The sequence below is a fragment of the Canis lupus genome, chromosome 34, assembly GCF_011100685.1.
Source record: "Canis lupus familiaris isolate Mischka breed German Shepherd chromosome 34, alternate assembly UU_Cfam_GSD_1.0, whole genome shotgun sequence".
NCBI classification, from domain to species: Eukaryota; Metazoa; Chordata; class Mammalia; order Carnivora; family Canidae; genus Canis; species Canis lupus.
In genome coordinates, this window is record NC_049255.1 from 15,703,289 (window position 1) to 15,775,377 (window position 72,089).

General features: G+C 37.3%; 1 long non-coding RNA gene across 3 annotated transcripts; it reads left to right on the forward strand.

Moving 5' to 3' along the window:
- Nucleotides 1-23,737: 23,737 nt before the first annotated feature.
- LOC102153935 lies at nucleotides 23,738-54,780 on the forward strand. Of its 3 annotated transcripts, none has more exons than XR_005383545.1 (4): nucleotides 23,738-23,796; nucleotides 44,437-44,576; nucleotides 46,338-46,442; nucleotides 54,556-54,751. It is a non-coding gene; the product is annotated as an uncharacterized LOC102153935 (long non-coding RNA). The 3 variants fall into 3 exon arrangements; XR_005383544.1 differs by lacking the exon at nucleotides 23,738-23,796 and adding an exon at nucleotides 24,284-24,705 and having other exon boundaries at nucleotides 54,556-54,780; XR_005383546.1 differs by lacking the exon at nucleotides 23,738-23,796 and adding an exon at nucleotides 24,284-24,869.
- The last annotated feature ends 17,309 nt before the right edge of the window (nucleotides 54,781-72,089 follow it).

Here is a 72,089-nt window from a genome sequence, read left to right on the forward strand (position 1 = left end):
TGATCTCAGGGTGCTGAGATCCACCTGCACCCACTCCTCAGCAGGGAGCCTGCTTCTCCCTCTGCCTCTGCCCATTCCCCTACTTGTGCACATGCATGAGCTCTCTCTCTCTCTCTCACTCTCTATCATACACACACATGCTATCTCTTTCTCTCAAATAAAATCTTTAAAAAAAATAATAAAGTCATTTTGTTAGTCCTTCAAACGATGGGTATGTTTTGGGAAATGTTTTTCTTTCCTTTTTTTTTTTAATCAATTATAAACTGAACTGATCAACTGTAAAGTTCATTTCACTTTGTAGAGGAAGAGGAATTTATCAGGAGTGAAGGCTCTTGGAAGTGCATTGGACAACAGAAATGGCCTCCCTATGGATTTGCCAAAGCAGAAAATTCCTGCCAGCCTCCCTGTAAGTACAATTGAGTTCTTATTTTTTGGAGGAAGGTGAGGTCCTGGAGAAAAGAGGCATCTCCTGTGGTTGCTTTTGAAGCTCTGCTTACAGGTTTAAGCAGTGAGGATCACAAGCCTTTCAGCCTAACCACAACCATTCAGGCTTGCCCATTACTTTATTTTTTAACCTGAAGCAACAGGAAAAATGTGGAAGTGAGAAAGGGAGTGCTGAAAAGATGAATCATACTCTTCATATTCTGTTCTGCCACTTGCCACATTTCTAAAATACCGAGGTTCCCAATCTCAAGAGGAAGCATGAATCTTTTGTTCTATTCATCTTAAGACAAAGAACTAATAATTCCCAATGGCTGAATAATGACGAGAAACAATTTCCAGCTTCTTGCCTTTGTAGCTTTAAACTGATAACAGGTGAAGATCCTGTTGGTACTGATGGAGACACTTAGATTCTGCTCCAAACTGTGCCACCTGGAGTGGGTCACAGAGCTGCTCTGTGTCTGTTTCCTTATCTGTAAAATCTTCATATTATCTCTCTGTCAAATTCACAAGGTTCCAGAGAAGAATTAAATTTGCACATGACTATGAAAATAGCTTCAAGAATATGAAGCTTGCAACAAATTCCAGGAACAGTGGCAGTTACAAAGGTGACAATGACAACAAGAGAGAATGTAGGTGGGAATTGTGTACATTTATGAAATTACCTTTAGTGTTTGTCATTGGGGATCTTTATATTTTGGGACATCCCGGACTAGGATACCAATGAAAATTTATGAGCACGTGGTTATCCTTGAATGAAATGTTTTAAATATACAATGTACACTATTTAAAAGAAAATTAATGATTCGCCTATTTCTGCATTTACTAGCACTACAGAAGCAATAAAGATATTAATGCAAAGTGAACAACAGTGTACACACTTCTGGAAGTTATCCTTCTCTGCTTTGCATGCGTGAATCACCTCCTCTTGAATGATACATGGGAAAGCCTGGTGATGGTCACAGACCTCTTGTCTGAGATACTGTCCTGTCCTATTCCGGCACTGTGGTTTCTGTCAAAAGAGGAAATGAATGTGCTCCTCAGTAACATCACTCCAGAGATTGTACCCCTGACCCTCTGCATCTGCCTCAAGTGGCCACTGAGCCATGGAAGGATGAGAAAGAGGAAGAGTACATCACTGTGAGAACTAAAAAATATGCCCTAAAAGAAAGTCTAGTTTTCCTAGGATAAGATACTGATTTAATTTTGCAACATCAACCGTCACCCTACTAAACAAGCCATTGCACTATAAAATATTTCATCTTTCTAGATATCTGTATGTATCTCTGTGCACAGTGCCCTCCTATCACTAAGGCAAAGGAAAGCATATTGATTTTCCTGTAAAGTCCCATAACTTTCTTTTAAGTTAAGCCAGAAGTCTGCTATCTAAATAGGAAGCTTTGTCCTGCTTAGGTAGCTGCAGTTGCCAGCAGAGCTTTAATTGATAATATGACACTGAAGGACAAAAGCACTAATTCAAAGTGAAATGCAGGGGGCGTCTTCTTGGGGCTGCTCTGAGAGGACAGCAATTACTTATACTCCGCCTTATTACTCAGACACACAAAAATAAAGCTAAAACAGGAAGAGCATTGCTCTCTGTGGAGAAATGAGAATTATGGCATTCTGGATGGATAGATTTTGACTATCTCTGTTTCCAGATAAGGAAACAGAGAACCAGAGTGCATGGATTACTCTGTGAGCGGAGGGTAGTAGAAAGCCCGTGCCCTATTTTCTTGTCTACTTTCAATATCCTGTGCAAGGAGTTCGAGAACACTTGAAATCCTCTTGCTTTCCTCTTTTTGCCCATTATATCCCTTGTCTACAGTGGGCATTTTCAACTCTGCCAGCGGTGTCTGTGAATCTGTGCTCTGGATGTCAGGACCCCAGGACTAGGTTTGCTAATTATCCTAACTCCCCCTGCTGGTGGGTTTAACTACAACCCAAACTCCAAAACCTCCTCTCCCATGAACACAGTAACTATTAAAATATCTTCCAAGTTAAACCGCATAGTAAAAGAGTAGGTCAAAGGAAGCAAAAAAACTTTAAAAGAAGGTGAATTTTACATGAGAAGGTAACCCACTCTAATATAAATAAATTGGAGGTCTGATATTATTTCTAAAGCTAGCCTTTGTGATTAGATTTATAAAATAAAAAAATAGATTCCTTGGTCTAATTTTCCCCTTATTCTCTTTGTGTTCCCACACCTCTTTTCATTTTTGTGGTTTGTGATATTTCCCTTTGTCTCTAAGCTCTAGACTTCTACTTAATAAGTACCAATAAAGATTGGATGTTATCCTTAAACAGTGGTAGCATTCCCCACCTGCTAATTGCTTTATTTGTACTCACTGTTTCCGTCCTCTCATCAACAGGGGCTTTAGCATAAAGGGCAATGAAGTAGAACGTGATGAGGCGAACAGGAGCCAGCCGAGTGAATGCTTCTATAATTACACAGTAGCCTGGAGTAGCTCTTCTCAAATCAAATTATGAGCCTGGATTACCTAAAACTCTCAGGACACAGCCTGGGTTTTCATTTGTCTGTAGGTTACTGTCTACAAGCAGCCCTCTTTCCTCTTGCCTTTATTCTTCACAGAGATTATCAAAACTCCAATTCCAATGCAATATTCCCAAAGCAACGAGATGTCGTGAATGCCATTTTCTGAAATGGCTTGCCTGACCCCGCGTGTTTTATAACTTATTAAAAAATATTTTTGAGAATCTTTCGTGTTTATAACCATCTCTGTCATTTGCATATCAAAGCTTACTCCCAGTTGAGCTAGTTCATGATTTTTTGGCAAATATTTATACTTATCGACATCCCAACCACCCACAAGACAGCTGGAAGAGGAATCATTAGGCCCCAGCAATGTTTGGGGTTTGAACACCTGATTGTTCCCTTGGAAATGTACACTGCACTGGAAATAACAGAGTAATAAAAGGACCAGACTTGAGGTCAGGCCATCTGGAATAGAGACTTAAATCTGAGGCTGACTAGCTGTGTGGCCTTGAACCAATTGCTTAACTTCTCATTTTCTCTGTCTGAAACCCAAGGAGATTGAACTGGATAATCTCAAGGTCCCTTCTAGTGCTGCAGCTTCATCTATTCATAGTATTACATGGATAATGTACACAGAAGACCATACATATTTGATTGCAGTAGCTAAGCAAAGTTAAGTAAGACCATCTATTCCTTAAACAGTTTAAATGCTTATTAAATCAAGATTTGGTGTGTCTAAAATCATGTCAAAAGCAAAAAAAAAAAAATGTATGGCAAGTCTTGGAGGGTTGATGGCTTCTGGAGAGAAGGCTGGGTTCATGGCTGAGCACTGCCAGGCTCTGAGCAGAGCTGGGTCAGTCCACAATTCAGAGAGGAGGGGGCCAGATGATCTCCAAAGTCATTTCCAACAATGAAATTGTGACTCAAACAAAAAAAAATTCAGATCACACCATTCCTTTATGTATTCAGTGCATTTGACTCTATATTCTTTTTTTTTTAATTTTTTACTCTATATTCTTAAGGAAAAATGGATATTTGAATAATTATGAAACAAATATTCTATGTTCCATATTACTCCATATTGAAGAATTTTCAGTCGATTTACAAATACGTACTTAAAGTGGGCATCGTTTTGGAGAAGACGAATAAGATTATAACCATCACAAAGGTAAGAAACCTTTTTAGATATGGTCATCATAGTGATGTGTTCTGACATCATGTGCCAATTTGTTAAAGTGACTCTTAGCTACCATCTAAAATATAATGGGATTTTTATTTTTATGGCTAATATCTTAATTTTAAAAGCCACACCAAAACCAACTGAAAATGTTAGTTGTATGTCTATTTTTTTTAAAAGGCTATGTTTCCCATACTACACTCCCTTTTAAAAGCCACTCATTAGCTAAAATGTTACAAAATAAGCTGAATTTTAAATTGATTCCACTTGAGAACTAAAGGACTTAGTTAATGATGCAAATTTAATTTACTTTTCCATATTATTATTCTTAATTTAAAAATTATAAACATAAGTGTTAGCACCTTCTAAGTACTTTCAGTACTTATTTAAAACGCAAGCTCTATCCTTAAGCGCAAGCCACCCAACCAGTCAGATGTAAACAGAGCTACTCAATGCATGAAATGACAATGGCCCCAATATGGACATGATCCTTGTTGCAGGCCACTGTTGTCCTTTGTGAGATTAACTGAGATGGATGGGCAAAAGAACATCAATTGGGAATGCATTAAGTAAACAGATTACCAAAGAATTTAGGACTTTGAAGTACACAAATTACACACAAGGTAACAGGAATTTGATTTCTGGTATTTCAAGTCAAACTTGAAGACCTTATTCCAGAATTTTCCTGAAACATTTGAAAAAGTTTTAAATCTACTTCACAAAACTGAAAGTTTACAATAATATTAAGATTAGCCCATTTGGAGTTTGCTCCTAAGCACTGTTTCCCTGTTTGGCTTGTGGTTGTGGCAGGGAAAGTAAATTTAATCAGGAGAATTATATATTATTTGTCATTTTTCAATTATAATATCCTTTCCCTCCTATCTCTTTACTTGCCATTAACAATACTATATCTGACTTGCTCATCTCATTCAGGTGAAAATTTATATGCATGTGCATGAATTTATATGTACTTTATACATATTTAGCATGTGTTTTATGTATTTTATACACATACAATATAGAAGGGAAGTATAGTTTGGTTTTCTGGCTGTTCTTTTTAAAAAAACAATATTGCTTTCTGTGCCTTCATTTCTTTTTTTTTTTTTGTCTCTTTTTTAAAAAATATTTTATTTAAATTCAATTTGCCAACATATAGTATACCACCCAGTGCTCATCCCATCAAGTACCCTCCTCAGTGTTCCTCACCCAGTTACTCATCCTCCCACGCTCCTCCCCTTCCACAATCCCTTGTTTGTTTCCCAGAGTTAGGAAACTCATGGTTTGTCTCCCTCTCTAATTTTTCCCACTCAGTTCCCCTCCTTTCCCTTATATTCCCTTTCATTATTTCTTATATTCCACATATGAATGAAACCATATGATGATTATCTTTCTCCGATTGATTTATTTCACTCAGCATAATACCCTCCAGTTCCATCCGCATCAAAGCAAATGATAGGTATTCGTCCTTTCTGATGGCTAATGTTCCATTGTATATTTATACCACATCTTCTTTATCCATTTACTTGTTGAAGGACATAGTGGCTCCTTCCACAGTTTTGTGCCTCCATTTCCAATTGGCAATTGATTCTCAAAACTTTTTCCTAAAGAAGCCAATAAAATATGCTTGCATGGAATCATGGTTACACACCCTGTATCTAAAGCTAGGCTTTATACCTGCAATTCTGGTTCTACTTTTCCTTGTCTGATAACCCTAGAAAAGTGCTTAGCCTCACTGTGCCTCAGTTTCCTCATCTATAAAATGAAGCTAATAATGGTACCTATTCATAGGATGGTTACAAAAATTAAGTGATTTTATATGTGTAAAAAAATTAGAATAGTACATACTACATAAGAAGTGTTAGACAATTAGATATTATTGTTACTATTGGTTTAGTTTATACCACAGATGTCAATAATTAAACTACTCTCTTCATTAAAGATCTTTCAACTATATTGTCTTCAAAATATAAAATCTCGTATTTTATCTTTCCCTTTATTCCCACCTTCTCCGATAAAATACAAGTTTTATTACTGTTATTTTCCCTGAATACTTATGCCAAGAAAAATTCTCAACTTGGTTATAGAGAGGTGCCATCTAGTAAAACTTTGGTGATGGGAATGTTCTGTATCTGTCCTACCCAATACAATAAACAACAGCTACATGCAGCTAGTGAGCATTTGAAATGTGGCTGGCTTACCCAAAGAATTGAATAGTTAATTACATTTAATTTGAATTTTAATTAAAAGAGTCATAGTGATAAACAGGACTACTATATTCGACAATACCATTACGAAGCATTTTGGAGTCACACCTAGTCTTGAATGCATGGCCCTGACACATTTTCTACCTCTATGACATTTATTCTCTTGGAGTTTCCATTTCTTAATATGTAAACCAGAAAGAGTAATGTCTATTGCTTAGAATAAATACAATTAAATTTGTAAAAGTCGTGGTATAATGCAGTTTATAAATATTAGCTTTTTTTGAGTCTCTACCCTCCTTTAAATTGGTATTATTTGGACAGAATGGCTCTTAGAAGGACCAGACACAAAGCAGAGAGAACCTTTTAGCTCTTTTTAGATTTCAAAATGAAAGGCACCAGCCCCTCAATGTTCTCACTTGCTCTGCTGTAACTATTCATCTTGAGTGGAAATGTGATGTTCGGTTTTGACAGAGACCCCTGAAAATGCCTGAGCAGTCTCTCAAAGGCACAAAACTAAATGAATCCTCAGGACCCTCTCACAACCATAGAGCTGCCATGTAGGGTCTCCAGCACGCTGTGGTCATAGAGAGCCCATTTGTACATACTCCCCTGCACAGTGGGCCACAATGCAGGCAACCTCTTGTTGCCTCTGTCAAAAATCTTCATCAAAAAACTGATCTCAAATAGTTGGGGGCTCCCAGAAGAACCTCCTTATACTGAAAACTCCTCACAATTACATTTCTAAAAAAGAGTGGAAGAAATGTTCATGCTTCACGGAAATAGAAGTGTAGCTTCACTTAGGACCTTCAAGGACATGCTCATAAAGGTCAAGGATACACAACCTGAAGGCAGATTTGAGCAGAAAAATCACAAGCCCAGGTCTATTATAAAGACCTTTGGAAGTGCTGATTGCAGTATTAACATTCCTAATAGTGGGACTTGACTTCAAAAGGGCAGGGGTCCAAGGTAACTTTATCAACAGCTGTAGCCCTTTTTTGAGTTTATCCTCTTGGCTGAGAAAATCTACTATCAGACTTTTTATTTGATGCTTTGAAGATTTTAACCAAGTTGGCTCCTTACCAGGTCAGTGAGCATGAAGACTTTCAGAACATCCACAGCTTCATAAGAATAATGTATCATTTATTATAATTCAAAAACAGGAAAGACCACACATCCATTCAACCATTATAAGTTGTATGCCAGATAAATTGTGGTAGGGAGGGATACATTGATGAGAAATATTGATTTCATGCAAGTCTGGGTTGATACATACCCAAAGGGAAGAAAGCAAACAAACAAAAAGAGGTGCCCAAATTATGTGAAAAAGTGTGGTGTTATGGCAAAAGCAGTGGCTTGGTATCAGAAGACCCCTTCCTCATCACTCAGTGACTGTGGGATTTGGGTCCAATTACTTGATTTTTTTAAGCCTTGGTGTCTGTAATGTGGGGATAATACTACTCTATTTTGAGGATTGTGAGGATTAATTAGATAATGCATAGAGTGCTCAGCATAATAACCACCACAGGATTATAGTCAACAAAGATTTGTCTTCTTCACTCCTTAGATATTTCAAAATGATATCATGCTCATTCTATTTAGCACCCACAGTTAGCCCCATCTCTCCAAAAGTATTTACTTAGCCTTTCATCCAGATTTTGAAAATGAATTAATCATGTATTAAGCCAGGACACCAACTTTAGCAAACTTTGATGAAGATTTGGGATTTGTACTCCTAGGTCTCAAATAAAGTTCCTGTAAGAAGGATTTGCTTTTTCTTTGATACATGAGTTAGAGGAGCAAGACATCTATAATATAGGCTCGGGTACCAGTTGCTATGATTAGCACAATGTCTACCTTACCAACTGGCCTGTTGTCATTGGTGCCAAAGAGATCTTCTCCACTGAGCGTTTGACTACATCAAATCTCTTCTCTAGAACTTCTTGTAGCATTACAAATGGGAAAGAAGACCCTTCTGAATGGCTTCTGAAATCTCTTCCAGGTCACAGTTATACCCAAGGAAGACCCTACTTCCTGCATTTCCACCTGGATCCCTTCACCAGCTTTCTGATGCCAGCCTGACCATCATCTTGTTCTTCCACTAGACACGCTCACCTTTCAGTGGGCTTCATTGTGGTAGAATTAAACACAGGGTGGAAAGAATTGAAAAAAAAAAATTGCTTTCAGGCCCATCCAATTCTGTGATATTGTGATTTTAAAGTTATAAAATCCCATTTTCTACGTCATCACTTCCTCCGCCTTCCATAATAGCCATTCTACCTTGTTCAACAAGTACCAAAATGAAAATGCATACCCTGCTCCCACTGTATACTTGCCTCCATAAAGTCTTCTTCAGAATACAAAGTAAACCTTTTTAGTTTCTCACTACTTAAAACTGCAATTTACAAAAATCCTTCCTGATCTTTATCCACTTCTCTTGCAGAGCACCCAAGCTCGGTGGTGAACATGCAATTAGCACACCATAAATACCTGTTAATTGATTGACAATGTTAATATGATTCATTCCTTTCACTTCACATACTTACTCAGTGTTTTACCTGTTGTCTATTTATCTTCTGTGCTACCTCCATTGTTATTCTCTCTAAAACTACAAGCTGCAAAGTGTAGGAGCCACGTTTCTTTGACTCACTGTGGATAATGGGTTAGAGAGAGATGCTTAAACAGGCTTTTCAATTGATTGATTAATAGAACGATTGATGGATGGATAGAGGAAAGGGTGAATGCATTACAGCATTCTTCATTTGCTATTCCAACAGGCTAAGTTTACCAAAGGGGTCCCACTCTGCCCCTGCAGCCTGAACAAAGCACCAGAGGTAGGTTAGTGAGAAGGGTCAAGGAATAGCTGTCCCCACCACACACAATAGAGAAGGGCATCTTGCAGAGGATACGGCTGCTGTTTCTTTCACTAATTGCTGAAAAATATCTTTTGAGGCAAGGTGGTTATTTTTCTATTATTTCTTAGGTCAACTTGTATTTTTTGTTATAAGAGGAAAACACTAATAAGCGCTATGCTTTTTTTTAACTCCATACTTTTTAACTTTAAGACTGAGTACAAGCGATTCCCCTGCCACTGATAACCTATTCATTCATTTTCTAGGCCAGTATACATTCAGTCTACAGATAAACTTTGTTTCATAAACCTAAAAAAGAAAAGTGATACATAAAGTATTTACATCTTTAAATTGCCAGAATTTAGAATGCATGTTCATTTCAAGGCCAAACTAAGGGTCCTGGAGCTCAAAAGTATTAATTTTTTTTCTAGATTGTTTTAACCAGTTGGAGGAGTGGACAGGAGTAGACCCATGGGAGCAAACAATCGATCTCAGGGTTTTCATGAATTCTGGCTAGAGCCATGTCTCTGTTTATGTTTATTTCTAGCAATGCCACGTGTAGCATGCAAGAAGAATGAGTTCCTTCAGGAGATATGCCCTGTGAGCATTCCCAGGGCACTAGCTAAAAATTCATTACTCTCTCTGCCACTCAAGAAAATGTACCAGAATCTAATAAGTGACTAAACTATAATATAGTCAAATTTATTTTTAACTGTTCATTCATTTATTCAAAAGTACACATTCAGTGCCTACTATGTGTCAGGTATCATTCTAAGCACTACAGATACACAGGTGAGAAGATATACAAGTTCTACGCTCTCATGAAACTTAGATTCACATAGTTTGGCCCTTTCCTTGCTAGTAATTACTTAAATGGGTACCATGTACCACTGGTACACTCATTCCTTCTCTCTGGCTCCTTAGCACTGATCTCTGGGCTATGGAGAAAACAGAATAGGATCTGAGCTAATGAAGGGATCCTCAACAAATTCTCAACACCCATTATGTAGGAGGAACTGGCCAGGATGGTACCTGTGCCCTTCCCTTTAACACTGGGACTATGACAATAACATCACTCTATAATCACTCTAGATTGGCCCTTAATAGAAGCTATTATAGAAGAATATTTCAATATAAATTGATGTCAGATTGCTAGTAAAAAAAAAGCAGTTTATAAAACATATGCAGTACAGCACAACTTTGTTAAAAGAGGAAGGGTAACCATGTACAGAAAAAGATGGCTAGAATATGCAGCAACATGTTGGCAGTGGCTAGCTCTGGTTAGGATTGTGGGTGCTATGCATGTGTGAATGCATGTGAATATGTGTGCATGTGCTTTTCAGTGTTTTCAAAAATCTCTACAATGAAAATGTTTACTAAATTCTCTAATCATAGGGAGGAAAATTTTACTCCTCCTCCCAGAAAACTACATCAAATTTATGACACATGTCTGTCTCCAATGACAGAGGAGCCAGCCTCCTGTTCAGGTGTCCTCCTTTCATAGCTTATGAGGTGAGAGTGTTTGGCCTTGTCCACACTTGGAACAAAGCTTTGAAATTTTTCTTATCAGATTTCACTGGGTCCTATCAACCAGCAGCAAGCTAATGACCACAATTCTTAAACCCCACTATTAGGTACAGTGCATGGGTGGTGTTTCCTCACCTAGGAGTAGCTGGTGATTTTCACAATAGCACTTATTCTACTGAAATAGATTATACATTCTACACAAATGTCATCAAAAGAAACTTATCCAATGGTATCAAACATAACACCTTTTAACAAGTAACATGTTTGTTTATTTGTTTTTTAAGGGAAGGGGCACACAGATTTCTAAACCAGCCAAGGTGTTGTCCTCACTTGAAATATATATACATTAGTAAGAAAGAGCCTGCTAAAACAAGAGCATCGGCATGGCATACCTTCTGTCATCCAAGTCTGTTTCTTCCAAACTGAATCGCCCTCCTCCCCTCCTTGGAGAAAGTACAAGGCCACTCACCAGTAGAGAGAAAATAAATGTGTAAAGTCATAAAATCAGCTTATCACAAATTGGCAAATACAGTTAATGGCTAATGATCTGCAAAGACTTTAGTCTTGTCACTTTTCAACTTTCTGGTCAGCACCTAACAAAAGGAATCAAGTGTAAATAGTAAAATGATTTTTCAGGTCTTTATAGAGCTGGTTCTCTGTAAAGCTCTTGGAAAAGCTTGCTTGTTTGTGTGTGTTCTAAGTTAATATAGTTCCCTTACTCTTACAGGAGAGCTTAGAGCACTTGCACCCTTTACCCACCTCCTAAGGAGGAAAATATTTTGTAACAGATTACTGTTTTTTCTTAAGTACAGATCTAGGTGCTCTGAGTTTCTGCTGCTATCGGGCTGTGCTCAATGGCACAAAGAGCTTAAGCCTCCCAGAGAGAAAGTTGTGTTTGAGGGGTGGTGTGAGATTTGCTTCACCCCCCCCTCCCCTTGAATTACCTGAGGACGGGAACAAAATCGGTGAAGACGGTAGGTAGAGCTAACAGAGGGTCAACATTATAGACATACGTGTAGATAGTTCCAATTAGCAACTGGCTCCATTTAGAATAGAATCTCCCCCTAAGAAAAGAGGGTTTGAGTTCATCTCCCTGCTCCTCACTCCTTTACCTCTGAGCTTTCTCTTGGGGGAGGGCGACGGGCCAGAAATGCTGACCTTAATTAATGGAAGATCCACTAGACCCCAGGCAAGGGTTTGGGTCCCAGGCCCGGATCTCCTCCTGCGTCTCTCCCGGGAGTAACAGCGAGCGGGCTTCATTACTGGCAGCTGAGGGGAAGGGTCACTGGGAATGGATTTGCAGGGCTCTCATTGAGCGATCACTCCATGCTGAGAGGAGCTGGCCGTGCTCTCGGACACCTGGTCATTAACATTGCTAATTAGCAGCCATTAATCAGGGCGCTCGCTTTTTCTTGTTGTTGTTGCATGTCACCGGCTCAGAGGAACCAAGTGAATAAGAAGATTGTTTCATTACCTCCACAAGAGGTGGAATGAAAGCAGTTCCCATCAGCTCAAGAAGAGATGGATTAAGGGAAAGGAAAGGTTAGACGACAGTTAGAGATGAGCCGGGGAGGGGGGGGCGGGGAGGGGCCAAGGACCTGGGCTGTGTGCTCAGGCAAAATCAGTCACCTATAATTAATGGAATCTTCTGCACCCAATTCTAATCACCGTGTGAGCCTTCCTCCAGCACCAAATTGTTGGGCTTGAAGAGCTTTATTTGCTTCTGGTGGTGCAGCGAATTATCTTTAAGTCACTTTCATTCTATTTGGAACTCAGTAAGTTTTAAGTCTGGCGTTTCCTGCAGTCTCATTCTAACTTCATTTTTCCTCCTGCTAAAAGATTATGGCATGATTGAAATCTGTAAGTAGCTGTAGCTTAGGCACTTGTCGAACATCCTTCACTATGTTTACCCAAATGGATACATCCCAATCAGCAGTCAAAGGGTAATCAAAAAATAATAGTTCTGCAGATCTAGAATGGAAATAATAAAAAAAGAAGCCGCTTATTCTTACTCCCAACTGCCCCTCAGAGGCAAGAGGGAATGAAAAGGCTCTACTGATTTGTGTGTATAGGGATACTGAGAAGTGTAACAGCTAAAGATTCTGTGCATGTGTGTGTAAACTGTTTTTGGTTGTTGTTCATTCAAATGCAATGGGATGAACAGGTTCTCGTAGAGCCTTTTCTCTTCTGGAATGTGGGGCGTCATGTACGTACAGCACATTATATTTATCTTAATTTCCGGAAAATGGAAATCTTGGTAACAACTCACATATCCCAGGGTTGTTGTCATCATCATCATTTTTTATCTAGGAAAAAAATAGTGAAGATACTTATGTAATTAGCAGCGAGTTAGCAGCTATGAATTCATTCATTTATTTATTAAAACGTGCTCATCCAACAGCTGCAAAGTAGATCTCCCTGGCTTCCATGGAAAGTTCTCCTTATGAAACAGGGAGCATTTCGTCCAGCGTTTTGCTGTGTTTCTGCTCTGGATTTCTCTATAGTGGGTTATAAAATGTGGTTTGCAGTGGCACTAAGTGACGAGGAAGCAGAGATTGCCTAAGTATTTATTAGTGTCGTGGCTTCATTTGGACATGTGTAATAAATATACGTTTGCCCATATAATGTGTACCCCTGCACTTTCAAAGCAAAATTATTCATTTAGTGTGCCCTACATTTCAAAACAATAAAAGGCGAAACCTGTTTTTTATGTACTAATTTGCTCTGTTTACGAAGAACTATGAAGTTGTTGTGGGGGAAGGAAGCAAGTATGTAAAACTAATCTGAGGAGCATTTCAATTAGGTTGGAAATCCGTAATATGATTTCTAGGACTTCATGGGAAAGTTGAACGCTCAAGGGGAAATTACACAAAGAACAGCTGAGAAAAAGTTGCATTCTGGCACAGAATCATGCAAATGGGGCACATTCTTCAGTTTTCTCATGACGGATTGCCTCTGAAACCACTGAGCCAAGCTGCAGCAATGCTAATGAGGGGGATGCATCAATGAACAGTGTCATCCCAGGGGCTTCCAAAGGGGACAAGGGGGAGGGGGAGGGGGCCAAGAGGGAGTTGGAGGAGGAAGGAAGAAAGGAAGAAGAGAGAGAGAGAGAAAGAGAGGAGGGGGGAAAGAAAAAGAAAGAAAAAAGAGAAAGCAGTTGAACTTTGAATTAGTAGGTCTAGGCCTTTAAAAAACAAAACTAATTTGGCAGGTAGGGGTTTAAAAGGTACAGGATGCACAGTACAAGAATTATATCCCTTTAAGATTTCAGAGATTTCAGGAAACAAAATGGAATGGGAAATAGAAAATTTTTTAAGCTGTCTGCCTATTGGACTAAAACCGAAATTAAAGCTGGGAGCTAAAATGCTTTCACCCAGAGAATAGCTTGTGGTTTCTTTATTAAGGACTCTAGACTATAGTGGAAATGACTGGGGGACCATTTATACCAGAAAAAAAGTAGCACTTTTCAGTCCTAACTTCTTTGTGGTTACAGATTTGTCATTTGAATATTTAAAAAAAATTTTTTGTAAATGCATGCATTTGTAGCTCATTTACCACAAATGAAAGACAGTTTGCTTGTCATTCCAAGTGTGTTTTGAAAGATTTTTTATCTTTAAACGCATACATACAAAGATCAGTTTTTTAAAAAGAATATTTCTCTTGAGATTAACAAATGATTACCTTCCTAGATATCTGTGAGCAGATTGCTTTTTCTTGACTTGCTAAGAGCACACATACCATTGCTTCCATTCCCACCCAGTGAATGCAAAATTATTAATTGACTTTGCATTTTCCTTCCATTCTGGGCTTCCAATACCCTATATTTCTAAGGGAATTCAAATCAATAGCTATCTATTGAGCGCTTATTATTTTTAAGGCACTTTATAATATTTTTATAGAGAAATTTCTCAAAAATATGTAACGCTGTTAAGTTTTATGCCTTTCAAAGTGGTATTAAGTTTCCAAACATTGTGAATTAACTGCCTTTATAATGACACCACACTGAGCACAGCCAGTTTGGTATTGATGTGAATTGTGTGGTACACTTCCAAAATGTCCCACAGAAACTTTTTTAGTGCTGGTTCAATCAAAAGTATAGTTAAAATGTATGGAACTTTTTTTCAGTATCTTATTTTAGTAGCATCTGGTCTAAAAATGGAAACAGCCAACTGTGCCTCCTTGTTTGCTGGCCCTGTCATTTCACTCCTTTAGCTAGCTAAATAAACAACTGAAATAGAAAAAAATATGACTGGTAATTTTAAATTCCTTAATCAATGAGGAGTATATAAGGAACTCGGCTCCAGCCCATCAATATAGGTTGATGCTAAAATAAGGGCCCTTTTATTCTTTTGCTTGATTTCAACCAATAGGAACTGCAAGATTCAGAATTAAAGCTGAAAAAAAAAATCCCTAACTCTCTCTATTGTGTATTACAGTTCATATGGTATAGTTTCCAAGACCACCCACAGTTCTGAGACTGCCTAATGGAAGATTGTATCAGCTGCTGTACCTAATGACAACTAGATGAGTTAAGAATGAAGTGTTAGCATTCATAGTACTTGTGGGCATAAAGCAGATTATTCACATCATTTCAAAGATAACCTTTGGAGCAAAATGCATTCATTCATGTAACACATTTCTAACTAATCAAGTACATTATCTCGAAATTAGCTTAAAAATTTGAATTTCTCAGATAAAAAATTAAAATCTATTGCATCAAAGGATCTGTTAACATGTATTTAGACAATTTTAAATTATATATTAATGGAAACTGCAAAGCATTCTTCTGACATCTCACCGTGTCACTTAACAGCATAATTATGAGCAGTGTTATTCATTGGTAATCCACTATTGTCCATCACACACCTAAGAGATTCCAGAGGGTCTCAAAAAACTTCCCCTCTGAAAAAAAATCTCTAAAGACTGAGAGAATATATTTGAACCATAAGACATCTGGCGTAAAGGCAGAGGCAGATCCTCTCCTTGCTCCCCTGCCTTCCTTTGCAAGATGGGACATTTCTTTGAAGTCTCCCGTTTTGTTTATTAAATCCCTGTGATTTACTCCACAATATGGCCACGTTCATTTTAATATAAAAGTGATTTAAATTGCTATTTAAGTCTCTTGCTTGCTTTTTAAATCTTAGAGAAGTGACACTCCAGGAAGATGCACCATGTTAATTCCCCAGCCTTTACCCCAACCTAGGATACTGTTGTCCTCAGTGAGAGGTACAGTGATCAGTGAGCCTTCTTCTGGGCTAACGGACTCAAGTCTCTTACCTGATTCACTGTGTGGCTTCGGGCACCTCATTCCCTTAGCCACTTTGGTCCTTGGTTTCCTCATGTGTAAAATGAGGGGGTGGATTAGGTGTTGATCTTGAAATACTTTCTACTACGATGATGCTATCAGAATTCTGGTAACACATTTTGTTTTGCCAGTGGAGAAGAATGGCTACTAAAAGATTAATGTAGATTAACTCTATGAATCTTTTCCAATATGAGGATTTTAAGAGCGTATGGCCTCCATATGTGAAATATAAAAATAAAAACCTACTTACTGTTTTGGCAAATTTAAACCTCCAAAATTTTAAATAGCAAAACCTGGGGGGAAAATGTCCTGCTTGTATTTCCTTTTGTTTTTGGTTGTTCAATAAAACCATGTTTAACTGGAAACAAGTAATCATAACCCCTTATTAGTCAAAGCTTTTTCTTGGAGCAAAATTCCAAGAGCGAGATGCAGGGGAAAAAAATCCCCAAAATCACATAAAACAAAATTTTTTTTCTCATTTAAAAATGTCTCATTTTTTATTGAACTATAATTAACATGTAGTGTTATATTAGTTTCAATTGTAAGATATGATTCAACAATTCTATACATTCCTCAACACTAAATTCTGTAAACGGATATTGATTAGACTCCATGTCCAACACATCTACATCCTTAACTGTGGATTTTGGTTTCTACCTCCAGCTCCTGAATCAATCTTGGGTGGAAATCCTACCTCCACCATTTAGTTACGGAGTTATTCACGCTCCCTAAGCCTCAGTGCTCTCATCTGCAGGATGAAGATAATAGTACCTTGTCAAGTTGAGGTGATAAAATGAGATACTAGATGCCAAGTGCTCAGCACAGTGTTGGCCCAAAGTGAGTATTCTAGTAATGTGATCCCTTATGAATTCCATTGCCAGTTGGTGGGAATTTATATTCTCCTTAACATTAAGGACCCATTGCCAAGATAAGACAGATACATAAAGTAAGCCGGAGGTGTTACAATAGGAAAGTAATCCAGAATGCTTCGCCAACTGCTGTCCAAATTATTTTCCAAAAGTGCCATATTTGATCAAAAATAAAAAGGCTTCCATACTTCCCTCCACTCCCCTCTGCATGATTTCACCTGTAAACTACTACGATGGTGCTCAGCCTCTATGGATAGTCCTCAACGCTGGCAAGGATGACCACCTGCACATTCAGAATCAGTCACTAGGGACCCTGGTGAGGTAACCTCCTGTCTAAGCTGAGCACATAACCATATACCAGCAACCCCAGGCTCAGTCTGGCCAGGCTCACCTTCATCTCAGTGCCATGCCACCACTTATATGTCCCCTTCCCCTAGGGTGGCCTCTTTCTTCCCAGGTGTGAGTTTGTGCTCTTCACTCCTTCAGGAGCTCCCTACTTCATTCAGTATCAGTCTAAACTGCTTCACGTAGCCTTCCAGTCCCTTCTTAACTCTTCCACCTCAATTCTCCTCTCTGCCCACCACCTACCATCCAAGCTTCAGCCATGATGAACTGCTGAAATTCTCAAAACTCTCCATATTTGCCTTCATCTCCAGGTGTTTGGGGTTCTCTTTTTTCTAGGCTATTCTTTCTCTCTCTCTCCTTGAATGCCCCTCTTCAGACTTCCTGTAGCTAATTCCTATTTGGCCTTAAGTTCTCAGTTTATATGGGATCATCTCCCGACTGCAGAAGACTTGATTAGGAGCCTGCTCCAAATGTCCCATGGCACTTACACTTAGCAGAATCTTTTCAAATATCATTGCATATCATAAGTTATGTGCTCGTTTGTCCTACTCATAATAATAAATTCTTGACAACAGGGGATGTTTTACCATGTGTACTCCCATCCCTGAGCATAGAGCCTTTCACATATTAAGTCCTCAGTAAATATCTGTTAAACAGATTTCTTCTATATCTATCAGACTAATTCACATAGTCATCTACAGCACCTAACATAAAGCAGACATATTGGTTATAAAAGTCACTTTTAGTATACTGTACCAACATTAGAAACTGCCATTAACTAGCCAACTACAAAGAGATAGGGACCTAATAGAACACATTGACATCTTCTTGACCTGCTGTCCAGGAGGATAAATAAAGACATAGATGTTGTAGAACAGTCCTTACAGAGCTACTAAATTTGTACTGAAGAAAAATGTGCTAGCTTATTTAAGTGTCTCAAAACCTGTCTCTTTCACCCTAAATACTGAAGAACATGGAGGGTAGGGGGTGGCACTGTGGGGAAATAAAGAACATACAACTATAAGGAATGACTAGGAAGATTTACCTAATGAAGTTATTATGATTACTTGTGTGGAAATGCTTGAGACATAAAGTTCTAAAAAATTGGTTTACAATTAAGAAAAACTGAGGTTGGGATCCCTGGGTGGCTCAGCGGTTTAGTGCCTGCCTTCGGCCCAGGACGTGATCCTGGAGTCCCAGGATCGAGTCCCACATTGGGCTCCCTGCATGGAGCCTGCTTCTCCCTCTGCCTCTGTGTGTGTGTGTGTGTGTGTGTGTGTCACGAATAAATAAATAAAATCTTTTAAAAAAAGAAAGAAAGAAAAACTGAGGTTTTCCAACCCCTGTACCCCTGAAGTGTGTGCAGGTGAGATGGGCAATTCTCTCTGCTGTGTCTTATGACTCATACTCATTATTTAAGAAGCGCTCTTCTGTATCCTCCTCTACCGTGATGCGCCCCAGTGTTTGAACCAGCCAGACCTTTCTACACATCACATGCCAGTGAAGAAAAATTTCAAAAGCTCAGCTCAGATCACAAACACTCTTTTCAGACCGATCTCACTTCTCTTTTGGTCTTACGCACATTCCACTTTCTCTACATTTTTTACTCTAATTTGGTGCCCATTTTTGGCTTCCGTTATAGATCCCAGAACTAGATATTGCTCAAGTTTTCCCCCTTGGTGTTCTTTTAGAACTTTGATTCCTTATGCTCAATGTTTTTTTTTTAAGATTTTATTTATTTATTCATAAAGACAGAGAGAGAGAGAGAAAGAGAGAGAGAGAGAGAGAGAGAGAGAGAGAGAGAGGTAGAGACACAGGCAGGGGGAGAAGCAGGCTCCATGCAGGGAGCCCGACGTGGGACTCGATTCTGGGTCTCCGGGATCACGTCCTGGACTGAAGGTGGCGCTAAACCGCTGAGCCACCCCAGCTGCCCATTATGCTCAATGTTTGACAAATTCCACTACTAGACTCTAATTCCGGAAAGAGTAGGGTTTTTTTTTTATCTTTCTTTTACTAGAAATATTTATTTCATATACACATCAAGAGCCAATTTTAAAAAATAAACAGCCATTCTATAACAAAATACCCATGGTGGACTTTGGACCATCTGAGCCACCAGCCACAGGATGGGCTGGTATTTCCCAAAGTGTAGGACATGCAGCACATGTGGACATGCCCCCCGTCCAATGGCAAGAAGGTGGAATGTTAGCATGGCATAGAATACCAGCGGTCTGCAAAGTGAGTGAGAAAGTGATTCTCTTTTAAGTTCTCTTTTACCCCTTCTGACTACACCAAGACCAAAGTCTCAGTGCCAATCTCGAACACCTTCCCTATATTTTACAACATCTCTAACACAAAAGAATTTAATAACAACTGTGTTCATTGGTTTACTTTAATACTACATTCTTTTCATGGCCTATCACATCTGTTTACCATGAGAGTAGTAGTATTTTCATAGTAAGTAGTTTCCCTTGCAACCAAATTACATTTAAGAGGCAAATCTGTCAAAAGAAAATATTACTTAAATAACAGTACAGGTTACAGGTAATGTGTGGCTGTGATTAAATAAACAAACAAACATGACAGTGGTCATGAATTGCTGAATTTTGGTAAACAATAAAAAATTTGCCAAAGTTGTACATTAGACTGAGGTATATCAGTAACAGTTTAGATATTTTCGGATCCTCAAAATACCAGTTTTTCTTTAAATCAACAATAAAAACATTTTCATTAATTCTCTAAGCATTTCCTAAGGACATTTTAAAAAAAATAGAATCTTCATACTTTCATCCCTGGCCCTTTCTTCCTCAAAACCATGAAATGATTGTTCCATACACTACAGCACTCGTGGGTCAACCAAAAAAAAAGGATCCTTTAGTTCCATAATTGCGAAAGGAATAAGCAGAACCTTGAGAAAACAAGCTGGTGTTCAAGAAAATAATTTTCATTGCCAGCACCTAACCAGCGGCCCCTTTCTTAAGAAGAGGATGAGGCCTACAGGGTAATAAAAGGCCCTATAGAACCGCATAAAAGTTCCACATGTGCTACTCCCTGAGTGGCCTTCAAGGGGGTAAGGGCTAGAGGGGGGCGGGAAACAGGGCTAAAAGCAAGACAAAAAAAAAAAAAAAAAAAAGTCTTGCTTCTGGAGAAGCAGTTCATGTCACACAAAAACCTAATTAACATGACAGGTTCCTGTTTGCAGAAGATCTTGTTATCAGTGAAAAACAACAACAACAATAACAATAATAATCGCAATAATAATAATAAGATGAGCCCTAGCAGTTGGGGTTTCTGCAATTACAGTGTGAATTGCATGAGAGGATTATATGAAGTGCTCTTGGCTTGGAGGGGGAAGCACGACGCTTCAGCTTGCAAGTCGCAAGCAGCTGCTCCGGGCCGTGCACCTGCCGGTTCCAAGGCTGTTTTCACCTCGAGAGGAAAACAGACCCCTTCTCTTTCCCTTTCACAGACCCCAATCCGAAAACCACCTCTAAGGAGCGGGGAGAAAATGGAGAGGAGAAAAAGGCAGGAAAAAAAAAAAAAAACAACTAAAAAAGTTCCTCCATAACAGTAAGGGCGTCCTCCCCCTCCCTCTCCCTCGCCTCCCCCTCCCTCCCCTCCCCCTCCCCTTCCACCACCCCCCCCCCCCCCTTTGTGAGAAAATCGTGGAGCTGCAGAGCAAAGGGGAAAGGTAGCGGGTAGGAGGAGGGCGACAAGTGGGAGGGAATAACTTCATTCTAATGCAGCAACAGACAGAGCTCGATCTGATATTGGCAAAGTTTCAACGAAAATGGGGGGCGAGGGGGCGGGAGAAGAAAGGACTCTTTTACTGTTTCAGGCGTCTAAGTCTTCCCGAGGAGCATAAGCTCAGCTCGACATTCTGGGAATAGCAATGAGGCACACACAACAATCAAAACACACTAAATCTGTTTGATGATTCAAACACATCATGCATCTGCACCCACAAAATAGGACTTCAATTAAATAACCTTGCAGATTTGAACAGGAAAAGAAGGGAGAGCGTGAGGATTTTTAATTAGTAACTCGGAATACAAGCAGTTCTGGAAAAATTAGGTGTTTGCACTACACTTTATTCTAAAGTGAGTTGTAAGCGTGTGCTGCTAAAGAGCATGGACAGCTCCTCCCTAACATTGGCTTGAAGTTGTGTTTTCTTTCCTTATCAAGAAGACTATAGGAAGTGGCTTCAACAGGGCCTTTACCCAGGAAGTGAGAAGACCCTACATGAGGCTTTTTCCTACACATTCACACAAATGCAGGCATGTACACAGACCTTTTCCAGTATTACGGAAAAATTCTTTATGGTTTTTTAAAACAAAACACACACACACACACACACACACACACACACACACCAGAAAAAGAATAAAAGCCCATATCTCAAACCGGGTCATTGTGCAAACTGCAATTTCTGTTCCCAAGAATTCCTACTTAGAGGGATTTCTATTCCCCTGGGAGGGATAAAATATTTCACTACAAAAATATTACTTGGTCTTTGAGCATATGACCTATCATATATGTTTGTATCTTCATTGTAGAGTAACACACAGTTAGCTGTGAATGATGTGCTTGAGTGCCCCAGAAAAGGCCTTTTTTTGTTGTTAGAGAGATCCAGATTCGTTTATTTTCAGACTGACTTCCAAATAAGCTTGGCTTGGTCTCTGCTTGCTTTAAAAAAGTCAAAAGGAAATAATTCATATTGAAACGTGGGAAAACGTTTGTAAGGCTCTCTCTTTGGACTCTTAGAAACACTTCTCTCTTTTATTGAAAATTTATTCTACCCATCAACAATCAACTTAAGCAGAAATTTGGAGAAATGGGAACAAGATTTTATAACGTCCTAGACTACAAAAAAAGGCTCCATATATATTAATTATCTGACAAAATATAAATAAAATCTATTTGAAATGTAAGCATCTTTTCAACATGAACCTCTGCCATTAATACAAAGACAATTTAGTATAACAAGAAAGCAAAATTTGCAAATTAATAAGACATGAAAATTAGCTAAATCATTCTTTAGAGTCTGAAAATATAAATGAATCACAGAAAGAGAGGCAAGAGTTCAAGAGTAGGAGCATGAACATAAAATGTGTCACCACATTTATATTTTCAAAGAGGAGTTTAGGCAATTGGGTGGTTTGAACCATGGTGGTAGTTATCCTTTTTAGAAAGCATACAGCTTTGGGTAAAAAATGGAATTGAAGTGTTTCTACATGCTAACAATGAAGTCACAGAAAGAGAAATTTAAAAAACAATAATATTTACATTTACAATTGCACCAGAAAGAATAAAATACCTAGGAATAGACTTAGCCAAAAAGGTAAAAGACCTGTATTCCGAAAACTATAAAACACTGATGAAAGAAATTGAAGATGACACCAAAAAATGGAAAGATATTCCATGCTCATGGATGGAAGAGTTAATATTATCAAAAAGTCTATAAACTCAAAGCAATCTATAGATTTAATGCAATCCCTATCAAAATACCAGTAGCATTTTTTTTGCAAAACTAGAACAAATAAAGCTCATATATTTATATGGAACCCAAAAATATCCCAAATCACCGAAGTGATCTTGAAAAAGAAAAAAGCTGGATGTATCACAAATCCAGATTTCAAGATGTACTACAAAGCTGTGGTAATCAAAACATTGTGGTACTGGCACAAAAATAGGCACAGAGATCAATGGAACAGGATAGAGATCCCAGAAATAAACCTACGTATACATGGTCAATTAATCTATGATAAAGGAGAATATACAATGGGGGAAAGACAGTCTTTTCAACAAATGGTGCTGGGAAAACTGGACAGCTACATGTCAAAGAATGAAATTGGAGCACTTTCTTATACCATACCAAAAATAAACAATCCAATTAAAAAATGGGTAGAGACAGGGTGCCTGTGTGGCTCAATCAGTTGAACACTGGACTTTTGGTTGTTTTGGCTCAGGTCATGATCTCAGAATGGTGAGAACGAATTCTGCATTGGGCTTCACACTCGCAGGGAGTCTGCTTGAGATTCTTTCCCTCTGCCCCTCCTCCAACTTCTGTGCACATTCTCTCTCTCTCTCTATGTCTCTCTCTCTCTTTCAAATAAATAAATCCTTTTAAAAATGGTCAGAAGACCTGAACAGATATTTTTCCAAAGAAGACATCCAGATGGCCAACAGACACATGGAAAGGTGCTTAATACCATTAATCATCGGGGAAATGCAAATCAAAACCACAATCAGTGGGACGTCTGGGTGGCTCAGTGGTTGAGCCTCTGTCTTCGGCTCAGGACATGATCCTGGAGTCCCGGGATTGATTCCCACATCGGGATCCAGGCATGGAGCCTGCTTCTCCCTCTGCCTATGTCTCTGCCTCTCTCTGTGTGTCTCTCATGAATAAATAAACAAAATCTTAAAAAAGAAAAACAAAACCTCACAATGAGTTATCACCTCACACCTGCCAGAATGGCTAAAATCAAGGAGACAAAAAATAAGTGTTGGCAAAGATGTGGAGAAAAAGGAATTCTCGTGCACTGTTGGTGGGAATATAAACTGGTACAGCCATTATGGAAAAAGGTATGACACTTCCTCAAAAAATTAAAAATAGAAATATCAAATGACCTAAGTGCTCATTATTAGCTGAATGGATAAGGAAAATGTGATATATATAAACCACGGAATATTAGGTAGTCATAAAAAGGGTGAGATCATGCCATTTTTGACAACATGGAGAAACCTAGAGGGTATTGGGTTAAGTGAAATAAGTCAGATCAAAAAAAAACCAAATCATATATGATTCCACTCATAAATGTAATCTAAAAATAGAACAAACAAAAACCAGAATCAGAATTATAAATACAGATAACATACTGATGGTTGGCAGAAGGGAGGGAGGTGAGGGTTTGGACAAAATAGGTGAAGGAGAGAGGGAGCTACAGGCCTCCAGGTATGGAATGACTAAGTCACTGGAATAAAAGCCACAGCATAAGAATACAGTTGATGATATCACAATGGGACAGATGGTAGCTATACTTGTGAACATAGCACATGTATAAACTTGTCAAATCACCGAGCATATACCCCAAACTGACATAACATTGTGTATGTACTATACTTAAACAAAAAGAAAAAAAGATCATCTTCTTTACTTCACTTTTAAAAAAAACAACAACAAAGAGACCAGAGTTCAAAAGGAACTCGAGCCAGGGACATTAGATATACCCATCAGTCCCCAGGAAAATATGCCCCTTTTAAAGGTCTGCAAGCCTTAAAATACAAAAGGAAATTTAAAAAAGATGGACAACTTTGTTAATCGTGGAAAGGGAAATTGCCTGCACTTGTGGTAACCTGTGAAAGTAGCAAAGTTCAGAGACTATTCACATCACTCTTCAGCCAGTGCCCCTGGGTAGATGGGTGAAGCTTTGCCTCCCGGTGCAGAGTGAGGCCCGATTTGGGGCAAGTTCTTCCTTGATGGACATGAGGAAGGTAGGTGTCCTCAGTCCCAGTCCTAACTTAGTGTGGCCTTGAGGAAATAACTTGCTTTCTCTGGCCTCAGTGTTTTCATCTATGAAATGAGAGAGTTGAATCAATGCAGAGTCTCAGCAATGTCATCTAGTCTCCAAATCCTGTGATTCTGTAGGTAGAACCAGGTAAGACTGATAACACATTTTGTACCAAGTGGTAGATAAAGAGATTTCTATTCTTCTCCTATTTCCACGAATAAAAACCCCAAAGAAGTGAATCCCCAATAATTCACAGCTTCTGTGGAAGCTCTTTAATTAGGCTAAGTAATCCCAAAAGAGTCTGAAAGAGTAAAAGTAAATGATTGGTTATGGAGTCTCCAGAAGTTTTGACCAATCACTCACCTTTGAAGCCCCAGTATTTTTCAAAGTGCACCATGAGGGTTGAGAATCTCAGTGGAAAACGGGTTGAAGGGCATTTATTTAACCTACTCAAAACTTCTTTCCCCAAACTCAAACCCCCATTGCTATTAACAGGAGTGTGTCCTGTCCCGTGCTAGGAGGAAAAGAGATGAAAACCATGGCACTCCTTCACCTCCCACCAAGCCAGATTTAATCTATCCTTCAAGCTTCCACTTTGCTTCAAGAAGATTTTGCCAACCATTCCACACAAATCCTTCTCCTTTACGTATCGGTACCATAGAGAGTATAGCACTCATCCGACATTAATTATGCCTTGTGACATCTCATATTTTTATTTAACTTCTAAAGCAGCATTCCCTCAAATATGATATTACTTCAGGGTTCCTGAGTATGATTCTGTGGCCAGAATCCAGTACATGCTGAATGAAATGAAGTTGAACAAATGTTATAGCAAAATGTCTCCAAGCAATTACTCAATAAACAGATGCACAGTGTGATACACCGCGTGGTATGTATAGCGTTTGGCCTGTGCAAGCTGACTTTTTCAAAAAGGCCTACATCAAAAAGTATTCTCTGATCTATCAATAACAGGGTTTCATGTAAGAATTAAGATCCAAATTTTGCCTATTCATTTGATCATTAATGCCACAAATATTTACCCAGTACCTGCTCATGTCAGGCACAGCTGTGCTAGGTGTGAGCTTTGAGATGAGTAATTCCCAGCCCCTTAGTCCAGGTGGAAGAAGAGTAGTCAGGGGGATAGAAGACTTTCTTGGGGGAGGGGGGGGTGACAATGGAAGTGAGAATGGGAGGGAGCTATCAAATCACTGACATATGTATAATAAATAAATTCAAGATAGCTCATATTTTAATTTATTCTGTGCTTTAATTTGCCCTTCTGAGAGGGTGCATTTCCTTTAAAGTTTTCCCATGAATTTTTTCCCATCTGAAATGCTTCTATCCCACCTCAGATGAACTTGAAAGGCAAATTAAGTTTGAGCCTCCCATATATGTGTTTTTCTCATATATTCCTTGAAACAAAACTCAATAAGCAATATCTATCAATTCTTAAGGAAAGAATACAGTACTCTTTTTCAAAATAATAAGACTTAATCTTGAAAGTCAAATCACATAAGATAAAGTTTTGTTTGTTCCTGGTAAAAGTTTGATTTGGAATTCCTCAATAGAGTAACAACAGACAGACCTCTGACCCTGGAAGGAGGCTAGCTTCACAAAGACCATATAGTTTTGCTTGACAACAACCCTTAAAGATGCTGCCCTAGAGGTAGGACCAAGGCTCACCTTGTTAGCTAAGAGGTATTGTGAATCTTTCAACCTACATGGTGAGACAACTTACAGCACATGTTTTAACCATAAGCGATCCAGATGCATTGTTAATACCCTGAGGTTGATTGGGATTCTATAATATCTACACCATTGGCAGTTCCATCCAGGTGTAAACATGATGGGTCACCCCCATGGGACACATTTCTGATTGCTCCTTTAAAATTTAACACCACCTATTTTTCTGCAATGACATGTTAGATGATAACATCATAGGCTGCATTCTTCCTTTCATTAGGATAATTTATAAGAAAGAGTACAAGGTAGGTTCTTCCCATCCTCAAGCCTAGGAAAGAAAAGATCTGTCCTCCATTCCTGCCTAACTGTGTAGAGAAATTTTCCTTGGATTTTTAAAATCAAGCTCAGGACACTTGGTGGTGGGAGGATGGGACAGGGGAAGGGAGGGGTGGTGCGTGGGGAAAGTAGTAATAACTTCTATGCATGTGACAGACTCCATTCATTCTGTGGTGAATAGAGCACTGTACCAGAAGTCAAACAGGCTGAGTACTGGCCCAGCTCTATCTCTTACTAAATGTGTGACATTTTCTTATCTTTACGTGGAATAATAACATCCCTCCAGAGGTTCATCCTCAGGGCTTAAGAGGTTCCAGAGTCAAAATAGGAGAAAGCACTGTGAGAAGTCTGTAGTACCAAGCACAGTAGCCAAGGCCTCTCTTCAGTAGTATGCTGTTTGGTCAAGAGCATAGGCCCCGAAGTGAAACTCACCTGAGTTAGAATCCTGCTTCTGCCTTACAGAGCTGTGTGACCCTGGGCAAGTTTCCCTCCCTAAGCTTCATGTTCTTCATCTACAAAATGAAGAGTACTAATCCTCAAAGAGTTGTGAGGATTTAATGAGATTATAAACAGCAAACCCTAACAGTGTCTGAAATAGAGGCTTCTCATTGCATGCTGGCCCATATCATTAGTGAACCGCTACTGCCATATGAACCACCCTATTGCTAAAAGGTGGAAGGACGATATTCATCCAGTGTGCTCGGCAACCCCATCAGATATAAAAGTCACAGGTCAGTTTCTAATTAGGGGCTTTCCTCACTTCCCCATCCTTGCCTAAGTTCATTAGTCTCTCTCCCAAACCACCTCTGATAGTAATATTCTATCGTACTTATTGGGCACTATTTTGTAATCTATTTATTTACATGTGTCTTTGACTAAATTATAAGAAATATGATGGCAGGACTCTGTCCTGTTCATCTCAGAATCTCCTGTGCCTAAGACAGAGACTACCTCATAGTACCCACTAACAAATGAGCAAATGCTTGTGGAATCGGATACGTGAGTGTATAATGTTCTGCTTCAAGTTAGCCCTCAAATATGTGATAGAAAAGTAACATGATGCAGAGAAGAAGCAGCGTGTTCAGGTTCTAGACCTTCATTCTGGCATCCCCTCCCACTCACTCTGTAGTGTGGACTTATGCAGATCTGGTGCTTTTGCTATGGAGTTCAAGCAAACATTCGTAACTCATTCATTTTACTGGCCTTGTGAGGCCACTGAAAATGAAGCGAGACAGTGTTGGAAGTCATTTTTAAAGATCATCTCCATCTTTCTCCAGATTGTGCATCCCTAATATAATGTCACAAAATCCTGAACTCCCAACCAGATAGAACAAACATAAACTTTGTCTGAATCAGAAGATTAAAGTAGGGGCCAAGACAAGATGAAGTTAATGGCTTCTCAAAAAGTGTGACTTCCAGAGAGAACCATAAGATCCTGCCCTTTCAATAATTTTTTCCCATAAATCTCTACTACCTTCCAAACTAACTTGAAATCCTTGCCATTGTTAAGTTTATGTCTATTTGTATGTATTTGTGGTGTGGGGGTTGGGATGGGCTAAACGTGGCATCTTCAGAAAAGCCTTGCAAAATGTGTATCTTTCACTTGCCTTTTCTCATTTGCATATAGCATCATCCGTGGGAATGTGCCTTATAAATAAAAAAAAATTATTATTATTGGCACAGAATAATTTATTAGATCAGCTTTTTGGTCCCACCAAAGACAGCTTGACCTTAGGGAAAAAGAAACTGGAAAAGACAGATAGATTTTAATCATGGGTCTCAGGTTGTTGTGGAATTGGAACCAGGTGCAGCCTGGAGAAGGTGGGTCAGAGAGAGGTGACTTAATTAGAGTCTGGGCCCTGGGCAGCTGGGAAGGAAGTATAATGATGGAAACCGATGTCAATATTCAATCCTGTTGTCCCTTGAGTCTACTCATTATTCTTTTTGTTGTTTTAAGTAAGGCTTACTGAGTGCTAAGCATGTGCTAGCATGAGGACAGGTCTTAGTATCCAGTGGTGTGAACGCACATGTAGTACCACTCTTATGGAGCACACTATCCTAGTGTGAGAGACAGGTATTAACATGCCCACATACTGATTAAGAGTTAATTTTAAAACATGCCAGGAGCTAAAAAGGAAAAAGAACAGTAAATTATGAGGCACAGGGACCTGCCTTTTGGATTTTGTGTGAAAGTGGATTTACCTTGAAACTAATGAAGTTTAAGCTTAAAAGCCTCTCATTTCTATGAGCTCTTTCCAAGGCTCTGGAGATAGGGGAGCTCTACAGTGTGGTTATATGGCTCTACATTTTTGTAAAGTTTGCAAATATAAGGTATTTTCACTGCAGTGCGTTAAGACAATCATCTCTCTACTCTGGTTTCATGTCGTATTTCCCCTTATGTTGTGTGGAGTTGGAGGGCCATGGGCATTTGGGGGATCTAGTTAGGGGAAAATTGAGATGGAAGTAATTAATTAGTTAAGTAAGTAAGTAAGTAATTTGGGTTTGGTGGGACATATTACAAAATATAATTAAGTTACTGCTAGCATCCCAATGTAGGAAGAGTTTCCAAGAAAACTCCTCCCAGCCTTTATACCAGCTCATACAGCAGAATGACACAAGGTACATGACTAGAAGGTGTCCCCTGAAATGACTGCATCCTCCATTGCTCAGCACCAGCAATAGACAGGTAGTGGGGGAGAAACCAGATATGAAATGCAGGGAGGAAGATAGAGCTTTTCCCTGTGTGAAAATAATACTAATAAATATTTGCATAGCGGTACTAAAAAAAAAGTTGTGAAGCTGAAATAAACTTTTCTAAATTGTCTATAATTTAAAAACAAATTTTATTATTATGCAAGAGGGAAACTAAATTATCTTTCTAGTTCTCACTGTGGAAAATATTATAATATCATTGTCAATGAAAAGGCAATCAAAAGATATGTAGCCACATCAATTCTTTCTCCCTTCCTTCCTTTTGTCCTTCCTTCCTTCCTTTCAAGTAGGCCCCAATGTAGGACTCAAACTCATGATTCCAAGATCAAGACTGAGCTGAGATTAAGAGTCAGATGCTTAACCAACTGAGCCACCAATTATATCTCAATTTTTTACAAAAAATTTATATATATATAAATTATATAATATATATATAATATAATTTATATATATTATATATATATTCAGAGAATGCTGGGAAAAACTATTAAAGGAGCGTTTATGATACAAGTTACATTTTTAAATTTATTATTATTTTAAATTTATTTTTATTATTGATGTCTGTACTGATTATTCTAAATAAATATTCACTTTTGAGTATAAATTTATGTTCATGATTTTGTACTTTTTCTTAAAGAGAACCCCCAAAGTATATCAAAGTATATAAGCTCTAGGACCCACAAAACCTGCCTCTGGTCACAGCTTCTCTGTGAAGATGACATTTCAACTACAACCCAAGGAATGTGAAGCAAACATCCATGAGAGATGAGAATCTGAGCCCATGGAAATGCCTGGAGATGAGAATGAGCTTGGAGGGTTCACCCATAAGACCACAAGCCCCATTTATTTCTGACAGTGCTTGCTTGTTTAATTATAGAAATAATCCATATTCATTGCAGTAAATTTGAAAAGCTCAGAGAAGCACAAAGAAGGTAAAAAAGAACCATCATTTGTGTCCCAATGTTTTTACTAGAAAAATATGATTGCTCCAGTTATACCACAAGGCTGTAGACCAAGCAGGGTAGCTTGGGTAGCTCTAGAATGAGGTAGCTCTAGAATGATCTGGACACTGGCAGGGTAGCTCTAGAATGATCTGGACACTGGCAGATTTTAGAGCATTATACAAATTTCAAGAATCGGTTTGCTCTTATCATCATCATCACCATCACTGTCATTATTGATGCCCAATCAGGAGAAAGCATTAAAAATACCCTCTTGCAAATCTTTTGCCAAGGTCATCTGGCTATGAAGATATGCACAGCACCTCTGTGGCAGTAAAGGTTTAGGTGAAGTGAGGTCCTTTGGGATTTCTAGTGAAATAAATATTTATTGTTTTGCTGCCCACCACTCTCTTTTATTCTAAGAAATAGCTTCTCTTCTTTGGGGGAGCTAACTCTACCACTCTTTCAACCACATGAGTTTGATAGAAAGTGACAATTACAATTTCTTCTCCCAATTCTCAGCCTCCATTGATGGGTTTGAGAATGGATACATGATCCATCTAGGCCAATCTGAGTCCTAACCCCATAATTTTCTAGCTAGAGATCAGAGAGGTTTGACTCTTTCTGTAGTGTCAAAGTTGGGAGACATGGGCCTAAAAGCACCAGATGGCCATGTTTCAAGCCAAACAGAAGTTGGCCTGAGAATATTAAGCTGTGGATTGGGAAGAGGAATAGAAAAGATGATTGTCCTGGTGACCACCCCAGAGAGTCCCTGTTTCTAGGCATCTCTGAGACCTAGTTACCTTTACAGCATTTCCTGCTGATTGGCTAGGCAAAACAGTAAATTTACCTCTTGCCTAAATTAGTTTAATTTGTGTGTCTGCTACTTGGAATCAAATAATCCCCAATACGCTAAATTTGAATGCCTCAAGTGGATCTTTATCAAGTACAGAGTACCACACTGGATTCGGGGTTGCTAATAAAGAGGGGGACAAAGACTAACATATGAAGTGCCCACTGAATTTCAGGGACTATATATACTTAATTTTTTCCCTGTAGTGACTCTAAGAAGTAGATATTTCTTTCAAAAGATTGAGTCTTATTGTGGTAACTTATCCAAGCTCTCACAAGAAGATAGAGGTGAAATTTGAACTTAGATCTGGCTGCGTGTCTCATTCTTATTCCTCTACTACATGTTGCTCTTTATGAAGTCTTATAATATGAATCAGAAAAGAGATATTTATACAAACAATATAAAGGGATATGAACTGTTCCAAACAAGGAATGGCAAGAGAGGAAGCATGGAGAATGGACTGATCACCCAAATTCTAGGTACCCAACTGGAATCTTGAGGCCCTATTACTGCTTTTAAATCTTTTCTTTGCTATGAACCTAAAAAAATAAATGTCATTGTCACTAGATAAGAGCTTTAGTCAAGGCTCTTAACTTAAATATGTTCAGATCTATAAGCTGGAGGTAGAAAATAAAGTCTTTAAAGACAGCAATTTTATTGGGAGAGAAGTAATGTTTAACCAGACAGAATGTGTAAAGATAGCAAAATACAGCCATCCAAAGACAGGGCAGGGAAAATGGTTCTAGCCACAGCAGAAATTACTGAAGTTCTTTACATGGGAAAACCACTGGCTGATGGTGAGGGCTATAAAACATTGAAATGGGTTACCAGGGCAAGCTAAGGAATCTCCTCATCTACAGGCCTTTAAAATAGTAAAATTTGCTTCATCTGAATGGCTTTACGTGTGGTCTTCCTTGGGGCAGGGTGGAATTGGGGAGCTACAGAGGGAGGGATGACCTCCAAATCCCTTCCCAAAGCCTGGGATTCTCCCTACCTGATGGTCATCACCTTGAGGAAGGAGCTCTTTGCCATTCATCAACCTGCCCCCTCTCCTATTCCTGGCCTACCTTAGTAATGCACGAATTCACAACTGCTGTAGAAATGATTGAAATATTTAGACATAATGGAGGAAGTTTAATAGGGTCCAGTAGGAAACCCAGGTGTTTAGATCAGCTTAAAAATAATAACCACCTCCCCTGCCGGGGGCTTTCTATTCACAATCAGCTCTGCTTTTATTCTTAACCATAAAGGCTACCTCAGACAGGAAATTATTCACGTGATTGGTCTTTACAAGTGCTGTTGGGTTTAAACTGAGGGCTGTAGAGGTCATTAGTGGGCAGCCATGTGATTAACCTTTGCTAGCCCGTTGCTTTTCACACTTTGTTAACAGCTTCCATTATTGCCCCCTCTGAGTCTTGAGGAAGCTGTTTATTGACAGTATTAAAAATACATAGCTACAAATTCTTAAGAGCCTTGTGTTAAAGAAAAAAAAAAACCTCCCAACATCTTATAGCCAGCCGACTGGGGAAATGGAAAACCTCTAATTTGCCATAAAGGTTTATCAAGAACTGCATTAAGTAACACTAACGTTCAGCTCAATGCTAGTACCCGATGTTGCTCTTTTCTTTCATATTTATATACATTAAGGTGGCATTGAGAATTTCTTTTTAACACCAGAGAATTTTAAAATTTGAGGAGGGAGCTACAAAACCTCTAAGCATTGGAAGCTTGGACTCTGTTATTTCTGAGGAAATTAAGTTGTATGTGTTTGGAGAGGAGAGCAGGAAAGAGCTTGATAAGGAAAATGTCTCTCTTAAGGAAAAGTGAAGTTCTTGCCCACATAAAATGACCAAGAGTTTTAGAAAGGATTTTTGTATGTGGCTCTGTACTTATTCTTATGGGAATAAATGATGGTTGTTTGAGTTTTCACCCCTCTCTACACTCCCACCCTGGGCTATAAAATGTCTTGGGAGGCATTTCCTAGAATTGTTTGTGCAAGAAAGACCATATTGATGCTTCCCAACCAATAATATGCCTAAAATCTACTTAAAGGATGGCATTCTTCAAGGGATCCTCGGCCCATGACCCCTCCCACTGCCCCCATGACCTTCCTAAGAGAATTGAATGCCCTCTCTATGACCCCCCACCTCAGCATAAGATTTCTTCCCAAGCACTTTCCTTTTACTTTCTGAATTCCAATGAAGAATTTAACTCCTTGCTTCAGAAGTATCTAAAGCCTCCCCATTCCTAAGGTCAGAATTCATATTCAAGGGGGGGAAAGGCTCCAGAGATGATTTCTCAAGAGATTTTATCCCAAGAGATTTATAAATGCATATATAATACATGATGTATGCGCACACACTAACTACATCTATAAATACATATACATGGCATATATGTGTATATATACACATAAATGATTAGGAGAAGAGACCCTTAGAATTCCACTTAAAACTTCTGTGCTTAGAAGATTTAGAGAAAGGAACTAAAGAAAGATGATTCTCCTTCAATTGCCTTGAGTCTTGTTTGTTTCTATTTTAATGCTTTTGCTTTAACTTATTCATATGCTATTTAAAATGTGTAGCTATAGACCTAAACTCATTTCCTGGGAATAGTCACTGGGCAAGTATTACTTCTCTCCCAGAAAAATATGAATTAATTAATGTTCTTATTGAAAAAAGACAAGCCATAGTGAGTGGGGCTACTGCCTTCTCCCAGAACTACTATCTGCTGTAATGACCTCTGACATTTGCATAGCCAGGCTTTAATCCCCACCGGTATACTCTGGCCAACAAATCCAAACAAACAAACAAACAAAGGTCAGTTTCCCTTTTTAAAAAATCTTTATAACTTTTAAAACTTAAGGACACATATTCCTATACTTCATGATGGAAAGGTGGAGGGGAAATTGTTGCTAGGATAAGACTTTGTGTTTTATGTCAAATTGTATCTGGAAGCTCATTTTAAAAGTGAAATTATAACCCGCCCACCCCCCAAAAGCAGGGATTTGAGATGAAAATGCCAAAATAACTTTAATTATAGGTTTGTTGGGGGGTGTGACATTAAAATATCAGTCAGTGGAAAACTTCACATTGTTAACATGTCACTCAAAAAATTTGAAATTTGCGTTATACCATTACTATTTATTTGTACATTCTTGGTCTCCAAAGCACATGCTTTCTAGATAAGAGCCCAAATCACTATAACAAGTGGTCCAACATTTTCAAATTTCTTTTTAAATCAGAGTTAAATACAAATCATTGTAGGCTTCTTAATGTAAAACCTTGGTTCTACTTATTGCAGATTTTTGAAATTGGTCTGAATCACATACAATTTCTTTAAGATAGAAAAATAACAAATTTCAATTCAATTTATAATCTTTCCATTTTTTACTACAAAATTCAAAATAACATGTGCCACTGGTGAAAAAATATATAGTAGCCTCCAACATCAAACTACTACTTCTTACCCTAGACGTATTGTAGACAATAATTGGTTTTCTCCGCTCCCTCTCCCAGGCTGCATGAGAAAGGAAACCATGGAAACTGGGCCACCATAAAGCAATGCTTTCTAACCTCAGCTGAGCTCTCACTGATCCTCAGAAATGGTTTTACACATCCCTTGTTGACTAATCATTATAGGGAACCACAGTGGCTGTTTTCAACATTCGTCCTCAAAGGCCCACCCCTTGACTTCCTTCAACTTAACCTCACTCACAGGACATGACCTTATGGCCTACTTCAGTGAGGAAGGTCAGTCAGCATGAGCTCCTTGCTCTGGTCTTTGACCAAAACAGACCTGGGCCTCGGCCTGCCTGACTGGCCTAGCCGGCCCCAGCCCATGCAGCTAGTTTGGGTTCTCTCCATTTATGTATGCTATCTACCTTGACCAGGCAGCCTCAACTTGGCAGTTCATCTTTCTTTAAGGCCTGTATGTTGCTGGTCCCAGCTTACTTTAATCCAGAGTCTACCATGACTCATGACAGTATTTTTTGTCTCTTCTGCCAGTGGCCCCATCCCTATGTCTGAGAACATGGCCAAATCTCCTTTATCCTTACAAATTTCCTTTGAGGCCTCTCTCTTGACCACCATTTCCTCTTCTTCAAAGCTTTATCCTTGCCCTTCTTCTTTAGTTCCCTCTCTTTTACAATGTCTTTGCTGTGTGTCATCTTTGGTAAACTCCAAAATGAGAGCGCTTTAAGCAACAAACTCTGCGGTCCATAAACTCACATTTCTAACTTTCAGAACCATGGATTAATTCCTCAAGCTAAAATCTCTTTGCCCATCAAACTAGCCCTTCTCCTCAACTTCCTCATTTCAATATTGTTACTAATGTCCCAGAGCCATGAGTGTTTTTTGCTCTCTCCGTGGCCAATAAATTGTCATGACATTTAAAATGAATCCAAACTCCTTTCCATTTCCTAAGACTCTGTTTAATCTCTGACCTCATACACCTATATCCTTCCCTGGCTCACCATGATTTGGTCCCACTGGTCTTGTTTCTGCTCCTCAAACCCACCAAGCTTGCTCTTTCCTTGAGGCTTTTGTGGGATCTACCCTGCAGTTCATCCCAGAGTGGCTCCCTGTCATCTGACCAAAATGTCACTTTATCAGAAACATGATTCTAGAAACTCTGTCATACCACACTGTTTATATTTTCCCAATAACAACTTTCATGACTGATAGTAATCAGCTGGGATTAAGAAATGATGAGTAGCTAAACTACAGTGGTGGCAGTAAGCAGGCAAAGGAAAAGACAGGCTTGAGAATTGATTAAGAAGCAAAATCAAGAGAATTTCATGACAATTACACAAGTAGCAAGGGTGAAAGAGTTAAAGATTATTCCCAAGTTTTTCACATGAAAGACATGGTATAGAAGACTTACTAAGCAGAATCAAAAATATAAGCCAAAGAGCTGATTTTAGAGGAGAGACAATCAGTTCAGCATAGAGTGTGCTGAGGTTGTGGTGTCTACAATGCAGATTGAAAGATTTCCATGAGGCAATTGGAAATATGGGTCCAGAACTCATGAGAAAGCATTTGAAACTACATGCATAAAAGACATGGGGTAAGAAGAGTAAATTTCAATCTTTCAGCTGCAAAATTATTTAATGCCCATTAATACCATTCCACTTAGAAAAGAAAAAAGAAAGAAAGGCTAGTCTTTTCATATAATTCAATATTATTTTGGTTCCATGACACCCACGGTCCTCAGAACAGCATTATAATATTTTTTATAATCCTCTTATATCTTGAGACTTCTTAATCTGAGCCTATTTAATTAGCTCCCAAATAATAGCTACTGACATGACATCTAAAGCAGGTCACCTAGCTGTATGACCTTGAGCAAGTCATTTTACTTCTCAGAATATAAATATCCTACTCAAACTACTTTCAGTTCATGAAATCGAATCTCACATTAAACTCTTATCACTTGCTGTACTGCCAGCAGGACATACTGCAAATCTGGATAAATCTTTGGGGATATGTAGAAGAATACCTATTTTAGCTGCTAAGTCACAGCAGAAAGTTGAAACTTGGAGCTTTGGGGAAGCTCACAAGGTCATTCTACACAAGGGAAAGATCAAATAATCTTACTGCAAACTGCTATTGTAATTCATTCTTCCATAAAGATTACCTCTGTTGTACTAGCAAGTTCAGCAAGACCCTGGTTTATCAGCCAAATAAATGCCACTTCAGTAAGTTATTGCTGCCTGGGGCCAGCTTTAACTTGCATTGTCAACTTTTTTCCTATCTAAAGTTCTACTGTAAGTTTTGCATTCATAAGCTGTGTTCCCCTTGGCTTTATTGCTTGCCCTCTTATGACTTCTCCCATCCTCTTGGTTGTTAAAGAGAGCCCCATTGTGTCTACTAACACCCCAGAGCTTTACCCCGTGATGCAAAAGAGTCACATTCAAATAGTTCTGAGGTGGAACAAAATGCAAAAGCCCACTGAACATTTCCTTACTATGTGAAAACTGTTGCCTGCATCTTTGTGCCACATTTCTGGGAATTCAATTCAAACGAGATGTGTTCAAAAGTGTGTGACTTTGGCTGTCGTGTATGATCATGAGACAATAGAAGAACACTAAACTTTGTGACAATTTTTTCAAATTTGTGGTTCTATGCAAAATTTTACCAATTTTTCATCACTAGAACTGAGTTCGAAATGGATTCAGAAAATGTGGTACTTGTATAAATGAAAATAAATGTTGTTTCAACAGTCTTTTCTCCCTCTTTAAATTGATGGTTAAGTGTATAACAAAAGGAGAAGACAACAAACAACATATATAAACTTGCCTGAAAAAGCCAAAATAATGCCACCCACATAACACAGAATACCACACACAGTCGCTTTATAAAGAAAAATCAAATGCCATATAGGGTAATGATTGAATATTGATGACATTTTTTTCTACTCCATACAAATAACTCCTGCTAAAGTGCACCCAGCTTCTTTTTTGCTAGTGTTTCACTCCATTATGTTGTCAAGTATAGATTAAGGACATACCCTAGGAGCATTCTTCATAAGAACATTTCTCTCAGTGCTACTTAAACATGGCCTCTCATGTATATCCTCTGTATCATTGGCCTTTGATAATCAGTAAAGTATATTTACTTTAATAAAAATGAGTAGAAGTAGCCTTTTCTTGGAAAAAATCAAGGAGTATAAGTAGGTAATGGAGGTTGAGAGTACAAAGCCCAGAAACCTAATACAAATTCTTCTTAAGGACACACCATTCTCCTGTAACATGAAAATGACTGGCATTGCCTGAATATGTCCCCTATGCATGTTAAGTGATTGTAGAACAACTTTCACTAAGTTGCTGAAACTGATGTCTTTAAAAGCATTACCCTAGTCCCTCATGTTCATCAAAAGATCCCAAGTAATCCCAAATAATTCCACAAGGCAGATCATACTGATTTGAGGAGGGGATTGTTGTATTTATATCAAATAAGAGTATGCCTGATGTTTGAAAATGGATAATTCAGCAGAGACATAAAATACACAGTGGGGACACCCGAGTGGCTCAGTTGGCTAAGTGATTAAGAGTCAGGTCGTGATCTTATGGTTGTGGAATCGAGTTCTACATCAGACTGAACATGGAGCCTGCTTAAGATTCTCTGTTTCCCTCTCCCGCTGCCCCTCCCCCATCCCTCTCTAAAAAAATAAAATAAAATACACTGTGAAGTTCTGAGTTCTCTACTTTGTCTCCTTTGCTTAACTCATTCTCTCCTTCCAACTCCATGCTAATCATTTATTCATTAATTTAACAAATATTTATTGGTATCTCACATGTGCCAAGTACTGTTCTAAGCACTGGAAATATAGCAATGAACAAAACAGACAAAAAGTCATGTTCACATTCTTCATCTCTCAGATTTGTATATCAAGCTAAAGTAGAGCTGTCTTCTCTCTCCCAAATCTTGTTGGTCTGCACTTTCACTTAGGAAAAAAGCCAGTTGTCTACGAAAGAGAGCCCTCTCATTTGTTATAATAAACAAAGGTTGTCAACAATCATACACACATTCACCCAACAATTATTGCTGAGCGTCCCCTAGATGCTAGGATGTAGGCTTCAAACTGGGGACAGCAAGATGAAAACCATGCAGTCCTTGGCTTGGCAAGGATTATATATTTTTGCAATGCCTTTCATGTGAACAAATTAACAACTGATAGTTTTAAAATTGGACTTGAATTTTTGAAGTCTCCTGATAGCTCAGAGTTAGTTGCTTGTCTTTTTTCCCAAGCCAAGTGTTTGTCCTGATGTGCTTAAGTATAGACTCCAAGGATAATGGCCACTTCTCAAAAATATGCTACTGCCCAACTTGAAAAGAGTTAGGCTAGGCTTGGACGTGCATCTGAGTGTTCTCACTCCATTTTCCATAGTCACAACTCCTGCTATGTTTTCAATTAGCTACAGTAACTGAAATTAATATTCCATTACACTTTTTTGATCGGGCTTTAATGTAACCAACAATAATGATCAGGGCATAAAATAGCCCAAGTCTTTTGTTTAGGGTTTGGTGAATAGAACCATATGTCTGACCTCAACCCTTTAGGGAACGGACATTCAGAAAATATTTACATGGCCCTCAATTTTGCTTGTTATTTTCCTGTTGCTTTTTTGGTCTACGTGGCTTTGTTTTCTCTACTCACGACATGTGGGGGATGAGGCTGGAGTCAGGGGTTTTACTTTACTTCTGGAATTATGGCATTTGAAAATGTCACCCTATTTGTCATCTGTTAAGTCTCTTTTCTGTTAAGTATTTATTCCAGAAGGCTTTGGTCAAAGTGTACACAAAAAATTAGCAAATATTTCTTTTCTCTTTTTCTAGTTAGTCCTGTGTATGTGTGTGTGTGTGTGTGTGTGCTTGCATGGTCATGCACATGTGTGCGAGCACACACACAGATAAATAGATATCTACTCTAAACTGTTGATACCTAGATGTTCCTGGAGTAGCAGGTTGACAATCTACAGCAATCTATAATCCAAATGCCCCATGGGAGGCATAAGGTTCTTAGTGGTGGATCTCTGTCATTGCTCACCAGGTGAACATACTATGACTTTGAGCCAGAAACTCTTGAGAGCAAATCCTGCCTTTACTTTTCAGTAGTGTGTGACTGGCACTTATTAACATCTGAGTCTGTCTTCCCATCTGCACAATAAAAATAATAAATGTTACTGACATTGGGGCATCTGAGTAGCTCAGTTGGCTAGGCTTCTGACTCTTGGTTTTGACTCAACTCATGATCTCAGGGTCGTGAGATGGAGCCCCATGACCAGCTCCACACTCAGCAGAAAGTCTGCTTGAGATCTCTCTCCCTCTGCCCCTCCCTCCACTCATGTTCTCTCTCTCTCAAATAAATTAATTAATTAAATCTTTAAATGTTACTGACATTGTTGACAGGTTATGAAAATTAGAGATAATATATATGTTGAACAAAACATAGAATCTCTATGAAAGGCATTTGATAAGTGGCAGGTGTCACTAGCCTTGTCCATTGTCATTATATCTCTTCCCTTTTTCTCTTCCATTCTTTCCCTTGGTCTCATCACCTGACCTCTCTCATTTCATTTTTTTCTTTTTTTTTTCTCACTTTCCCATTCCCCTTCTCTCTACTCTGTCCTGTGACTGACTCAACTGTCTGAGTGGTGTCCAAAGACATTGCTTAGGCCTACCAGCCACACTCAGAGACAAAGCTGTTGCAGATCATTGTTCTCCAGGACTAGCCAAATAAACATCCAGAGAGAACACCATCTAGGAAATATTGTCTTATGTACAAAAATGCCCGGTGCATTCAAGCAATGCGGTCTGGTTACAATTACCCTATTGGCTAAAAGTGCTATTTGTCCTTTTTTCAGGTAGAAAAAGGCCCAGAAATTTAACATTACTTCCTTCATTTATTTATTCATTTAGAAAATGTATTAAGGATATACAATATTCTGGATCCTCTCTAAAATTGAAGCTGTGAAAGGTTTGTTTCTTATCTATCTTTATCAACCAACTCTATAGCTACATGTGGAGTGAATATGAACAACCCAAAGTTTCCAGTTTTGAAAACATTGAAACAAAAAAAAATTATATTCATTAATGTAAGTCATGTATACATACTTTAGCTTCTTTTTCTGTTAAAATAAGCCCACACCCTCTATTCGTCAGGTTCTGAAAGGACGCCAAAATACAAAGATGAAAAAACAAAATATGGTCCTTGCTTTTTTTCATTCATTTATTCATTAATTCTCTCAGTAAACATTTTCAAATACTTTGTGCCAGGATTGGGCTAAGGGCTTCAAATATAAGTTGATCAAAATAGACATGAACCCTGACCCCATGTAACTTATTTTCTAGCATGGAAAAGAAAAAAGAAAACAAACATAACCACCACCACCCCCAAATAAAATAATTATAAATTATAAGAAGAGCCATATATAAGACAACAATGGGCAGATATGGACAAGACAGGTACTTAAAATAGTTTAGAGGGAGACAGAAGGGTAATCTGATAATCGTAAATCAATATTTGCTTATCTGCCTATCAGCTTATAGGTACATTACTGCCTCCTTCATCCCCAACAAGTTTTGAAGAAGCAATAAAATATTCTAAGAGCAGTAAAGGAGCACCCAGTACAATGTAGACACAGGTGAATGAGGAACCAAAACTGTGTGGGATCCTGATATTAAGACAAAAATACAGGAGGGCAAGTAATACTTAGTAGAAAGACCTAAAAGATCACAAGAAGGAACCAATAAAGAAAGTGGTGGTAGTGGAAAGCCATCTACTTCCAGCCCAGGCCCATGAGGAGTGGCAGCAGCCTCTACCTAGTAATGTTGTCAGAGTGTGACTGTGGAACTCAGACCTTCAATCTGCATATATGGTTTCTCAGTACCATCTTAATGATCCTGGAGGCTTCCATGGCCTGTTACTTGATTCTGTGCTTGACCTGTTACTGAAGGAGCCCTGACTTGCCATCAGAAGACCTACACTCACAGTCCCTCTCTGCCACCCATTAGTTTTGTGACCTTGAAGAGGTCACTTCCTAGCTCCAACTATGAGTTTTCTCTGCTGCACAATGGGTGTATTTGTCAGAGCACAATTATAAACGGCAAAATCCACTATAATTTATTAAAACAAAAAGGAGTTTATTACCGAGTATGAGTAGCTTCTCAAATCATTTGAAGGGCTAGATGATCAAGCTCTGTGCTGTTTCCAGGTACAGCTTCCAGCCCTTAGAACCACTTAACCTCTGGCATCTTCTTCACTAGCAATATAGATGTTTCATGCCTAATTTCTGTCCCTATATTTAACCCTATGACTAATCCAAGTCTCATGAGAGTGCAAGTGATAAAACTGAAATTGCATCAAAAATTATAGCTGCAAGAGCATGTGGGAAATGTCATTTTTAGCTGTACAGCCTCTGTAGATCAGGAAAGCACACCACAAGAGGTTGGAACAGGTGAAGCAATACAATCCATACAATTTGCTACAAAAGACAACACTTATTTCCTCACAGGATTGTTACAAGGATTAGTGTTTGTAAAGAGGTTTCCATTTAGTAAACACTAGCTTGCCTTAGCACCATTGACCAGCATTTCTTGTGCCTTAACACTGGGTCCCAAAGATGGTAAGTCAAGCTCAGGAGTCCAGCCCTACAACCCCAGACACCTACCTTTCTCCTGGATCTTGCTTCCAGCAAACCATGATTCCTGTCTGATAGATCTTGCTGGCTTATCATGAATTCATCCAGAAAAGGAGATTCCTGCCCCCAGCAAACCAAAGTTCACAAGGTATAAGCGATGAGTGCTAGATTCACATCTTCAGTGAGCTATGAAAATCCAGAAGGGGGCCAGTAATTCTCCTGGAAGGGTTAGGTAAGACTTTACATTTCATCACGCCTAATAATAAACTATCCAGCAGGCAAGACAGAATATGGCTCTATTTGGCTTTCTTTCTTGGCCTATAATTCATAAAAAAGGTTTCAAGGCTAAAAGCTGCCCATATGGGCATTAAAAACTCGGTTGTATGCATATTTAGCTGTTTCAGAATCTGGTACCAAAGCACTAAAGCCTGTTCAAAAAGGAGGACCTCTTTTGACACTGTCATTTCTTAAATTAAAATTTTTTAAATATAATTTTTTCTATTTATAAAAGTAATATATACTTTTCAAATAAAATTTGGAAAATACTGAAAAGTATAAAGAAAATAACAATTACCTTCCATACCTTTCATCTCATCATCTAGCATTAGCCTCTCTTCACCATTTGTAACCATTTCTTTCCAAGCAAATACCAGCCAAAAGAAAGCCAGTGTAACCATATTATCATACAAAATTGACTTTAAGGTAAAAAGCATTTTAGAAATGAGAATGGTCACTACATAATAATAAAAAGCTTCAATTCACTAAGAACATATTACAATGTTAAACTCTTAAGTATGTGTTATAGCTTCAAAATCTATGAATACAAAATTGAGATATCTATTAAGAAAAATGTATATGTTCACCCACTCAAACATACTTCTTTCTGTAATTGATAGATCTAGCAAACAAAGAACAGCGAGGATATAGGTTTGAACACACATAACAAGCCTAATCTAAAGGATATGTTATAGAACACTCAATCCAGCTACTTGCTGAATACACAGGGGCTATTTACAAAAATTAACCATGGATTAGGCTATAAAGCAAGTCTAATAAATTTCAAAGACTCTCTACAGACCACATCAGCAGGTAACAATGTAATAAGTACAACTTTTTCAAAAGAACAAAATAAAAATCTACTCATTAAAAATTTTTAAATACATTTTAGAAAATTAGTGACAAAAGAGAAACCATAATGGAAATCAGATTATTATATAATATTTCAAAATAATTACATATGAAAAATCAATATATCAAAACTTAAGGGTTACAGCTAAAGCATTTCTTGTAAGGAAACATAGGTTTAAATGCTTACAGTAGACAAAAGTTTCAAAATTAATGTGTAAAACATACCACAAAATTATAAAATATTTAGAATTAAGCAACCAAAGTAAGGTCATTTAAAAGACTAAAATTTTTATAAAGACCAAAATAAAACTGAAAGGTTTTTTGTAATGTTAATCGAGAAAAAAGAGAGAAAGAATAATAAGCAATATTAACGAAGGCCATAAATACACATGCTATATAAATTAAAAGATAATAAATTAATAGAATGAAAATTCTTTGCTTATAGATTTAAAAACTATGGAGCTAGAGATAAATTCTACAAACATACAACTTAGCAAGTGAATGCAGCAGAATTTTAAAAATTAAAAAATAAAAGAAACTCTGAAGAGGTCTATAAAAATATGAATATATTTTATGCTAAAAATGCAAGGTTGGTTTAATATTAGAGAATAATATATTATGGGTAATTGTTGTGTATCCACAGTAATAAGCAAAAGAAGAAAAACCATCTCCATAAATGTAGAAAAATCATCCAAATAGATGTAGGAAAACATTTGAAATAAATGCAAATCCTTTCAAGATTTTTTTTAAAAACCCTTGGAATGAAAGGATCTTTCTTTACCTAATAGAGGGTAACCAGGAGCACCTACTGCCAATGTCATACGTAATGGTAAAATGTTGAAAATATTCCTTTGAAATATGTTCACATCTCTATTATAGCTCTTATTATGATCTTTTTACATGTCTCCCCTCTCCCAGCCCTCCTTAACCCACCTCCAATGCTCACCACGGTTCCTGGCACACAGCAAGCGTCCCATTCATGTTTGTTGAATGGATGGATGGAAGAATAAAGCAGAGTTCCTTACTGGTAAAAATGCAGATTGCCTAAAGGTCACCAGGTAAGTTCTGATTCCCCAGCTGTATCCATTTAGCACTCAAGGGCTCTTTGAATGGAATTTGAGTACCACGAATATGTTGCCCTGTGATATTTAAGACATTCCAGATGGCTCTTGCACCTTCCCAACTCTACCATGTAAACATATCCTCAACCTGTTTTCACTTGCTTAACTTTTCTGAGAATCAGTTCTTTCCCTTGTAAATGGGAATAATAATAATAATAGCATATTTGCTTCATAGGGTTGTTGTGAGAAGTGGATGCCCATGATACAGCTCAGTGCTTGTCATTTAGTCAGTATTCAATAAATGTTGGCCATGGTTATAATTATTAGTAACATTAGGGCTATTTCAGATTTCCAATGTATTTATTGTAGTGCTTTGCACAGAAAAGCAGCTTCTCAAAAATTATCTGCTAAATGAATGATTGAGTGATCAGTCTGTGATGCTGAAATATACTGTGGCCTTTATGCAATCTGCAGTCTCTCATTTGTTCATACATTCAACCAGGGTGAATTGTATGATGCGGCATGTCAGATGTAATACTAAGCACTGGGAATATATGGATGGCTAATGATTAAAACATGATACTGGATATTGAGGAACTGACAGCATAGCTGAAATCACTAGACGAGATTATTTTAATTTGAGAAATCTACATTGTCAGATCTCTATATTTCTGCCTACCTTTCATAAGCAAGGTATATTGACCCTATGAAGAAAATTCAAGCTATATCAGAGCAGAGATCTGCTCACTAAGATTCAATTCTAGGGCTAGGGCAAACTCACTTAGGTGTAGTGGTTGGTCTTAAAGGGCAACCCAAAGAATCAAAGATATGATTTCAAAGAGTCGTGAGCTGAGATATGGCTCAGAAAATTATTGGCAACTAAAAGTCCCATACCAGAGGTGGGCCACAGCCACAAGGGTTGGTATCTAAAGTCCCACTTGAAAGTCTCCAGTAGAAAACATATTCCATGCATCAAGATCCCCAACAATATGTGGAAGAATGAATTCTGGAGAAAAGATAATGTGACGAAGGTGATAAAAAGCAACATCCTTAGTTAAGAAAGAGATCTGTCAGGAATGGGAAAAGTGAGCTATACCTCAAACCCAGAAAAAAAGTTTCACATACTACTAAGTTGCCAGATAAAGGAACTTGATATAACCATGCCGTATTGTTTTATATTAGTTAAAATAAAAATGTTAGTGCCTTACAGGACATAGTAGATTTTTGTCACATTTTCCAGTTGCTCAGCACCTTCTGAGAGCCCTTGAAATATTTAGACATTTTCTGTCCCATAAATTTGACTTCCTTAAGGTAGAAACAAGAAAATAAGTCCCCCCAACTCCTTAGCTGCACCGGAGACCTTGTGTTCACGAATCAAATGCAGCCATGCGAGACTTATATTCAAAAGTAAGCAATGTGAAGAAGACCTGTGAAATTCACCTTCTAGAGAACCTGTAGCAAATGTATCCAAGTCTTAGAGGGCAAGAAGCAATGGAGTTCCTGGTGTCTAGTCCCTTATGTGATTGATGATAACTGCCCAATGTTTGTTGAGCTATGGAGTTGAGGCATGGGATGTCAGGAGTGGCGCTTTTGCCAACAAAGGCCCTTGTGGCATAATTAGCTATGGTTTCTAGTTGTGTAGCATTCAAACCGGAGTCTCTGATCTACCACGATATTTGGTGGGTTTTTTTGCTTAAACCAAACTGACTGAATTCTTCCAACCACAATCCTGACTATAATGGGTTAAACCAATTTCAGAGAATGGCCCTACCCTGATGAGGGACAGAGAGTGCTGTGATTTGGGACTTCCATGAACACTCAAGACCACCCCCCTTGGTCACTAAATGCCAGATCTCATTGATGGTAAGTAAAGCAGACAGTGTGTGGAGCTTGTTCTATCAACTGTGACTAGATCACTGAATGCTTTCTCTATAGAACATGGCTTACCTCAGGGGTCTACTTATCGTCAACTTTTTTATCCTCTCGAGAAAGCTCAGGAATCAGAACTGATCTGCAGTCTACTAGGTGATAGAGCCAGGAATGGAGAAGAAAATGAGAAGCTGGGAAAATGAGGTCAAGTATAACTGCCTCCACCCCACACTTAGAGCCACCTCCGTTTCTCCTATCTGAACTTTGGGTTAACATTCCAAGAGTTCTCGCTACAACCAGTATTACCAAGTAAAACTGACAACACAAAGAAGAGGAGGAAGGGGAAGCACAACTTTTCTCACTTATTATCAGAGAACTGCCTTTATGGCTTTTAGTGAATGAGTGTTTGCTTTCTGCTTACTCTGGTGGTTGCTATGAACTCTCAAGACACATTTGATATAAAAAACATCATTTCATTTCTTCACCTTCATATCAAAGGCCTGACTGCTCATACTTCTGTGATTACTCCCAAAAGGCTAAAGACTCCTCTTCTGGGAGTAATCCTTGAGCTAAGCACTGAAGTATAAAAATGAAGAAAGCCACCCAGCTCCTGCCCTCAGAGAGCTGGGTTGAATGGGAGACACAGGACAGATGTTAGATGTGCTAACATAGGACAAGGGATAATGGATACATAGACAGAGTGTCATGGAAGCCATGCTTGCCTTCTCCACAGAATAGGGGAGTGAGGGGGATAAAAGTCTTTTGGCTTCATAGAAAGAGGTAACATTTTGGCTTTTGTGCATGAATGATGAAAACATGAAAACATATCAGAAAGAGGGAGCAACATAAACACAGACATAGAAGTATAGAATTGCAAGTTTGTGTTCAGGAGACATTGAATACTTATGGAATTGAGTATAGTATGTGTATAATGGAGCAATGGGATAGTGGAAAGGACAAATTGCTCCCTAGGCTTCTTTCTAACTGAGAAATATACTTGACTGAAAAATTATAGCACAGAGTGACTATAACTCTGAAATAGAGTTAATACAAAACAAAATAGAAGCCTGGAAACTTCACCTCAATATCCCATTCGCTGAACTCTTCAAAAATTTCCAAAAGAAATCCTAATATTTCTTGGTGAAATAAGATCTTTTTTAAGGGGGATAGTCTTTGACGAGATTTAATAAAAGTATTTTTTGGTTGAAAATCAACATAATGATGATAGTGAGGAATCCACCAGCTATTGAAATATGAAAAGAGATAGATCATAAAAGGGAATATCCAGATTCAGAAGACTGTGTTTATGCTCTGGACCCTAAAATGGCTAAATTTTCAGGATACTCCAATTTCCTCTTGACTGGTTCACACACTTCTAGTTCCTTCCCTATCTCACCCTAAGCCCTCTCCGCCTCCCAGAAAGTGGGAAATGTCCCTCTTAAAGAGATCAAATGAAACAGGGAGAGAAACTATATATTTTAGTCTGAATCCTCCATCAGCTCAGAAAGGAGGCAACATTGACCTAACTTAGCACCATATACCTCACCTTTCAGCTGGTACCTTTGTGTACCCTTGGCTGATGCCGGCAACTCAGCCCCACATCTCCCACTCAGCTCTCCCAGGCTTCTTAGAACTCAGATTCCCAAGACAAAGCACAATTGAGGCCCAGTTAGTGCTCAGGTTTACTGAGAATTAAACCATAGGCAGATACCATCAAAACACATTTCACTTGTGACCTTTCACAGCCAACGAATTGGAAGGATTTTCCTTTGCCGGGATTGAATTTAAAACGACTTCCCAGGAGCGAAGGGTCAGCCCATGGAATCATGATATCCAGTTAAACACAGCTAAATAGAACATTTTAGCATGACAATAAATGGAGTTATATTTAGCTGATTTGGGAAACTATCTGGCTAAGGGAAAAGGAGGAGTACAGAGATTCTTCATCTACCACTCCTCCTGTCCCAGCTGGAAAAAGTAATGGAGTCATGCAGAAAAAACAAAGGTGAAGAATTTTACTAAATCTATCCAGCAAGACCATTTTTGCTTTCCCAACATTTACCATGTTCTAAGTAGGACGTGTTGGTTGAATTGCATAAAGGCTATATTGTCTTCTTGACACACACATGAAATTCCTATTAGCATGACTAGAGCAAAATGGGCTCCAAAGGGAGAACATACCCTCAAATAACTTTCGAGGCAGCTTTGATTTCTAGATATGTATGAGGTGAAAGCACATTAGCCAAACTGGCTTTGATAACAAATGCATTCTTTTTTTAACAAGGAAAGACTAAAGAGAAAAAATAGTTGGCACCCGTCTGCCCTTAACTTGAAATGCCCCATGCCATTTTGAAATAGCCTCATATTTTGCTGTTGTTAACTAACAGATGGTTTTGTTAGCTGATGACTGTTTCTCTAAATAACTTCCGAAAATAAAGGCTGTGACACATGAGAGCAAAATGGGAACCATAAGTGGTAGCCTTTTACCTCTAGACTCTTACCTTGTAGTCATCCTGAAATTTGATGTGTGTAATTGCAGCCACTGGGAAGATGTAGAGTGCTATAGCATCACAGATGTGCCAATAGTTAGAAGAGATTATAGGTGTATGTTGTTTTCTTAGAAGAGAAAAAATATATTTAATTGAAACCAATTTAGAAATCCGGATCCTCGTGAGTTTAGAGAATGTTTTCAATGAAATACTGTTTCATCCTGGCTATGAGAGACCCATAACATTTCTCTCCCAGGTGAAGTGTGTTATTTGATAAGGAATCCACTGTTTTTACTTCTCTCCCAACACCCATCTACTACACAATGAACTGGGACTCCAGGTAAATATAATCCATAGTGATTTAGCAAAAACCATCAGCCTCACCCTTGTGGATTCCATCTAATGGTATTTCACTTACAGTGGTGGATCTCTCTGTTTTTGTTTTTGTTTTTTTTTAAGTTTTTATTTATTTATTCATGAAAGACACAGAGAGAGAGGCAGAAACACAGGCAGAGGGAGAAGCAGGCTCCATGCAGGGAGCCCAATGTGGGACTGGATCCCAGGACTCCAGGATCACGTTCTGAGCCAAAGGCAAATGCCCAGCCACTGAGCCACCCAGGCGTCCCTCTCTCTGCTTTTAAAGTCTTTTTCATATAAAGCTGACTTCTTTCATTTCATCTTTTATAAAAATCACACCTGATCTGGCTACCTATAATTCTGTTACTTATCTTTTATTCTGCTTTTGGATATCCAAAATGGGCATGACCCAATCTGCTTGAGCACAATATTGGCCACTTTCAAATCTCTAGCTAAGGAAAAATTATGGCCAAAGAGCATTACAAAACTCATAGAATTAATACTTCGGCTTCAAGCCCTTAGCTCCTAAAGGTCTATGTTGCCCAGGCACTTTGAGTGCCTGGGAAGACTTTGATACCATATAAGTGAGAATATATAGCCTTTATATAATTCAACAAACATGTCCTACTTAGAACACAGTAAATGTTAAGAAAGTCACCATTTCATCTCTCTGACTTTATCACGCTCTTTTCTCCTCATATAATAATGCTAGCATCCATTGTTCTGTTAATACATTTACCTTGCCTCAAAAGTATGGCACATTGATCTGTTAAGCCCCAAATCCAAAACTGGCTCCATTTCCTGCTTATTAATTTAATCTCTCATACTTGGTTCAAAGGGTTCCATAATGATTTTAGCCTCCCACTAAAATGAACCACCCCAATCTGTACTCTTGTTCCATAGATGGTCTCTCATCCAGGTCTAGGACCATCCATTATCACTTAGTCTCACCCTCTTCCATATCCCTTTAGGATCACAAATAATTCCCCAAAATGCCTGGCTCCAATAGGTCTGCATAAGCATATATTACCTGAGATATTTCCTTTTAGGTACAGCTAAAATATTATTACATTAATCCCCTTATTGGAAAAAGGAGATCCTGGTAAACTGAACTACAATGACAGCAATAGAAAGGAAGATAAATAGTCATATTCAAATTATATTTCTGACAAGATATGATAACCAATCTAACAAAAGAGAGTGAAAAAGAAGGAAAGACCAAGGATGACTTTCAGATTTCTAATTTGGAAAATGTGTTGGATGCTTGGATGTAATAAAAGAATAGGGTTAAAGAATTTGAGATGAGAAAATGACTGAAATAAGGGCTAAATAGATCGGTACATGTCTTGCTTTTATCCCATTATTTATCAAGGCTCTTATGTGACATCTCTGTACAAATATGCAGGATTAGGATATCTTTCATTTGAAAAAGTTGTCAAAAAGCAGAGTAGGGAAACCTATGTTAAATCATGGAACTTTGAATCCCAGTCCTCTTGTCTATAAAATGGTGATAACAATACTTACCAAGGATATTGGTGAACATAGAACACACTTTTTACAAACTGCCTAATACAGTGCCTGATATAGTACACTCAATATGTGGTAGCTGCGGTTGTACCTATCATTTGGCATGGCTTACTACACACAACCTAAAGATTGAGCCGACAATTTGAAAACAAATAACTGAACAAAGAATGCAACGGGTACCCTACCTAGACTGTGATCTCATGGAGTCATGGCTATTAATCATTGTTTACCCAACAAAATTCAAGTTCAGTCATTATCATCTACCAAACACAGGAAATGAGAATAGCACTTCAGAGATGGAGAAAACACAGCCCTCTTGATGGTAGGATATATACAGTTCAACTCAAAGAAGTTCAAACATTTGATATCCTAAAATCATCACCTGTGAACAAATCTCCACACCAACATATCAAGAGAAACAACCAAAGCTTCCTCTGGTCTTCTCCTTTATGAAGACAAGAGTCCAAATAATTGTGTTACGTAATTGTCTAATTATTGTGTAATATATAAGATATGCAATCTCAGTTCACTTGGGCAGAGTGGTGAAGTTATGCAGCCATTTACTCAAAGAAGGCCTCCATTCTTTCTTTCTGAAAATGACAAATTATGAACAATCTGTCTTTTTTCAAATGAAAATAAATAACCCTAAGAATATTTATACACATAAATATAGAGACAAAAATGTGCTTCAAAAAAAATCCTGTTTTGTAAATAAAAAAGACCCACACATCCCTCGTTACTGACTGAAATTTTCTCTAAATGAACTAGTTATGTCATCACACAAATTATTTTTAGAATCTACCATGGTTAGAAGCTACTGGCAACCCCCATACCCACCCACAAAATGGGCATATAAATTAGGATTACTTAGTCACAGATTATAGAAATGGACTCTGGTTAACTTAAGCAATTTTAATAATAATTAACAATAATAAATTACAGAATCTAACAAAACAGCAAACAATCAGGTCTTGAGAAGGATAGGATCAAAGATGCTCCAGAAAATTAGAAAATAGGCATTAACAGATGATCTCTTCAGGGGATGGCCATTGGAAAGACTCATTGCAGAGCTTTGTGTCAGCGTCTACTCAATGAAGATTTCAACTCCTGGGAGGGCAAGAATATTCTTACCTTAGACATGCATCCAAGGAGTATAGGTAATACACATAACTGTCATATTAGAACAGCACGGAAAGAAGGAAGCGAAGGAAAATTGGAGTATTATTAACAATAAGAGGGGAAGGGCTCCTGGGTGGGTCAAAAACCACAGATCCCACCATAGCCAGAGAATATTGGTACTGAATAGAAACAAGCCCTGGTTTATGAAACACATTTGTGCGATTCAATTCATATTACCAATACAATACGAAAACTTAACATTATTAAAATTTTTAATTTAGAAAAAAATCTGATGTAGATCATACTCCTAAAAATATTTCTCCCAGCCTGCTACTAAAAGTCCTGCATCTATTAGCAGCAGCACTTGCATGTACAACTTGCCACCATGAGCCCATAGGTATAATTTATGGTTTCAAATCCCACTCAAAGGAACCAGGACTCTTTGAAGGGTGTCTAACTTCATGTCTTAGGGCAGAATAAGTTAAAATGATGATAGTACATCTATGGCTATAGAAGATCAAGACTCTTTCTAGGATGACAGAGTGTGCTGAAAAGACAACAGATCCAGCTGAAGGAGCTACTACTCACCAAGCTGTGATAATTCAAACCTCCAAACCAGACAAAAATATAATAACAACTATTGTTAGTTAGAACAATTGAATCTGTGGAAACAGAATTCATTATGGCACTGAAAAGAAAAAACTTAGTTTATAAGGTAGGCAAAAGTAGTTGCAATATAAAAATAATATTTTCATTTTAATAAGTAATGAAATATTGATGTAAGTAGGTATTTTGCCTTATTCCTATAAAGATATGTATATTTTTTAAATTTTAGCCTAGTACTTGTTTCTAACTGTACGTACTTGTCTACAGCAAGGAATGCACATAGGAAAGTATAAGAAGTCAAACAGATCCAGAAAAGATAGTTACAATACCAACAGTAAGGACTGATTAGCATCAGTGGTCACAGAAAATAAACAACTATAAGAAGAGTTTATCAGTTGATCAGTCCTTGTGATCACCTACCACAATTAAAAAAAAAAAAAAAGGTTTATGGTGTGTTACATCATGAATAATCAGACCTAGATTCCAAAGATGAGAATTAGTTGAGCAAACCTGATCTCTTGATGCTTAGTAGAGAAAATCTCTGTCTGACCATACTAATTAAAATTAAAAACTAATTTGACATATAATTTGGCTATAGTAATTCCCAAACTAGAGCAGTATATCACAATGGTAAAATAATAATACCCAACTTTAAGATGGTACATCAGATTTCAAAAAAAAAAAAAAGGAAAAAGTGAAGAATTTTAACATTCTACTATTAACTACCAAGCATAAGACTTAACCATAAAAAATGTTTCAATGATCACAGACTTGGCTTTCATTCAACTTGGGCTGTCCAGTTGTCTCATCAGGAATCAATCCAGACCTTGCAGATTTAGCTAGTTTTGTTTTCCCCTCTTGGTATCTGGTAATATTACAGTAACTAGGAAGATAACTGCAATCATAGAAATAATATCTGTTTAATTATAGCAGACAGGAAGGTCATCTTGAGAAAGATATAAAATCAAAATTAAGAATAAGAATATCAACAAAGAGGGGCACCTGGATGGCTCAGTGGTTGAGCGTCTGCCTTTGGCTCAGGTCATGCATGATCCCCGGGTCCTGGGATTGAGTCCTGTATGAGGCTCTCCACAGGCAGCCTGCTTCTCCCTCTGCCTGTGTCTCTGCCTCTCTCTGTATATGTCTCTCATGAATAAATAAATAACATCTTTAAAAAAAAAGATCAACAAAGGTACTGAAGAACAAACTCAAATCCATGGCATTAGTACTTTGATAAATAGTTTTAGTGTAACAGTTTTCCCTGAGTTTTGTAATCACTATGATATTTTGTAATCAATGTGATATTTTTCATGTTTGGTTTATTTGAGAGGGATGTTTAAATTATTTAGGAGAATAGCTTATGGATTTAATATAAAGTGAAAAGAGTGCAATTAAAGATGGAATCAATGCTTATATTTTGGGTTACTTATTATGTTAAAGCTATCAGTTTTTCACATTTAACAGGGTCAGCAGGATAAAAATATTTAGACCAGAGGCCAGCAAATTTTTTTTATATTTTATTTATTTATTTATTCATGAGGGACACAGAGAGAGAGGCCAAGACATAGGCAGAAGTAGAAGCAGGCTCCCTACTGGAAGCCTGATGCAGAGCTCCATCCCAGGACCCCAGGATCAGAGCCTGGACTGAAGGCTGATGCTCAACCACTGGTCCACCCAGGAGGCCCACAAACTTTTTAAATAAAAGACCATATGCCAAACATTTTAGGCTTGCAGGCCAGATCATCTCGTCAGAACTACTTGACCCTACTGTTGGAGCATGAAAGAAACCAGAGCTAATACTTAAATGAATGGTCACAGCTGTGTTCCAATAAAACTTTACAAAAATAGGCATCAGGCTGGATTTGGCCCACAGGCCATAACTTTTCAACTCCTGATTTAGAGAAGTATTAACTTTTATATTTTAGAAGATTATTCATCTTTTTAAAGTAAACTCAAAAGATAAACAAATTGAGCATTAAATAAAATAGAAATGGTATCATTTTTTCCAGGTGCAGAATTCCTTGGGATATGAATGAAACCAGCCCTTCTAAAATAAAGTCAAACCTGCAGTCAGTCACAGATTTTGGCAGCCCAAATTTCCTCCTTTTCTACTGTTTTGTGCTGATAATGTATCAACATTCCTTAATCCCATCCAAGCTGAAATGTGCTTTGCCCTCATTGAGCTTAAGGTATAATCTCCAAATGTACTACCATCTATAAATGTTCTCTCATTAGAAATGTGTGTTATTAATTATTCTGATGGAAGTAGGAAAAGAAGAAAGGATAGAAAGAAGGAAGGGAGGAGGGGGAGGGAGGAAAAAAGATGAAGAAGGAAAAGAAGAAAGGACAAGGACATAAAGAAAACTTTTAGACACAAAGTTGCTAAAAACTGGGAAATACTCATGAGCTACACAATCTTATGGGATAATAAATAAGTGGAAAATAATAACCATTTAATTAGTTTCCTTATAAATGTAGATTCTATTCGAAACATGAATCCTGTCTGCCTTGTTCATTCCTGCATCACTAGTGTCTAGTACAGAGGTATTTAGCATATAGTAAATGTTCAAAAACTTCGTAAAATAAATTGAATAAATGAATGAATTCATAAGTGTCAGTACTCAGGTCCAATTTTGCCATGACATGCCTCAATAGGATAGCTAGTCTGAGCTGTGTCAGTTCAGATACTTCTGGAAGCAGATGTAAAGATGGGATACAGGGAGAAATAAATCACTGTGAAAGATAAAGCATGCAAGAATAGTAAGGAAAAGCCTTTGTAACACAATAGTGATTTGACACTTGTGAAGGAGAGGGGGAAGGAAGGAGGATTGGGTAGGAAGAGCCTCCAACTGCAGTGTAGCTGCAGTCCCAGCCAGGGGCAGTGCAGAGTCCCAGAGCAAACACTGCCCATTACAGGGGTCCCACCTTGGGCAGAAATGACCTGGTGTACAACACTTGGCTCACAAAACCCCTGCTCTGCTGCTCCTGGCTGTGAGCAGCCCTAGAAAAGTACAGACTTAGAGTTGAAGGCTGTGGGGGATCCCAAGTTGCAATATCTGGAGGCTATCTGCTAGTTACACTCTCCTTGAGGTTGTCCCTTGGTGGGGAGTCGTAGTGGCACAAAAGGAAAACCAAAAGGCTTGTTTCTAACAATGAGTAAATTCAACACCAACACTAAATTTTCTCTCCTCTTTCCTACCATGAACTCTGTGAGCTTTTCTCCCTGAATACAGGAGATCATTCCTTTCTCCCATTCAAATGTGGGCATGGATTTAAACCTTTCATTTATGTGAATGTTTCTTTCATCAAGAGAGTTGACAGATGTCAACTTTTAAAATAACACATAGAAAGCGTATCTCTATATGCCAATACCTTCAAAGACTACAAAGCCATTCCATCATTTCTCAAATATCTCCCACTTCAGTAAATGTTCATATCTACCTTAGAAACCCAAAGCTGGCATTTCTTTGCTTCCATACCCAATTCTGGGATGCTTCTCTCCTCTATTAATAGTCCAAAAACAAAAACTCAGGGCAAAATAGTGGTCAAGGTAGCAGGATCGATTCACTGACAAATTTCAGGCAGTTCTTGTTAGCTAGGTTTTAATCCTAAGACCCTGTCAGTATGCAGGTCACTATTTGATATACTATTATTGTTGTTATTTATTGCCCATAAATTTGACGTCAGAAAAATTCACTTGAATGTGCACCTGAAGATGATTTCATGGCCATGAGGACTATTCTGCCTTGAGGACTGGCTTTATTAGTATGTATATACGTTAGAAGCCTGAACTGAAGTCACCCATAAAGTGTAGCTATTGCATGACAGACAGAGTGTGTTTAAAAATAAGTTTAAGAGGGTGTCATTAGTTCAAGTGGTGGCTCTGACACTGGAATAGCTACTCTTGACTGATCTACAAATGAACGCATTCTCTCCGTACGGTGTTCCATTAGTGATTTTAATTGCATGCTAAGCTTTATAATTTGTTGCTGTCATTTAGGTTCATGTACTGTACTAATATTTATTCTGCATATTATATAACACCTTATTAAGTTTATTGCCCGCTTTCTATAAATTTTTCATCTGACATGTATGTGAGGAGCTAACTTACATATCTATTAAAACTAGTGCTTGAGTTACAGGTCTTAATATTCTCAACAGAGTTTCTAAATTGTTTACAGAAGGAAAAAGAGTTTGCTTTCCAAATTAAAATATATATATTTTTTTTAAATATATATATACATCCTATTATACAATATCTATGCCCTGAGGATTGCAGATAATACATGGTAATTACTTGGTTTGTCTTTTCCATGCCCTGCATGGAGCCATCTGTGAAAAATGGGACCAGAATATGTATCTTTCTTCAACTCACATCCAACAAGTGAAGGACACTTCACTTTCAGTGCCTAACAAAACGTCTCAGACATTAAAGTTGAATGAGAATGTTTAGTGAAATAAACATGTAATAATTAAGATTTACTTTCTAAACATCTCTTTGGTCACATTCTGTCATATGGTATAGTCTCAACAAATCACAATGGTGGTAGAGAGCCAAATTCAAAGTATAATTGCAGAGTAACAGCAACTCTGCATCCTACTACATATCCTTGCCTGTCCTGTAAACATCCTTTAATTCTTTCTCCTATCTAAAACTAGCTGATGCACTAGCCACTGCTGAACATGTGTCATGTGAATATTAAGGAGACTGTGTGAGCATTCAAGAACACTTCTGTGAGCTTTTTCCCTAATTTCTTTCTTGAAAATCTCTCTAAAACCTATATATGTGAGTTCACAGTTCCTATTCCTCCCACCAAACCAAAATATGTAATAAAATAATTTTTTTCATACATTCTAGGCCAGAGATAATCACCAGATGATATAAAAGTTCTTTTAACAAAGTTCTTAAGATGGTAGGTATTCTTTTCTTATAAATATCAGTTAAATTAGATAAAAAGTCTATGAACAATAAGGAGTACTTCTACTCTAGAGGTATTTAAATGTTTTGAGCTAGTACAGTGACCCGTTTTTCATAATTGGCCTGGTCCTTTCAAATTATCTCTCCTATTTTTGTTGACTTGTTTTGCAGAGGCTGAGTCCAACGACAGAGAAGGGGCTGGTCCATGTGACTTCCCAACTGACAAAAATAAAATATGTCACTACTTTCCTGTTAATAAGTTTATCACATGGAAAGAACATGGACTCTAGGGTCAGGTTTACCTGCTGTGAACCCCAGTTCTTCTGTTTTGTACATTACTCAACCTGTCTGTGCCTCTAGTTCTTGAACTATGAAATAAGGTACTAATCTGTACTTTATAAGGCTATTGTCGAGGTTAATGGAAAAAAATACATAAAGCTTCTGGTACAAAGAAGATCCTCAAAAGGTTGTTTTTATTCCTATATTATTTCACTTATTTTTTTTATCTTTACTCTTTACAATTGCCCTGGAATAATCTGTTACATACACAGCAAAGCATTCCTAGAAAGCTTTTGTCATGTCACTTCATCATTGGAATGTGTGGCAACCCTCAAATCAGTCAGGGAAGGGAGGGCCAATTAAAACAGGTGTAGCTTCTCTTAGAATACAACTTAGGGAAGTGACATGTCTGTCACAAAGTGTGTGTTTCAGAAATGAGTTTTACATTTAAAAAAACAGAGTCTAAGTTATGAATAAATTACTGCTACTTTAAGATGCTTTTTTGAAGTCATGGGTTTCTTATCGCTTCTGATGAATAAGAAGGCTAGGCAAGTGGAAAGGTAACAGAGAAGAAATGGAGTGGTATTAATTTATGACGCTGTTTCATCTGTTGTTGAAGAACAAAATCAACCGAGAAGAGGTAAGAAAGTACAAAATAGGAAACAATCAAGAGAGGAAATTGACAGTGTAGTATATCAAGATATCTGGATCTGTAGCTCATTTTAAAAAAAAACTCAATGAAAATATACAATTTTAGAAAATAAATATAGTCTTTCCCATGAAGGAGTTTCAAATAAATTAATATTTTGATTGACACAAATATAAAGATGTGTTCAGGAAAATAGGTTCGTTTCCCACCCCAGATACTGAACATGTGGTCTAAGAGCCTCCAGTGGACACACAGAGATTTCAAACCTGGATATATCGTCAGTTATAAATCTAGAAGTCTTTTGAACGTGCAATATAATCCAACATAATTTCTCCAAGATATATGTTCATTTTAAATACTTTTAAATCTATATCAAGCAGCTGAGAGAAACAAACTGTTGGTTTATTCAAATCAGTGTAAGTTGGTTGATTGTCCTACCTTGTCTCTTTGAAGTAAAGAAAAAGTAATTAGACGATTTCTGAAAAATTAAAACATAGTTACTAAAATCTTCAAAATGAGTCTTGTTTAGTATGCTTGTTTTTGTTGTGGTTGTTTTATGCTACTCTTGTTTAAAAGGAAATCTATATTTTAAAAGATGTCCAGGATGATCGGAAAATGACTGAGATAGATCCAATTAAGACCTCATTACGATGAAACATAGTATCTTCAAAGAAAAATTTCCAGGCACACCTAGCCAAACATTAGGGGTTCATTCTTCCAGAGGATGGAACTGTCTGTGATGGTAAAGAAAAAAGACCTATATCCGCAAGGTCAATGAACCAGAGGTGCAACGACAGTTAAGCATGTATTTTACAACAAGTCCCTAGTTTTCCTTTCATCCTTACTGAGACCGTGGTCATCTTGACATTTCCATATTTGATGCTAACCTAACAGCTAATGTGTGTTTTCAAATGTAGTGGCTAAGGAAGAATTTTAGAACAGAAGTTCTACCACAATACAGCTTTTAAATATACTTTCAACTATTGTTTGATCTTTTTGCAAGGAAAACTTCTTATGAACTCTGAAGTGTTCTTTCATCTGTACCACTTTCAGTGACCTATTCATTTTATTTTTACCTTCATCACGCATATATCCATCACCAAAAAATATATGCTTTATTTGTTTTATCTGGTCACAAGGTATTATTTTCAATTTGAGTTTATAGGCCCCCTGAGTGTACACGATGTCTAAAAAGACACAGTTGCATATCTTACCTGACTTGCAATTAGGATTATTAGCAGCAATATACTTAGTAAAGATTTTGTGTAAGCTGGGTTCTGGCTCCTTGGCAACAGATAAAAAAAGAAATCCAGGACATTTCCTTCACAACAATCTCCTTCCATCTTATAATCTTTTGTTGAGTCTTTTCATTTTTTAGATTTTCTTCCCAAGAAAGTAGGTAGATATGGCTGCTGGCATCCCTAGAGCCTTTTGTTAATACTGTAATGACAAAAGTAGACCATTGAAAGGTGTGCTTGAAGTATGCAATTTCCAGGTCCTATTGAATGATTCAACGTACACCCTTTGCTTTTGATTCAGACTAAACATAATCAAAGGTACACTTCTGGAAATTATGGATTTTATGCTTGCCAATTCTACATTTCCCATTAATGAAAACCTGAAAATCAGGAGGTTATCAATATTATACCTAGGGAAATATGAGAAGGAGGGACTCGCCTTTCTTTTTAATAACCCCTAAGAACTCCATTACATTCATGGTGACTTTATTTTATTTTAACTTAATGTCAAACCATAATGATCCTACTTCATTATAATAAAATACCCAAAGTATTGGGTGAAGCACAGAAGAAACACTTTTGCCATGCTACTAGAGTAATTTTTACAATTCAAGTGGTAATGATATGAACACTTAAGGGGAAAGTAACGTTCAACACATTGATGCCAAATGGATTTTGTTGCATATTCCCATGCACTTCAAGACCTAATACTTAATTCTGGAAACTAATGTGCAAGTCATTTTCTTGTTGATTATTGGGAAAAAAATACTTAATAAATGGAGATTTGGTTGGTATTTTATTTCATGGTTGCTATTTTTAATCTCTCATTTGATTACATTTCACTTCATTTCATTTCATTTCACTTCATTTTTGGTTAGCCAGCTTATTCTCACATTGAAGTGCAAGTTGTCACTGATTACTGGGACCCAGGGGAGGCCCTAGTCAAAAATACTCCCCTTAGGTTAATGTTCAGCATTCTGTTGTTTAAGCTTTCCCAGCTGCTCACTGGTAGCAGTTTATACTAATAGTCATTTAGTATTGAAGGGGTTTTAGAGGACATTAGAGAAAACGTTGGCAAAGAAATGGGGAAGAAAGTATACATAGACTAAGAAATTCAGGAGACCTGGGAAATTTCTGTCGCTGGCATCGGGGCTCCTACCTTTTCACCACCAATGATGTATTTTATTGTGTATGTGGACAATCACTCATGACACGAATCTCTATGGTATAATGGCTAATCAGATCTCCTATTTAAATGTTAAATATAGCTTTAGGCAGATTACAGAGTCCAGTGAATTTGGGAGTAAGTTCGTGTGGGAAAGTTGGGGATGGAGATTATTTATTACCAATTTAATGTCTTCAGAGTTATTGGATTAGTTAATCTTCCACTTATACTTAAGTCAATTCTTGTAATTTACACTTTTCTAAAAAATCATTCACTTCATTTAAGATTTCAAAGTCATCAATTTAAAGCTGTTCATATTAGGAGCACGTGAGTAGCACACTCAGTTGGGCATCCGACTCTTGGTTTTGGCTGGGGTCTTGACCTCAGGGTCATGGGATTGAGCCTCACATTGGGCTCCACGCTCAGCGGGTAGTCTGCTTGGGTTTTTATCTCTCTCCCCAACCAACTTTGTCTCTCTCTTTAAAATGAATAAATCTTTTTAAAAAAATAAAACTGTTCATATTAGTCACAGGATCTTTTTAAATCTCTATAATTATATCTCTTCTTTGTCATTAGTATTGTTTTCATTTGTACCTCTATCTTTTCATTTCTTGATCAGTTTTTTATCTTAGTCTGTTTTTAAAGCATTCATAAAGCACTAATAAAATTTACATCCATTAGGTTACATAGGATAAGATCAAAATAGAAAAAATAGATCACATACAGCTAAGTGCTGGGAAAACAATGTATTCTTATTAGATGCAGGGTCTATTTCTATATTAGATAAAATGTTAATTTTATTTTTCAAAAACATTTTTCAGCCAGCGTGATTCATCAGTTTCTAATAAATCTACTCTAAATGAGGTTTCATCTTGAATTTAGTACATACAGGTTCATGACTGTAATATTTTTCCTACAGAATTGTTTGCAATGTCCCTCTTTATTTTAATTAATGTTTTTGCCTTAGTTATTTTTCTTCTGATATTGGTATTTCTACACTAGCTTTCTTTTGATTGGGTCTTGCATGATGTATTGTTTAACTTCAACACGTTTGTGAGACTTTGTTTTAGTGTCTCCCTTCAGAAGCATTAGCAGGTTTGGGTTTTTTTCAATATAATTTTTTTAAGATTTATGTATTTATTTTAGAGAGAGAGAGAATGCAGCAGGGAGAGGCAGAGGGAGAGGAGGAGAGAAACTCAAGAGATGCCACACTAAGCCTGGAGCCCAACTTCCAGCTTGATCTCACCACCCTGAGATCATGATCTGACCCAAAACCAAGAGTCCAACATTCAACCAACTGAACCACCCAGGCAGCCCATAATTCCTATATTCTAATATACAAATTTAATCCACTAAACATTACTGTGATTACTGATCTATTTGGCCTTATTTCTACTATTTTATATTTTTTCTTTTCTTTTGTCTTTTTTCTGCTCCATTTCTGCTTTCTATTAAACTGAAATTTTTTCCTTCTGCTAATTTTAAAGGTATATGTTACATTTCTATAGCTCTCGTAATTACCCCTAACTTTTAGCATGCACATTTAACTATAAAATTTTGTAATAACTGCAAGTGTACTCAACATATTTTTCACTTTTCCAAAACACTGTTCTTTAGTGTGCTGACTATTGAACATATTCCCCCTTTTGTCCATAACCTGTATTTTCTCTCTGATAGCTTTTAAGGTAGTTCTTTTTAATCCTTGAGAATCTGAAGTTTTACTATGATTTGTCCATGTATAAATTTATTTTCATTATCTTTTTTGATACTCAGAAGGAGGTTTTAATCTAAGAACTTAATTTTTTTTAGAGTTTGGAGTTGAGGATATTGTATTAAATATATAATTCAAATTGGGGAGAAGTGACATCTTAACACAATTGCATCATCTGATTCTCAGTATGGTATATCTCCATTTATTTTGGTCTTATTTAATTTCTCTCTGCAACACTTTGTGATTTCAGTGTTCGCACTTATTAAATGTATCCCTAAGTATTTCATGGTTTTTTTAAATCTATTTTAAGTGATACCATCTTTGTAATTTTTACTTTAATGATTTGGTTGCTGGTATATCTACAATTGATGTTTTTATTAACTTTGTATCCTTGACTTTGCTAAATTCATTCATTAGTTCCAGCAGATTTTTGTGGATTTTAAAAGAATTTTATACATACATGATCATGTGATATCTGAATAGAGTTTTAATTCTTCCTTTCCAATATATGTGCCTTTTCTTTTTTTATCTTATTGTATTAGATAAGAATTCCAACAGTGGAAAAACAAACACCCTTGTCTTATTCTTAAACTTGGGAGGAAAGCATGCATTCTCTAACATTATATTAACTATAGCTTTTTAGTAGATGCCCTATTTCAAGTTGAGAAAGTACCCTTCTATTCCTAATTTGCCAAGAGATTTTATCCTAAATGAATGTTAAGTTTTGCCAGATGCTTTTGAAATATCTATTGAAATTATCATATGCATTTTCTAATTTCTAAATTATTTTTAATATGATGAATTGCATTGGGTTTTTTTTTGGTATTTTTTTAAGGTTTTATTTATTTATTCATGAAAGACACACAGAGGGAGAGAGAGAGGCAGAGACACAGGCAGAAGGAGAAACAGGCTCCCTGCAGGGATCCCAACATGGGACTTGATTCCAGGTCTCCAGGATCAGACCCTGGGCTAAAGGTGGCACTACACTGCTGAGTTTTTAGTATGTTGAGCCAAATTTTTATTCCTTGGACTAAACTCCACTCAATCATGATGATTTATCAGCTTTATGTATTGTTGCATTTAGTTAGCTAACATTTGTAAAGAATTATTGCATTTATGTTGATGAGGAATGTTGGCTGTAATTTTCTTATAATGTCTTAGTTTGGTATCAAAATAATATTGGCCTCAAAAAAAATATATTGGGTTGTCTTCCTTCCTCTTTCATAGTTCCAAAGAGTTTGTTTCAACCTAGCACCATTTCTTTCTCTTTTTTAAATGTATATATATATATTTTTTTATTGGAGTTCGATTTGCCAATATATAGTATAATACCCAGGGTTCATCCCCTTAAGAGGCCCCCTCAGTGCCTGTCACCCAGAGTACCATTTCTTCCTTAAGTATTTGAGGGAAATATCAGTTGAAAACATCTAAGTCTACTATTTTTATATATGGAAAAATAATTAATTATGAATGCAATTTTTTCAATGAGACTTCTCATATTTTCCATTTCTTTTGTGTCCTATTGGCAAACTATCTTTCCAGGAGATTGTTCTTAACATCTAAGTTGTTGAATTTATTAATATTTTTATAGGAATTCCTTATTATAATTTTAATGTCTGTAGAGTCCATAGTAGTGTCTCCACTTTTTCCCCCACTATTTGTGAACATTATTGCATCTTCAAACTTTGTGTACTCTTTTCTGTTTGAAATGAATACAACTTCATTGTTTTCATTAAAAAGGGGATATATTCTGATGTAAAAAATTCAAGCAACACAGAAAAATACAGAGTAAAAAAGTCACCAGAAGTCAGCCACCCCAATCTCAGCACTGTTGAAATTTGTTTAACATCTGTGCATTTAGTTTTCTCGCCTTTTTTCAGCTTAACAATAATTCATAAACAACTCACTATATCAATAAGCAATGTATATAGCATCTGTTTTATCATGATTGTATTATTATACTTTAATGAATTAGCATCAGTGGTTTTTTCAACACCACTTTGTTGAGGTATAATTAACATACAAAAAGCTGTACATTTTGTATGATATCAACTCTTTAAAATTTGTTGAAATTTGGATTTGGGCCCAGAATATGGTCTACATTGGTTAGTGTTTTATGTGAACTTAAAAGAAATATATATCCTGCTATTATTTAGTAGAGTGCTCTGAAATGCAAATTAGTTGGTTAGTAGTACTGTTAATGTCATCTTTATGCTTTCTAATTTTCTATTTGTTCCAACAATTAGTGAGAGCAGATTGTTAAAATTTCCCACTCTTAACTTGCAATGTCCTATTTCTTCTTTCATTTCTGATGGTTTTTTAATCAGGTAATATGAAGATCTGTTATTAGGAGTATACACATTTCAGGTTGTTATGGTTTCTTCATAAATTGATCCTTCAATCATTATGAAACCTCCCTATTTATTCTTTTAATCATAGTGTAGAGTCCACTTATTGATACAGCTGGTTCTAAGTCTCCCATGTTACTGTTTTATACTAGTCCTACATGTCTTTGTTACTATTTTGCCCTGCGATGATTTCTTTGGTATTGAAATCTTGATTTCATTTTATCCCTCACAGTTCGCTTATTAGTTGTAGCTCTGGGCTTTTTTCTCTTTTTTTATTTAAATTCAATTCATTAACATCTAGTGTATTGTTTGTTTCAAAGGTAGAGTTCAGTGATTCATCAGTCTTATATAACAGCCAGTGCTCATTACATCACCTGCTCTCCTTAATGCCCATCATCAGGCTACCCCTTCGCCTTATCCTCCTTCCCTCCAGCAACCTCCAGTTTTTTTCCTATGGTTAAGAGTCTCTTATGGTTTGTCTCCCTTTCTGATTATGTCTTGGTGGGGTTTTTTTTCCCCTCCCTTCCTCTATGCTCCTCTGTTTTGTTTCTTAAATTCCACATATGAGTGAAATCATATATTTGTCTTTCTCTGATTGACTTATTTCACTTGGCATAATACACTCTAGTTCTATCCACTTCCTTGCAAATGGCAAGATTTCATTTTTTGATGGCTGAGTGATATTCCATATATATATGGATATATATATATATATATCACATATTCTTTATCCATTCATCTGTGGATGGATATCTGAGCCTTTTCCATAGTCCCTTTGGGTCACTATATTTGTATCTTTGGGAGAGCTATCCTCTGACCTAGCAATTGCACTATTAGCTGTAATTGTTTTAATTGTTATTGTTTTCTCTAGACTTCCAATATGCATGTTTAACTTTTTATAGTCTACATGCAAATGACATTACACCACTTCATGTATAAGATTCTTACAATTTTCTTCCACTTTATCACTACCTTGTCTTTTGTGATATTGTCATACATTATGCTTCCGCAAATGTTATAATCTTCTCAATACATTATTTTGCTTTAAACATTAAGTTATCTTTTAAAGAGATTAAAATGATTAAAAATATTTTCATACTACTCAAATATTTTTATTCTTGGTACTCTTCATTATTTGTGTACACATTAGTTTCTATGTGGTACTGTTTGTTTTCTCTCAGCTTTAAATTTTTCTTTTAACACTTTCATAATACACATGTAATATTTTGTAATGCTGACAGTTAATTCTCATGGCTTTTTATTATCTGTGTCTTTACCACACTTTGTAGGATATTTTTTGTTGTATATAGGATTCTAGGTTGATGTTATGGATAAATGTTTGTCTCCAAAAATTTAGATGTTAGACCCCCTAATACAGTGTTGCTATATTTGGAGATGGGGACTTTAAGGAAGTAATTAAAGTTAAATGAGATCATAGGGTGAGCTCCTGATCCCATAGGATTCGTGTCCTTATAACAAGAGACAGCAGGGGCACCCGCGTGGCTCAATAGGTTGAGCATCTGAGTTCTCATTTGGGCTCAGGTCATGATCTCACAGTTGTGAGATAGAGTCCCACTTGAGGCTCCACACTCAGCATGGAGTATACTTGTCCCTCTCCCTTCCCCTGCCCCTCAATCCCCCTACCCACCAACTTGTTTGTTCATTCTCTCTCTTTCATAAATAAATAAATAAAATATTTTTTTAAAAAGAGAGAGACCACAGAGAGCACCCTCTCTTTACACCTATGGAGGAAAAGTTATGTAAAAACATAGCAAAAAAGGTAGCTGAATACAAACAAGAAAGAGAGTCTCATCAGGAACTGAATCAGTCAGCACCTTGATCTTAGACTTCTAACCTTCAGAGCTGTGAGATAATAAATTTCTGTTAATTAAGAAGCCACCCAGTGTATAGTATCTTGTTATGGCAGCCTGAGCTGACTAACACAGTTTATAGTTCTTCTCACATTTTAAAAGTATTTTCCCATTTCTTTTTGCTTGCATTGTTTCTGATAAAAAAGACAGTGGTCATTCTTATTTTTCCCCCTATATTAATGTGTATTTTTTTCTCTAGCTTCTTTGAAGATTTTCTCTTTATCACTGGTTTCCAAAATTTTATTATTATGTCCATTGGTGTGTTTTTATTTGTGTTCATCCTACTTGAAGTTTTTTGATTGCCTTCAAATATATGATAGTACTTTTCTTCAAATTTAGAAAGTTTTGGGCAAATTTTTTTCTCAAATATTCTTTCCACTCTCTCTCCTCCATATTTCTTTCTGTTTACAATATGTTAGGTGGCTTAATACAGTTCTGTAGATCATTGAGATTCTGTTTTTTTCTTATTTTTCACCTTTTCCTTCTCTGTGCTTCAATTCAGAGAGCTACAACTTCAAATTTACTGATATTTTTTTCTGTAGTATCTAATATGCTGCTAGGCACATCCAGTCAATTTTCCATTTCAAATTATTTTTATCTCTAGGAATTCTTTTTTTAAAATATATTCCTATTACTTTGTTGGGCTGCCATGACAAATATCACAGAGTGAGTGACTTAAAAAACAGAAATTTATTTCCTCCCATTCTGATGTCTAGAAGTCCAATATTGAAGTGTCATTAGGGTTGTTTTCATTCTGAGGCTTCTTGCCTTGGCTTGTGGATGGGCACCTCCTTGTGTCTTCACATGATCTTCCCTCTGTGCATGTTGTGTATGCTAATCTCTTCCTAGAAGGATGCTAGGCATATTGAATTAGAGTCTACACAAATGACTTCATTTAACTTTAATTGCTCTGTAAAGACCTGTCTCCAAACACAGTCACATTGTGAGGTACAGTGGCTTAGGACTTCAACATGCAGATTTTACAGAGGTTGGGGAGAGACACAATTCGGTCTATAGCTTTTGTATTTCTCTTTTCATTATTTTCATATGTTCATGTTTTGGTCTCTGTCTCCTCAGCTCAGTGAGACTGCTGTGGTCTTCTTGAGTTTCCCATTTCTCCTCTTAAGAATCACAATTCTGTGCTGCCTGTGGCCTAATATCTGAGAAAAATTATTCAATATCCTTTGTCCAGTTTTCTAGCTGCTTACAGTAAGAAGTTGAATCCAGTACTAGTTACTCAACTATAAATTAAGAGTGGAGTCAATGACTATGTTTTTATTTCCAATATTTCTAATTGATCTCTTTTCCCATCCAACTATTTCTCTTTGTTTTTATCTGCTTTTGTTTCAAAATGTCTTGCTTTCTTAAAAAATAAGTTACTCCCTCACTTACCTTGTTTAATCATACTAAATATATTTAATGTTAAGTCTTTGTCAAACTAATGTTACCTATATCAAATTCATAATTTGGTTAATTATTTTCCTGCCTTTCATAGAATTAGATGTACTGTGTTTGGAATATAATTTGTAGGTTCCTTTTGAGTAGAATTATTTTAAGTGAGTTTTGCATTCCAAACGAAATAGTGAAATGATTAGCATCTGTACTCTGGACTCAGACTTCCTGGGTTCAAATCCAAGTTCTGTCTCTCATTGGCTGGGTAATCTTGGCAATTTATTTAGCCTCTCTGTAGCTCAGTTTCCTCATTTGTATGATGAGACAATAGTAATAACTACAAAAATTAAAATAATAACTACCTCATAGTTCTTGAGATGATGCATGAGTTATATATTCTATATACATAAAGCATTCTATATATCTTCCACATAACAGAAGTTCAACAAATGTTAAGTCAATATTTTTATAGTTGTCTCTCTCTTTTTCCCTCACCTTTGTATTTATCCATCCACAGTTTGAGGTTTCCTCCACCTACCTCCCAGGTAACTAGTCCAGAATCAAGCAGTATAATGGCATTTCAGAGCTCCTCTTTAATAGTGACAAATGAGGCTATGGATTTTATCTGTGTCATCCTCCTTTCACTAAACCACCTCCCTTCTTGCCTGGCACCTGCTAAAGCCATAATTGCAGGTAGTGATCAGGACAGGGACTATCCTATTCCAGTCCCCGAATTAAAACTGTTAGCCTTGCTGTGACTGCTTCTTTCATGGAAAACTTTCCTTACAGGACTCCTGAAAACACTATCCATTTCTAGGACTGGATTCCCCAGGCTTGTGAAATCAGTCCCTACTGGTCTACAGTGATGTTTATTCTGAGTTTTCATCAGTGTAAATCTCTCCTCCATTTTTTGTTTTCACATTTTATCTATCATTCCTCTGTATTTGGAATGAAGTGAGTGTCCTGACTAGAAATCTTCCCACCTTCTCTATTTTTTCCTCTTTTTAAAAATTATCTTTTCCTTCTCCTCTTCTTACTCCTCATGAATTTTCTTAACAAAGACTAAAAAAGGCATAATAGACATAACTTAAAAGTCAAAGAAATAAAAACTTCTGTCTTAATTTCACAGAATTTTTCCTGTTTCTGCTCTTCCTCTATCATTTTTTGTAATGCTTGTACTAGTAATACAGAAAACATAGCTAATATTTAGTACAAAGCATGGCTTTTCTACATAAACTACGGTGGTGATGTTTGGTGATCTGTGAAAGAAAACTTAACAAATTTCTTGTGAAAGAAATTCCTAGGCCAATGTTCTGACTGGAGGAGATGCGGCAATGGAGAGGCTCTCTGTGACTACCACCATAATCTCCACCCAACTGCCTCCAGGGTAGAGACACTCTTCACAAAAGATAATGATGGGTCACTGTATTCATTCAACTTCTTCAGAAGGGGATATTCTATGGTATTCAAGGACAGCTGCTCCCTCTGACTGTCTGATGTTTCCTATTCTTGTTTTTCTTCTTTTCCCCTACTTTTAGTAATGACTATCTCTCTTTGTATTGCCCCTCTCCCTTATTAAAGTCTCTTTAAGGGTACTTGAAAATTAAAACATGGAAAGGTGAAAAGTCCATATTAACTATCTATGATTGCATAACAGAATATGTCAAATTTAGAGATTGAAAATAATGAACACTTATTATCTCAGTTTCTGTGGGTCAGGATTCCAGGAATGACTTAGCCAGATAACTCTGGCTCAGGGTTTATTATGAAACCGAAATAACGGTGTCAACTGAAGTTACTGGCATTACAGGGCTCCTTTATAGGAGGACCTGCCTCCAATTTCACTGACATGGCTATTGGCAGGCCTTAGAAGACTTGCTTCTAAACTTCATCATGTGAGTCCCTACACAAGGTCAACTCATGACAAGGCAGCTGGCTTCCCCCAGAGCAAATGATCCAAAAGAGAGCCAAACCACAATCCTTATATAACCCAATCTCAGAAGTGACATCCCATCACTTCTGTCATATTCTATTCATTAGAAAGAAGTCAATAAATCCAGGTCATGCTCAAGGGGAAGCAATTACACAAGGGTATAAATGCCAGATGTCAGGGATCATTGAGGTCCTCTTAGAAGATGCCTAAAGATCTTCTAGACCAGGAGTTCCCAATTTTTCACCACCAAAGAACATTTAAACATTCCATGTATTTTGTGTTTTGAATTTTTCTTCCTGGAAGATTTTATTTATTAAGTAATGTTAAGTAATGAATTGTTTCCTAATTTTTATTCATACAAAACTGTAATGTACAATATAGTAAAAGCAATAGGCAATCATCAATATTTAAAATTAATTAATTTATGCAATTAATTACATGGCTGATGCATTAATTCCCTTATAGGGCTGCAACTAATATAAACATGTCATTTCATTTAGAGTTTTTGAAATACTAAAAATGGGCCCCATTGTTTCTCATTGTTTCCTTTATGAATTCTTAGAGGTTCAGATAACTCAGATTCAGTAACCCTGATCTAGTCAAACCCCACTATTGTATAGATTAGGAAACTGAGTCCCAGAAAGGCAAATGTTGGGACTGGATCTACAGTCTCTATCTATTGGCTTTATGTAAACCATAGCATACTTCTTGATCTTACCCTTCACTCCCAAAGGCTAACAAAAGGCACTTTATAAATCACAATGATGATTATAATAATGATATTAAAACTTAGATGCTATGATAATCATTTTACAACATATGCAAGTCAAATCATCATGCTATACAACTTAAACTTATACAGTGCTATATGTCAATTATATCTCATTAGAACTGGGTGAGAAAAACATTTATATGGTAAACTAATGTTATTAAGCTTTCCCAACTTAAAAGGATTAACTTGTTTTAGCCAAGTCAGCCAGAAGTTAGTGAAACATTTTACTCCACTTAATACAGATCAAATCCTGGTCTTAGAACTTGCATTATTCTAATTGCTTTTTTTTAAAGACTTTTATGATCTTTAAGAGTGGTTTACCCTGCTGAATAATTTGTTTATCAACTAGAAAATAAGTTGAAGTCATCGCTGTAAACTTGTAAATCACTCATAACTCCAATGTAGGTGAAAAATTAGTACCAATGGAGTAGAATGTCCTAATCAGTTAGTCTAGTTAAAGGTTCACTGGCCCAACCACCAACACTAGGATAGCGAGGAGACTTGCATACTGACAGCTCTCAATGTTAAGCACTCAGTCATCATAGCTCAATGTGGAATAACATGAGCACCATCTGGATATTACAAAATGGTACAAGTTAAAATTATAATTTTTACCATTTCATCTCATAAAGTAAAATAGTACAAGACAAGTGAAGTTCACTTTGTAGTCCTTACTTAGTGGAGCTCCTCAAGATGAAGTAATTAAGAGTTAGTCATAAAGGGTGTTTGAGAGGTGTGCACAAACACACACACACACAAAACCCTATTCTAACAGTTGTAAAGATGTTATTTGAGCTCTCTATTTTTGAGAAAGTCTGGACGGCCAAAACTAATTGGAGTTGCCTAAAAGGTGAATCATCATCCTGAAAAAGTTAATAAAACTGGGTGCAGAATATCTAGATTCAAAGATTGGCTCCACATTTAGCATTTAACCTCAGCTGAATCACTTCACTGGACTCCCATTTCTTTATAAAATATAATGTCAGTGATTTTCAAACTGCTCTCTGGAGGCATAGGTGTTTTTTGGAAGCAATTTTTTAGAGTTTATTAGTGGGAGGTGGTAAGGTGGAAAAGTCCTTACCACCCTCAAATTCAACCAAAGGAGCTCCATTTTTGTCTTTTCATGCATTGGGCTTCTGAGCATAACTTTTGTGGCCAAAAGTGTTTTGAAACCATTGGTCTGGGATCCCTGGGTGGCGCAGCGGTTTGGCGCCTGCCTTTGGCCCAGGGCGCGATCCTGGAGACCCGGGATCGAACCCCACATCAG